The sequence below is a fragment of the Calliopsis andreniformis genome, chromosome 10 (genome assembly GCF_051401765.1).
Source record: "Calliopsis andreniformis isolate RMS-2024a chromosome 10, iyCalAndr_principal, whole genome shotgun sequence".
NCBI lineage: Eukaryota > Metazoa > Arthropoda > Insecta > Hymenoptera > Andrenidae > Calliopsis > Calliopsis andreniformis.
Window position 1 is genome coordinate 902,200 of NC_135071.1, and position 72,089 is coordinate 974,288.

General features: G+C 41.5%; 1 protein-coding gene across 1 annotated transcript; it reads right to left on the bottom strand.

The window, feature by feature from the left end:
* Positions 1–38,940: 38,940 nt before the first annotated feature.
* LOC143184770 (uncharacterized) lies at positions 38,941–44,864 on the bottom strand. Its single transcript, XM_076387229.1, has 6 exons — positions 44,831–44,864; positions 44,738–44,741; positions 44,612–44,653; positions 42,927–44,545; positions 41,163–42,881; positions 38,941–41,102 (listed from the first exon to the last, which is right to left on the bottom strand). The coding sequence occupies exons 1-6, from the start codon at positions 44,862–44,864 to the stop codon at positions 38,941–38,943; spliced, it is 5,580 nt and encodes a 1,859-aa protein (XP_076243344.1).
* Between the last annotated feature and the right edge of the window lie 27,225 nt (positions 44,865–72,089).

Below are 72,089 nucleotides of genomic sequence, written 5' to 3' on the forward strand. Positions count from 1 at the left end.
ATGGATGTTTGTGGATGGAGACTTGAATATTGAAGATTGAGTATTGGGTATTGAAAACTGAGAATTCAGGATATTCTATTGAGTATTGAGAATTGAGCAATGATGGTTGGGTATTGAGGATTGGTGGTTGAGGGTTGTGTGTTGAATATTGAGGATTGAGGATTTTAGGATTGAGGATTGAGGATTGAGGATTTAGGATTGAAGATTGAGTGTTGAGGATTGAAGATTGAGGATTGAGGATTGAGGATTGAGGATTGAGGATTGAGGATTGAGGGTTGAGTGATGAGAATTGATGTTTTTGGATAGAGATTTGAAGATTCCAGATTGAGTATTGAGTATTGAAAACTGTGAATTGATGATATTCTAGTGAGGACTGAGGATTGGCAACTGATTGTTGAGGACTGAGGGCTGAAGAATGAGGATTCAAGGTTGAGGATTCAGGATTCAGGATTGAGGTTTGAGGACAGACGATTGAGGATTGAGGATTGAGGATTGGAGATTGAAGACTGAGGATTGAGAATTGAGGGTTGTGGATTGAGGACGAGGACTGAGGGTTGTGCATTGACGTTTGATGTCTGAAGATTGAGGATTGAGGATTGAGAATTGAGGATCGAGGATTGAGGATTGAAGATTGAGGATTGAGGATTGAGGACTGAGGATTGAAGATTGAGTATTGAGGATTGAAGATTGAGGATTGAGGATTGAAGATTGAGTGTTGAGGATTGAAGCCGGACGATTGAGTATTGAGAATTGAGGATTGATGGTTGAGTATTGAGGATTGAATGTTGAGGGTCGTGTGTTGAATATTGAGGATTGAGGATTTCAGGATTGAGGATTGAGGATTGAAGATTGAGTATTGAGGATTGAGGATTGAGGATTGAGCATTGAGGATTGAAGTTTGAGGACTGAGGATTGAGGATTGAGGATTGAGGATTGAGGATTGATGATTGAGGATTGAAGATTGAGTATTGATGATTGAATATTGAGGATTGAGGATTGATAGTTGAGGATTGAGGACGAGGACTGACGGTTGAGGATTGATGTATGAGGATTGAGGATTGAGGTTTGAGGACTGAGGATTGAGGATTGAAGATTGAGGATTGCGGATTGAGGATTGACGATTGAGGACTGAGAATTGAGGATTGAGAATTGAGCATTGAGGATTTAAGATTGAGGACTGGGGATTGAGGATTGAGGATTGAGAATGTGGGCTGAGGTTTGAGGATTGATGTTTGAGTATTGAATCCTGAGAATTCAGGATATTCTATTGAGTACTGAGAATTGAGGATTGATGGTTGAGTATTGAGGATTGAGGATTGAGGATAGAGGATTGATTATTGAAGATTGAGTATTGTTGATTGAGGATTGATGATTCAGGATTGAGGATTCAGGATTGAGGATTGAAGATTGAGTATTGAGTATTGAAGATTCAGGATTGAGGATTGAGGATGAGGATTGAGGATTGAGGATTGAAGATTGAGGATTGGGGACTGAGGATTGAAGATTGAGGATTGAGGATTGAGGGTTGGGGATTGAGGATTGAAGATTGAGGATTGAGGATTGAAGATTGAGTGTTGAGGATTGATGACTGACGATTGAGTATTGAGAATTGAGGATTGATGGTTGAGTATTGAGGATTGAAGTTTGAGGGTTGTGTGTTGAATATTGAGGATTGAGCATTTCAGGATTGAGGATTGAGGATTGAAGACTGAGTATTGAGGAGTGAGGATTGAGGATTGCGGATTGAGGATTGAGGATTGCGGATAGAGGATTGAAGATTGAAGATTGAAGATTGAGTATTGAGGATTGAAGATTGAGGATTAAGGATTGAGGATTGAGTATTGAGGTTTGAAGACTGAGGATTGAGGATTGAAGATTGAGTACTGAGGATTCAAGATAGAAGGTTGAGGATTGAGGATTGAGGATTGAGGATTGAGGATTGGGGATGAGGGCTGAGGGTTGAGGATTGATGTTTGAGGACTGAGGACTGAGGATTGAGGATTGAGAATTGAGGATTGAGGACTGAGGATTGAAGATTGAGGATTGGGTATTGAGGATTGAAGAATGAGGATTGGGGATTGAGTATTGGGGATTGAGGATTGAAGATTGAGTGTTGAGGATTGAAGACTGACGATTGAGTATTGAGGATTGAGGATTGAGGATTGAGGATTGAGGATTGAGGATTGAAGATTGAGTATTGAGGATTGAAGATTGAGGATTGAGGATTGAAGATTGAGTGTTGAGGATTGAAGACTGACGATTGAGTATTGCGGATTGAGGATTGAGGATTGAGGATTGAGGATTGAAGGTTGAGTATTGAGGATTGAAGATTGAGGATTGAGGATTGATGATAGAGGATTGGGGATTTAGGATTCCCGATTGAGGATTGAGGATTGAAGACTGAGGACTGAGTGTTGAGGGTTGAGTGATGAGAATTGATGTTTGTGGATTGAGCTTTGAAGATTGAAGATTGGGGATTGAGAATTGAAAACTGAGAATTCAGGATTTTCTGTTGAGTATTGAGAATTGAGCATTGATGGTTGAGTATTGAGGATTGATGGTTGAGGGTTGAGTGTTGAGGATTCGGGATTGAGGTTTGAGGACTGAGAATTGAGGTTTGAGGAGTGAGGATGGAGGATTGACTCTTGAGGATTGAGGATTGAGGATGGAGGATTGAAGAGAGAGGACTGAGTGTTGAGGATTGAGTTTTGATGATTGAGGTTTGAGGATTGAGATTTGATTATTGAATATTGTGGATTGAGTATTGAACCATGAGAATTCAGGATATTCTATTGAGTATTGAGTATTGAGAATTGAGGATTGATGGTTGAGTATTGAGAATTGATGGTTAAGGGTTGTGTGTTGAATATTGAGGATTGAAGATTGAGGATTGAGTATTGATGATTGAGGATTGAAGATTGAGTATTGATGATTGAAGATTGAGGACTGAGGATTGAGGGTTGAAGATTGATGACGAGGACTGACGGTTGAGGGTCGAGGTTTGAGGATTGAGAATTGAGGACTGAAGATTGAGGATTGAGGATTGAGGATTGAGGATGGAGGTCGAGGACTGAGGGTTGAGGTTTGAGTGATGAGAATTGATGTTTGTGGATTGAGATTTGAAAATTGAAGATTGGGGATTGAGTGTTGAAAACTGTGAATTGAGGATATTCTATTGAGGATTGAGGATTGACAGTAGATTGTTGAGGACTGAGGGTTGGAGATTGAGGATTCAGGATTGAGGATTCGGAATTGAGGTTTGAAGACAGAGGATTGAGGGTTGAGGATTGAGGACTGAAGATTGAGGATTGAGGATTGAGGATTGAGGATGGAGGACGAGGACTGAGGGTTGAGGTTTGAGTGATGAGAATAGATGTTTGTGGATGGAGACTTGAAGATTGAACATTGAGGGTTGAGTATTGAAGATTGGGGATCGATGACTGAGGATTGAGGATTGAGTAGTGAGGATTGAGGATTGAGGATTGAAGATCGAGTATTGCGGATTGAGGATTGATGATTGAGGACTGAGTGTTGAGGGTTGAGTGATGAGAATAGATGTTTCTGGATGGAGACTTGAAGATTGAAGATTGAGGATTGAGTATTGAAAACTGAGAATTCAGCATGATCTATTGAGTATTGAGGGTTGAGCATTGATGGTTGAGTATTGAGGATTAATGGTTGAGGGTTGTGTGTTGAACATTGAGGTTTGAGGATTTTAGGATTGAGGATTGAGTATTGAAGATTGAGGACTGTGGACTGAGGATTGAGTATTGAGGATTGAGGATTGAAGATTGAGGTCAGAGTGTTGAGGGTTGAGTGATGAGAATTGATGTTTGTGGATGGAGACTTGAAGATTGAAGGTTGAGGATTGAGTATTGAAAACTGAGAATTCAGGATATTCTATTGAGTATTGAGAATTGAGGATTGATGGTTGAGTATTGAGGATTGAAGGTTGAGGGTTGTGTGTTGAATATTGAGGATTGAGGATTTCAGGATTGAGGATTGAGGATTGAAGATTGAGTATTGAGGATTGAAGATTGAGGATTGCGGATTGAGGAATGAGGATTGAGGATTGAGGATTGAAGATTGAAGATTGAGTGCTGAGGGCTGAGTGATGAGAATTGATGTTTGTGGATTGAGATTTGAAGATTGAAGGTTGGGGATTGAGTATTGAAAACTGTGAATTGAGGATATTCTATTGAGGATGGAGGATTGACAATTGATTGTTGCGGACTGAGGGATGAAGATTGAGGATTCAGGATTGAGGATTCGGAATTGAGATTTGAGGGCTGAGGATAGAGTCTTGAGGATTGAGGATTGAGGATTGACGCTTGAGGATAGAGGATTGATGGTGGAAGATTGAAGAGAGAGGACTGAGTGTTGAGGATTGAGTGTTGAGTATTGATGTTTGAGGATTGAGATTTGATCATTGAATATTGTGGATTGAGTATTGAGACATGAGAATTAAGGATATTCTATTGAGTATTGAGAATTGAGTATTGGTGGTTGAGTATTGAGGATTGACGGTTGAGGGTTGTGTGTTGAGTATTGAGGATTGAGGATTGAGGATTGAGGATTGAGGATTGAGGATTGAGGATTGAGGATTGAAGATTGAGTATTGAGGATTGAAGATTGAGGATTGAGGATTGAGGATTGAGGATTGAGGATTGAAGATTGAGGATTCGGTATTGAGGATTGACGATTGAGGATTTAGTATTGAGGACTGAGAATTGAGGATTGAGAGTTGAAGATTGTGTATTGAGGATTGAAGATTGAGGATTGAGTATTGAGGATTGATGACTGAGGACTCAGTGTTGAGGGTTGAGTGATGAGAATTGATGTTTGTGGATTGAGATTTGAAAATTGAAGATTGGGGATTGAGTGTTGAAAACTGTGAATTGAGGATATTCTCTTGAGGATTGAGGATTGACAATAGATTGTTGAGGACTGAGGGTTGGAGATTGAGGATTCAGGATTCAGGATTCGGAATTGAGGTTTGAAGACAGAGGATTGAGGGTTGAGGATTGAGGACTGAAGATTGAGGATTGAGGATTGAGGTTTGAGGATGGAGGTCGAGGACTGAGGGTTGAGGTTTGAGTAATGAGAATAGATGTTTGTGGATGGAGACTTGAAGATTGAACATTGAGGGTTGAGTATTGAAGATTGAGGATCGATGACTGAGGATTGAGGATTGAGAATTGAGGATTGAGGATTGAGGATTGAAGATTGAGTATTGAGGATTGAAGATCGAGTATTGAGGATTGAGGATTGATGATTGAGGACTGAGTGTTGAGGGTTGAGTGATGAGAATAGATGTTTGTGGATGGAGACTTGAAGATTGAAGATTGAGGATTGAGTATTGAAAACTGAGAATTCAGCATAATTTATTGAGTATTGAGGGTTGAGCATTGATGGTTGAGTATTGAGGATTAATGGTTGAGGGTTGTGTGTTGAACATTGAGGTTTGAGGATTTTAGGATTGAGGATTGAGTATTGAAGATTGAGGACTGAGGACTGAGGATTGAGTATTGAGGATTGAGGATTGAAGATTGAGGGCAGAGTGTTGAGGGTTGAGTGATGAGAATTGATGTTTGTGGATGGAGACTTGAAGATTGAAGGTTGAGGATTGAGTATTGAAAACTGAGAATTCAGGATATTCTATTGAGTATTGAGAATTGAGGATTGATGGTTGAGTATTGAGGATTGAAGGTTGAGGGTTGTGTGTTGAATATTGAGGATTGAGGATTTCAGGATTGAGGATTGAGGATTGAAGATTGAGTATTGATGATTGAAGATTGAGGATTGCGGATTGAGGAATGAGGATTGAGGATTGAGGATTGAAGATTGAAGATTGAGTGCTGAGGGCTGAGTGATGAGAATTGATGTTTGTGGATTGAGATTTGAAGATTGAAGGTTGGGGATTGAGTATTGAAAACTGTGAATTGAGGATATTCTATTGAGGATGGAGGATTGACAATTGATTGTTGCGGACTGAGGGATGAAGATTGAGGATTCAGGATTGAGAATTCGGAATTGAGATTTGAGGGCTGAGGATAGAGTCTTGAGGATTGAGGATTGAGGATTGACGCTTGAGGATAGAGGATTGATGGTGGAAGATTGAAGAGAGAGGACTGAGTGTTGAGGATTGAGTGTTGAGAATTGATGTCTGAGGATTGAGATTTGATCATTGAATATTGTGGATTGAGTATTGAGACATGAGAATTCAGGATATTCTATTGAGTATTGAGAATTGAGTATTGGTGGTTGAGTATTGAGGATTGACGGTTGAGGGTTGTGTGTTGAGTATTGAGGATTGAGGATTGAGGATTGAGGATTGAGGATTGAGGATTGAGGATTGAAGATTGAGTATTGAGGATTGAAGATTGAGGATTGAGGATTGAGGATTGAGGATTGAGGATTGAAGATTGAGGATTCGGGATTGAGGATTGACGATTGAGGATTTAGTATTGAGGACTGAGAATTGAGGATTGAGAATTGAAGATTGTGTATTGAGGATTGAAGATTGAGGATTGAGGATTGAGGATTGATGATTGAGGACTCAGTGTTGAGGGTTGAGTGATGAGAATTGATGTTTGTGGATTGAGATTTGAAAATTGAAGATTGGGTATTGAGTGTTGAAAACTGTGAATTGAGGATATTCTATTGAGGATTGAGGATTGACAATAGATTGTTGAGGACTGAGGGTTGGAGATTGAGGATTCAGGATTGAGGATTCGGAATTGAGGTTTGAAGACAGAGGATTGAGGGTTGAGGATTGAGGACTGAAGATTGAGGATTGAGGATTGAGGATTGAGGATGGAGGACGAGGACTGAGGGTTGAGGTTTGAGTGATGAGAATAGATGTTTGTGGATGGAGACTTGAAGATTGAACATTGAGGGTTGAGTATTGAAGATTGGGGATCGATGACTGAGGATTGAGGATTGAGAATTGAGGATTGAGGATTGAGGATTGAAGATTGAGTATTGAGGATTGAAGATCGAGTATTGCGGATTGAGGATTGATGATTGAGGACTGAGTGTTGAGGGTTGAGTGATGAGAATAGATGTTTCTGGATGGAGACTTGAAGATTGAAGATTGAGGATTGAGTATTGAAAACTGAGAATTCAGCATGATCTATTGAGTATTGAGGGTTGCGCATTGATGGTTGAGTATTGAGGATTAATGGTTGAGGGTTGTGTGTTGAACATTGAGGTTTGAGGATTTTAGGATTGAGGATTGAGTATTGAAGATTGAGGACTGTGGACTGAGGATTGAGTATTGAGGATTGAGGATAGAAGATTGAGGTCAGAGTGTTGAGGGTTGAGTGATGAGAATTGATGTTTGTGGATGGAGACTTGAAGATTGAAGGTTGAGGATTGAGTATTGAAAACTGAGAATTCAGGATATTCTATTGAGTATTGAGAATTGAGGATTGATGGTTGAGTATTGAGGATTGAAGGTTGAGGGTTGTGTGTTGAATATTGAGGATTGAGGATTTCAGGATTGAGGATTGAGGATTGAAGATTGAGTATTGAGGATTGAAGATTGAGGATTGCGGATTGAGGAATGAGGATTGAGGATTGAGGATTGAAGATTGAAGATTGAGTGCTGAGGGCTGAGTGATGAGAATTGATGTTTGTGGATTGAGATTTGAAGATTGAAGGTTGGGGATTGAGTATTGAAAACTGTGAATTGAGGATATTCTATTGAGGATGGAGGATTGACAATTGATTGTTGCGGACTGAGGGATGAAGATTGAGGATTCAGGATTGAGGATTCGGAATTGAGATTTGAGGGCTGAGGATAGAGTCTTGAGGATTGAGGATTGAGGATTGACGCTTGAGGATAGAGGATTGATGGTGGAAGATTGAAGAGAGAGGACTGAGTGTTGAGGATTGAGTGTTGAGTATTGATGTTTGAGGATTGAGATTTGATCATTGAATATTGTGGATTGAGTATTGAGACATGAGAATTAAGGATATTCTATTGAGTATTGAGAATTGAGTATTGGTGGTTGAGTATTGAGGATTGACGGTTGAGGGTTGTGTGTTGAGTATTGAGGATTGAGGATTGAGGATTGAGGATTGAGGATTGAGGATTGAGGATTGAGGATTGAAGATTGAGTATTGAGGATTGAAGATTGAGGATTGAGGATTGAGGATTGAGGATTGAGGATTGAAGATTGAGGATTCGGTATTGAGGATTGACGATTGAGGATTTAGTATTGAGGACTGAGAATTGAGGATTGAGAGTTGAAGATTGTGTATTGAGGATTGAAGATTGAGGATTGAGGATTGAGGATTGATGACTGAGGACTCAGTGTTGAGGGTTGAGTGATGAGAATTGATGTTTGTGGATTGAGATTTGAAAATTGAAGATTGGGGATTGAGTATTGAAAACTGTGAATTGAGGATATTCTCTTGAGGATTGAGGATTGACAATAGATTGTTGAGGACTGAGGGTTGGAGATCGAGGATTCAGGATTGAGGATTCGGAATTGAGGTTTGAAGACAGAGGATTGAGGGTTGAGGATTGAGGACTGAAGATTGAGGATTGAGGATTGAGGTTTGAGGATGGAGGTCGAGGACTGAGGGTTGAGGTTTGAGTGATGAGAATAGATGTTTGTGGATGGAGACTTGAAGATTGAACATTGAGGGTTGAGTATTGAAGATTGAGGATCGATGACTGAGGATTGAGGATTGAGAATTGAGGATTGAGGATTGAGGATTGAAGATTGAGTATTGAGGATTGAAGATCGAGTATTGAGGATTGAGGATTGATGATTGAGGACTGAGTGTTGAGGGTTGAGTGATGAGAATAGATGTTTGTGGATGGAGACTTGAAGATTGAAGATTGAGGATTGTGTATTGAAAACTGAGAATTCAGCATAATTTATTGAGTATTGAGGGTTGAGCATTGATGGTTGAGTATTGAGGATTAATGGTTGAGGGTTGTGTGTTGAACATTGAGGTTTGAGGATTTTAGGGTTGAGGATTGAGTATTGAAGATTGAGGACTGAGGACTGAGGATTGAGTATTGAGGATTGAGGATTGAAGATTGAGGGCAGAGTGTTGAGGGTTGAGTGATGAGAATTGATGTTTGTGGATGGAGACTTGAAGATTGAAGGTTGAGGATTGAGTATTGAAAACTGAGAATTCAGGATATTCTATTGAGTATTGAGAATTGAGGATTGACGGTTGAGTATTGAGGATTGAAAGCTGAGGGTTGTGTGCTGAATATTGAGGGTTGAGGATTTCAGGATTGAGGATTGAGGATAGAAGATTGAGTATTGAGGATCGAAGATTGAGGATTGCGGATTGAGGATTGAGGATTGAGGATTGAGGATTGAGTATTGATGATAGAGGATTGGGGTTTGAGGATTGACGATTGAGGATTGAGGAATGAGCATTGAGGATTGCAGATTGAGGATTGAGGATTGAGGATTGAGGATTGATGAGTGAGGATTGAGGATTGAGGATTGAGGATTGAGGATTGAGGATTGAAGATTGAGTACTGAGGATTGAAGATTGAGGATTGAGGATTGAGGATTGACGATTGAGGACTGAGTGTTGAGGGTTGAGTGATGAGAATTGATGTTTGTGGATGGAGACTTGAAGATTGAAGATTGAGGATTGAGTATTGAAAACTGAGAATTCAGGATATTCTATTGAGTATTGACAATTGAGGATTGATGACTGAGTATTGAGGATTGATGGTTGAGGGTTGTGTATTGAATATTTAGGATTGAGGATTGGGGATTGAGTATTGAGGATTGAGGATTGAAAATTGAGTATTGATGATTGAAGATTGAGGACTGAGGATTGAGGGTTGAGGATTGAGGACGAGGACTGACGGTTGAGGATTGTGGTTTGAATATTGAGGATTGAGGATTGAGGACTGAGGATTGAGGAGTGAGGATTGAAGATTGAGGACTGAGTGTTGAGGGTTGAGTGATGAGCATTGATGTTTGTGGATTGAGATTTGAAAATTGAAGATTGGGGATTGAGTCTTGAAAACTGTGAATTGAGGATATTCTATTGAGGATTGAGGATTGACAATAGATTGTTGCGGACTGAGGGATGGAGATTGAGGATTCAGGATTGAGGATTCGGAATTGAGGTTTGAAGACTGAGGATTGAGGGTTGAGTGTTGAGGATTGAAGATTGAGGATTGAGGATTGAGGATTGAGGATGGAGGACGAGGACTGAGGGTTGAGGGTTGAGTGATGAGAATAGATGTTTGTGGATGTAGACTTGAAGATTGAACATTGAGGATTGAGTATTGAAGATTGAGGATTGATGACTGAGGATTGAAGATTGAGGACTGAGTGTTGAGGGTTGAGTGATGAGAATTGATGTTTGTGGATGGAGGGTTGAAGATTGAAGATTGAGGATTGAGTATTGAAAACTGAGAATCCAGGATATTCTATTGAGTATTGATAATTGAGGATTGATGGTTGAGTATTGAGGATTGAAGGTTGAGGGTTGTGTGTTGAATATTGAGGATTGAGGATTTCAGGATTGAGGATTGAGGATTGAAGATTGAGTATTGAGGATTGAAGAATGAGGATTGCGGATTGAGGAATGAGGATTGAGGATTGAGGATTGAAGATTGAAGATTGAGTGCTGAGGGCTGAGTGATGAGAATTGACGTTTGTGGATTGAGATTTGAAGATTGAAGGTTGGGGATTGAGTATTGAAAACTGTGAATTGAGGATATTCTATTGAGGATGGAGGATTGACAATTGATTGTTGCGGACTGAGGGATGAAGATTGAGGATTCAGGATTGAGGATTCGGAATTGAGATTTGAGGGCTGAGGATAGAGTCTTGAGGATTGAGGATTGAGGATTGACGCATGAGGATAGAGGATTGATGGTGGAAGATTGAAGAGAGAGGACTGAGTGTTGAGGATTGAGTGTTGAGAACTGATGTTTGAGGATTGAGATTTGACCATTGAATATTGTGGATTGAGTATTGAGACATGAGAATTCAGGATATTCTATTGAGTATTGAGAATTGAGTATTGGTGGTTGAGTATTGAGGATTGACGGTTGAGGGTTGTGTGTTGAGTATTGAGGATTGAGGATTGAGGATTGAGGATTGAGGATTGAGGATTGAGGATTGAGGATTGAAGATTGAGTATTGAGGATTGAAGATTGAGGATTGAGGATTGAGGATTGAGGATTGAGGATTGAGGATTGATGATTGAGGATTCGGGATTGAGGATGGACGATTGAGGATTTAGTATTGAGGACTGAGAATTGAGGGTTGAGAATTGAAGATTGTGTATTGAGGATTGAAGATTGAGGATTGAGGATTGAGGATTGATGATTGAGGACTCAGTGTTGAGGGTTGAGTGATGAGAATTGATGTTTGTGGATTGAGATTTGAAAATTGAAGATTGGGGATTGAGTGTTGAAAACTGTGAATTGAGGATATTCTATTGAGGATTGAGGATTGACAATAGATTGTTGAGGACTGAGGGTTGGAGATTGAGGATTCAGGATTGAGGATTCGGAATTGAGGTTTGAAGACAGAGGATTGATGGTTGAGGATTGAGGACTGAAGATTGAGGATTGAGGATTGAGGATTGAGGATGGAGGACGAGGACTGAGGGTTGAGGTTTGAGTGATGAGAATAGATGTTTGTGAATGGAGACTTGAAGATTGAACATTGAGGGTTGAGTATTGAAGATTGAGGATCGATGACTGAGGATTGAGGACTGAGAATTGAGGATTGAGGATTGAGGATTGAAGATTGAGTATTGAGGATTGAAGATCGAGTATTGAGGATTGAGGATTGATGATTGAGGACTGAGTGTTGAGGGTTGAGTGATGAGAATAGATGTTTCCGGATGGAGACTTGAAGATTGAAGATTGAGGGTTGAGTATTGAAAACTGAGAATTCAGCATAATCTATTGAGTATTGAGGGTTGAGCATTGATGGTTGAGTATTGAGGATTAATGGTTGAGGGTTGTGTGTTGAACATTGAGGTTTGAGGATTTTAGGATTGAGGATTGAGTATTGAAGATTGAGGACTGAGGACTGAGGATTGAGTATTGAGGATTGAGGATTGAAGATTGAGGTCAGAGTGTTGAGGGTTGAGTGATGAGAATTGATGTTTGTGGATGGAGACTTGAAGATTGAAGGTTGAGGATTGAGTATTGAAAACTGAGAATTCAGGATATTCTATTGAGTATTGAGAATTGAGGATTGATGGTTGAGTATTGAGGATTGAAGGTTGAGGGTTGTGTGTCGAATATTGAGGATTGAGGATTTCAGGATTGAGGATTGAGGATTGAAGATTGAGTATTGAGGATTGAAGATTGAGGATTGCGGATTGAGGAATGAGGATTGAGGATTGAGGATTGAAGATTGAAGATTGAGTGCTGAGGGCTGAGTGATGAGAATTGATGTTTGTGGATTGAGATTTGAAGATTGAAGGTTGGGGATTGAGTATTGAAAACTGTGAATTGAGGATATTCTATTGAGGATGGAGGATTGACAATTGATTGTTGCGGACTGAGGGATGAAGATTGAGGATTCAGGATTGAGGATTCGGAATTGAGATTTGAGGGCTGAGGATAGAGTCTTGAGGATTGAGGATTGAGGATTGACGCTTGAGGATAGAGGATTGATGGTGGAAGATTGAAGAGAGAGGACTGAGTGTTGAGGATTGAGTGTTGAGAATTGATGTTTGAGGATTGAGATTTGATCATTGAATATTGTGGATTGAGTATTGAGACATGAGAATTCAGGATATTCTATTGAGTATTGAGAATTGAGTATTGGTGGTTGAGTATTGAGGATTGACGGTTGAGGGTTGTGTGTTGAGTATTGAGGATTGAGGATTGAGGATTGAGGATTGAGGATTGAGGATTGAGGATTGAGGATTGAAGATTGAGTATTGAGGATTGAAGATTGAGGATTGAGGATTGAGGATTGAGGATTGAGGATTGAAGATTGAGGATTCGGGATTGAGGATTGACGATTGAGGATTTAGTATTGAGGACTGAGAATTGAGGATTGAGAATTGAAGATTGTGTATTGAGGATTGAAGATTGAGGATTGAGGATTGAGGATTGATGATTGAGGACTCAGTGTTGAGGGTTGAGTGATGAGAATTGATGTTTGTGGATTGAGATTTGAAAATTGAAGATTGGGGATTGAGTGTTGAAAACTGTGAATTGAGGATATTCTATTGAGGACTGAGGATTGACAATAGATTGTTGAGGACTGAGGGTTGGAGATTGAGGATTCAGGATTGAGGATTCGGAATTGAGGTTTGAAGACAGAGGATTGAGGGTTGAGGATTGAGGACTGAAGATTGAGGATTGAGGATTGAGGATTGAGGATGGAGGACGAGGACGGAGGGTTGAGGTTTGAGTGATGAGAATAGATGATTGTGGATGGAGACTTGAAGATTGAACATTGAGGGTTGAGTATTGAAGATTGGGGATCGATGACTGAGGATTGAGGATTGAGAATTGAGGATTGAGGATTGAGGATTGAAGATTGAGGATTGGGCGTTGAGGATTGAAGAATGAGGATTGAGGATTGAGGATTGAGGATTGAGGATTGAAGATTGAGGATTGAGGATTGAGGATTGAGGATTGAAGATTGAGGATTGAGGATTGAGGATTGAGAGTTGAGAATTGAAGATGAGGACTGAGGGTTGAGGATTGAGGTTTGAGGAACGAGGATTGGGGATTGAGGATTGAGGACTGAGGATTGACGATTGAGTATTGAAGATTGATGATTGATGACTGAGGATTGAGGATTGAGGATTGAGGATTGAGGATTGAGGATTGAAGATTGAGTATAGAGGATTGAATATTGAGGATTGATGGTTGGGTATTGAGGATTGAGGATTGAGGATTGAGGATTGAGGACGAGGTCTGAGGATTGAGGATTGAGGTTTGTGGACTGAGGACTGACGATTGAGTGTTGAGAATTGAGGATTGAGGATTGAGGATTGAAGATTGAGGATTGGGTATTGAGGATTGACGAATGAGGATTGAGGATTGAGGATTGAGGATTGATGATTCAGGATTGAAGGTTGAGTATTGAGGATTGAAGATTGAGGATTGAGGATTGAATAGTGATGATTGAGGGTTGAGGATTGAAGATTGAGAATTCGGGATTGAGGATTGTGGGTTGAAGATTGAGTATTGAGGATTGAAGGTTGAGGATTAAGGATTGAGGATTGAGGATTGAGGATTGAGGATTGAGTATTAGGGATTGAAGATTGAGGATTGAGGATTGAGGATTGAGGATGGAGGATGACGGCTGAGGGTTGAGGATTGAGGTTTGAGTATTGAACCCTGAGAATTCAGGATATTCTATTGAGTATTGAGAAATGAGGATTGATGGTTGAGTATTGAGGATTGAGGATTTAGGATTGAGTATTGAGTATTGAAGATTGAGGATTGATTACTGAGGATTGAGGATTGAGTGTTGAGGATTGAGGATTGTGTATTGAAGATTGAGGATTGATGATTGAGGATTGAGGATTGAGGATTGAGGATTGAGGAATGAGGATTGAGGATTGAGGATTGAAGATTGAGTATTGAGTACTGAAGCCTGAAGATTGAGGATTGAGAATTGAGAATTGAGGATTGAGGATTGAGAATTGAAGATTGAGTATTGAGGATTGAAGATTGAGGATTGAGGATTGAGGATTGAGGATTGAGGCATGAGGATTGAGGATTGAGAATTGAGAATTGAGGATGAGGACTTAGGGTTGATGATTGAGGAATGAGGATTTAGGATTGAGGATTGAAGATTGAGTATTGAGTACTGAAGCCTGACGATTGAGGGTTGAGAATTGGGGATTGAGGATTGATGATTCAGGATTGAAGGTTGAGTATTGAGGATTGGAGATTGAGGATTGAGGATTGACTATTGAGGATTGAGGATTGAGGATTGAGGATTGAGAATTCGGGATTGAGGATTGGGGGTTGAAGATTGAGTATTGAGGACTGAAGGTTGAGGATTGAGGATTGAGGATTGACGATTGAGGATTGAGGATTGAGTATTGGGGATTGAAGATTGAGGATTGATGGTTGAGGATTGAGGATTGAGGATTGAGGATTGAGGAATGAGGATTGACGATTGAGGATTGAAGATTGAGTATTGAGTACTGAAGCATGACGATTGAGGATTGAGAATTGAGAATTGAGGATTGAGGATTGAGAATTGAAGATTGAGTATTGAGGATTGAAGATTGAGGATTGAGGATTGAGGATTGAGGATTGAGGAATGAGGATTGAGGATTGAGAATTGAGAATTGAGGATGAGGACTGAGGGTTGATGATTGAGGAATGAGGATTTAGGATTGAGGATTGAAGATTGAGTATTGAGTACTGAAGCCTGACGATTGAGGGTTGAGAATTGGGGATTGAGGATTGATGATTCAGGATTGAAGGTTGAGTATTGAGGATTGGAGATTGAGGATTGAGGATTGAATATTGAGGATTGAGGATTGAGGATTGAGGATTGAGAATTCGGGATTGAGGATTGAGGGTTGAAGATTGAGTATTGAGGATTGAAGGTTGAGGATTGAGGATTGAGGATTGAGGATTGAGGATTGAGGATTGAGTATTGGGGATTGAAGATTGAGGATTGAGGATTGAGGATTGAGGTTTGAGGATTGAGGATTGAAGATTGAGTATTGGGGATTGAAGATTGAGGATTGATGATTCAGGATTGAGGATGGAGAATGAGGGCTGTGGGCTGAGGGTTGAGGATTGAGGTTTGAGTACTGAACCGTGAGAATTCAGGATATTCTATTGAATATTGAGAATTGAGGATTGATGGTTGAGTATTGAGGATTGAGGATTGAGGATTGAGGATTGAAGATTAAGGATTGAGGATTGGGGATTGAGGATTGAGGATTGAAGATTGAGGATTGGGTATTCCGGATTGAACATTGAGGATTGAGGGTTGAGGATTGAGGATTGAGAAATGAGGATTGAGAGTTGAGAATTGAAGGTGAGGACTGAGGGTTGAGGATTGAGGTTTGAGGAACGAGCATTGGGGATTGAGGATTGAGGACTGAGGATTGACGATTGAGTATTGAAGATTGATGATTGATGACTGAGGATTGAGGATTGAGGATTGAGGATTGAGGATTGAGGATTGAGGATTGAAGATTGAGTATAGAGGTTTGAATATTGAGGATTGACGATTGAGGATTGGGGATTGAGGATGAGGGCTGAGGGTTGAGGGTTGAGGTTTGAGTATTGAATCCTTAAAATTCAGGATATTCTATTGAGTATTGAGAATTGAGGATTGATGGTTGGGTATTGAGGATTGAGGATTGAGGATTGAGGATTGAGGACGAGGGCTGAGGTTTGAGGATTGAGGTTTGAGGACTGAGGACTGACGATTGAGGGTTGAGAATTGAGGATTGAGGATTGAGGATTGAAGATTGAGGATTGGGTATTGAGGATTGAGGATTGAGGATTGAGGATTGAGGATTGAGGATTGAAGATTGATTATTCAGGAATGGAGATTGACGATTGAGGATTGAGGACCGAGGATTGAGGATTGAGGATTGAAGGTTGAGTATTGAGGATTGAAGATTAAGGATTGAGGATTGGGGATTGAGGATTGAGGATTGAAGATTGAGGATTGGGTATTCCGGATTGAACATTGAGGATTGAGGGTTGAGGATTGAGGATTAAGTATTGAGGATTGAGGATTGAGGATTGAGGGTTGAGGTTTGAAGATTGAGGATTGGGGATTGAGGATTGACAATTGAGGATTGGGTATTGCGGATTGAACATTGAGGATTGAGGATTGAGAATAGAGGATTGAGTATTGAGGATTGAAGATTGAGGATTGAGTATTGAAGATTGAGGATTGATGATTGAGGATAGAGGATTGAGGATTTAGGATTGAGGATTGAGGATTGAAGGTTGAGTATTGAGGATTGAGGATTGAAGATTGAGGATTGCGTATTGAGGATTGAACATAGAGTATTGAGGATTGAGGATTGAAGATTGAATATTGATGATTGAAGATTGAGGATCGAGGATTGAGAGTTGTGGATTGAGAGCGAGGACTGAGGGCTGAGTATTGATGTTTGAGTTCTGAGGATTGAGGATTGAGCATTGAGAATTGAGGATTGAGGATTGAGGATTGAAGATTGAGGATTGGGTGTTGAGGATTGAAGAATGAGGATTGAGGATTGAGGATTGAGTATTGCGGATTGAAAATTGAGTATTGAGGATTGATGATTGAGGATTGAGGATTGAGGATTGAGGATTGAGGATTGAGGATTGAGGATTGAGGATTGAGTATTGAAGATTGAGTATTGAGTGTTGAAGATTTAGGATCGAGGATTGAGTATTGAGGATTGAGGATTAAAGATTGAGGATTGAGGATTGCGGATTGAGTTTTGAGGATAGAGGATTGAAGATTGATGTTTGAGGATTGAGGATTGTGGATTGAAGATTGAGTATTGAGGGTTGAAGATATAGGATCGAGGATTGAGCATTGAGGATTGAGGATTAAAGATTGAGGATTGAGGATTGCGGATTGAGTTTTGAGGATTGAGGATTGAAGATTGAGGTTTGAGGATTGAGGATTGAGGATTGAGGACTGACGACTGAGGATTGAGGATTGAGCATTGAGGGTTGAAGTTTGAGGCCTGGGGATTGAGGATTCAAGATTGAGGTTTAAGGATTGAGGATTGGGAATTGAGGAACTATGATTGGAGATTGATTATTGAGGATTGAAGATTGAGGATTGAGGATTGAGTATTGAGAATTGAGAATTGAGCATGAGGACTGAGGGTTGAGGATTGAGGTTTGAGGAACGAGGATTGGGGATTGAGGATTGAGGACAGAGGATTGACGATTGAGTATTGAAGATTGAGGATTGATATCTGAGAATTGAGGATTGAGGATTGAGGATTGAGGATTGAGGATTGAAGATTGAGTATTGAGGATTGAATATTGAGGATTGAGTATTGAGGATTGAGGATTGAGGATGAGGGCTGAGGGTTGAGGGTTGAGGTTTGAGTATTGAATCCTGAAAGTTCAGGATATTCTATTGTGTATTGAGAATTGAGGATTGATGGTTGAGTATTGAGGATTGAGGATTGAGGATTGGGGATTGAGTATTGAAGATTGGGGATTGACGATTGAGGATTGAGTATTGAGGATTGAGGATTGTGGATTCAGGATAGAGGATTGAAGATTGAGTATTGAGGATTGAATATTGAGGATTGAGGATTGAGGATTGAGGATTGAGGATGAGGGCTGAGGGTTGAGGGTTGAGGTTTGAGCATTGAATACTGAAAATTCAGGATTTTCTATTGAGTATTGAGAATTGAGGATTGATGGTTGGGAATCGAGGATTGAGGATTGAGGATCGAAGGTTGAGTATTCAGGACTGGAGATTGACGATTGAGGATTGAGGACCGAGGATTGAAGATTGAGTATTGAGGATTGAAGATTGAGGATTGAGGATTGAGGATTGAGGATTGAGGATTGAAGTTTGAGGATTGGGGACTGAGTGTTGAGGGTTGAGTTATGAGAATTGATGTTTGTAGATAGAGATTTGAAGATTGCAGGTTGAGTATTGAGTATTGAAACCTGTGAATTGAGGATATTCTACTGAGGAATGGGGATTGACAAGTGATTGTTGAGGACTGAGGGCTGAAGATTGAGGATTCAGTATTGAGGAATAAGGATTGAGGTTTGAGGACTGAGGATTGAGGATTGAGGATTGAGGATTGAGGATTGAGGATTGAGGATAGAAGATTGAGGATTGGGTATTGAGGATTGAACATTGAGGATTGAGGAATGAGTATTGAGGATTGACGATTGAGTATTGAAAATTGAATATTGATGGTTGAAGATTGAGGATCGAGGATTGAGTGTTGTGGATTGAGGACGAGGACTGAGGGTTGGGTATTGATGTTTGAGGTCTGAGGATTGAGGATTGAGGATTGAGAATTGTGGATTGAAGGTTGAGAATTGAAGATTGAGGATTGGGTGTTGAGGATTGAATGTTGAGGATTGAGGGTTGAGGATTGATGACTGAGGATTGAGGATTGAGGATTGAGGATTGAAGGTTGAGGATTGAGGATTGAGGATTGAGAATTGAAGATTGAGTATTGGGGATTGACGGTTGAGGATTGAGGATTGAGTGTTGAGGATTGAGGACGAGGACTGACGGTTGAGGTTTGAGGTTTGAGGATTGAGGATTGATGATTGAGGACTGAGGAGTGAGGATTGAGGATTGAGCATTGAGGATTGAAGTTTGAGGACTCGGGATTGAGGATTGAAGATTGAGGATTAAGGATTGAGGATTGGGTATTGAGGATCTAGGATTGGAGATTGATTATTGAGGATTGAAGATTGAGGATTGAGGATTGAGGATTGAGAATTGAGAATTGAGGGTGAGGACTAAGGGTTGAGTATTGAGGTTTGAGGAACGAGGATAGGGGATTGAAGATTGAGGACTGAGGATTGACGATTGAGTATTGAAGATTGAGGATTGATGACTGAGGATTGAGGATTGAGGATTGAGGATCGAGGATTGAGGATTGAAGGTTGAGTATTGAGGATTGAGGATTGAAGATTGAGGATTGCGTATTGAGGATTGAACATTGAGTATTGAGGTTTGAGGATTGAAGATTGAATATTGATGATTGAAGATTGAGGATCGAGGATTGAGAGTTGTGGATTGAGAACGAGGACTGAGGGCTGAGTATTGATGTTTGAGTTCTGAGGATTGAGGATTGAGCATTGAGAATTGAGGATTGAGGATTGAGGATTGAAGATTGAGGATTGGGTGTTGAGGATTGAAGAATGAGGATTGAGGATTGAGGATTGAGTATTGCGGATTGAAAATTGAGTATTGAGGATTGAAGATTGAGGATTGAGGATTGAGGATTGAGGATTGATGATTGAGGATTGAGGATTGAGTATTGAAGATTGAGTATTGAGTGTTGAAGATTTAGGATCGAGGATTGAGTATTGAGGATTGAGGATTAAAGATTGAGGATTGAGGATTGAGGATTGAGTTTTGAGGATTGAGGATTGAAGATTGATGTTTGAGGATTGAGGATTGAGGATTGAAGATTGAGTATTGAGGGTTGAAGATATAGGATCGAGGATTGAGTATTGAGGACTGAGGATTAAAGATTGAGGATTGGGGATTGATGATTGAGCTTTGAGGATTGAGGATTGAAGATTGAATATTGATGATTGAAGGTTGAGGATTGAGGATTAAGGATTGTGGATTGAGGACGAGTACCGAGGGTTGAATATTGATGTTTGTGGTCTGAGGAATGACGATTGAGGATTGAGAATCGAGGATTGAGGATTGAGAATTGAAGATTGAGGATTGAAGTTTGAGGATTGAGGGTTGAGGTTTGAGGATTGAGGATGAGGCCTGAGGGTTGAGGATTGAGGTTTGAGGACTGAGGACTGAGGATTGAGGATTGAGAATTGAGGATTGAGGATTGAGGATTGAAGATTGAGGATTGGGCGTTGAGGATTGAAGAATGAGTATTGAGGATTGAGGATTGAGGATTGAGGATTGAAGATTGAGGATTGAGGATTGAGGATTGAGGATTGAGGATTGAGGATTGAGGATGAGTTCTGAGAGTTGAGGGTTGAGGTTTGAGGCCTAAGGACTGTGGATTGAGGATTGAGGATTGAGGATTGAGGATAGAGGATTGAAGATTGAGGATTGGGGACTGAGGATTGAAGATTGAGGATTGAGGATTGAGGATTGAAGACTCAGTATTGAGGATTGAAGATTGAGTATTGATGATTGAAGATTGAGCATTGAGGATTGGGGATTGAGAATTGAGAATTGAGGATGAGTACTGAGGGGTGAGGATTGAGGTTTGAAGGATGAGGATTGGGGATTGAGGATTGAGGTATGAGGATTAAGGATTGAGAATTGAGGATTGAGGATTGAGGATTGAGGATTGAAGATTGAGGATTGGGTATTGAGGATTGAAGAACGAGGATTGAGGATTGAGGATTGAGAATTGAGGACTGAGGATTGAGGATTGAAGATTCAGGATTGGGTATTGAGGATTGAAGAATGAGGATTGAGGATTGAGTATTGAGGATTGAGGATTGAGAATTGAAGGTTGAGTATTCAGGATTGGAGATTGACGATTGAGGATTGAGGACCGAGCAATGAGGATTGAGGATTGAAGATTGAGTATTGAGGATTGAATATTAAGGATTGAGGTTTGTGGTCTGAGGATTGAGGATTGAAGATTGAGTATTGAGGATTGAAGATTGAGGACTGAGGATTGAGGATTGAGGATTGAGGATGAGGGCTGAGGTTTGAGGATTGAGGTTTGAGTACTGAGGACTGAGGATTGAGGTTTGAGAATTGAGGATTGAGGATTGAGGATTGAAGATTGAGGATTGGGTATTGAGGATTGATGAATGAGGATTGAGGATTGAGGATTGGGGATGGAGGATTGAGGATTGAAGATTGAGGATTGGGTATTGCGGATTGAACATCGAGGATTGAGGATTGACGATTGAGGATTGAGTATTGAGGATTGAGGATTGAGGATTGAGGATTGAGGATTGAAGATTGAGGATTGGGGATAGAGGATTGACGATTGAGGATTGGGTATTGCGGATTGAACATTGCGGATTGAGGACTGGGGATTGAGGATTGAGTATTGAGGATTGAAGATTGAGGATTGAGGATTGAGGATTGAGGATTGAGGATCGAAGATTGAGGATTGAGGATTGAGGATTGACGATTGAGGATTAAGGATTGAGGATTGAGGATTGAGGATTGAAAATTGAGTATTAAGGATTGAAGATTGAGGATTGAGAATTGAGAATTGAGGATTGAGGATTGAGGATTGAGGATTGAAGAGTGAAGATTGAGTATTGAGGATTGAAGGTTGAGGATTGAGGACTGAGGATTGAGGATTGAGTATTGAAGGTTGAGGATTGGGGATTGAGGATTGAGGATTGAGAATTGAGAATTGAGGATGAGGACTGAGGGCTGAGGATTGAGGTTTGAGGATTGAGGATTGAGGATTGAGGATTGAGGATTGTGTATTTAGGATTGAAGATTGAGTATTGAAGATTGAGTATTGATGACTGAGGATTGAGGATTGAGGATTGAGGATTGAGGATTGAGGATTGAAGATTGAGTATTGGGGATTGAAGATTGAGGATTGAGGATTGAGTATTGAGGATGGAGAATGAGGGCTGAGGGCTGAGGGTTGAGGATTGAGGTTTGAGTATTGAACCCTGAGAATTCAGGATATTCTATTGAGTATTGAGAATTGAGGGTTGATGGTTGAGTATTGACGATTGAGGATTGAGTACTGAAGCCTGAAGATTGAGGATTGAGAATTGAGAATTGAGGATTGAGGATTGAGAATTGAAGATTGAGTATTGAGGATTGAAGATTGAGGATTGAGGATTGAGGATTGAGGATAGAGGAATGAGGATTGAGGATTGAGAATTGAGAATTGAGGATGAGGACTTAGGGTTGATGATTGAGGAATGAGGATTTAGGATTGAGGATTGAAGATTGAGTATTGAGTACTGAAGCCTGACGATTGAGGGTTGAGAATTGGGGATTGAGGATTGATGATTCAGGATTGAAGGTTGAGTATTGAGGATTGGAGATTGAGGATTGAGGATTGACTATTGAGGATTGAGGATTGAGGATTGAGGATTGAGAATTCGGGATTGAGGATTGAGGGTTGAAGATTGAGTATTGAGGATTGAAGGTTGAGGATTGAGGATTGAGGATTGAGGATTGAGGATTGAGGATTGAGTATTGGGGATTGAAGATCGAGGATTGAGGATTGAGGATTGAGGATGGAGGATGACGGCTGAGGGTTGAGGATAGAGGTTTGAGTATTGAATCCTGAGAATTCAGGATATTCTATTGAGTATTGAGAATTGAGGATTGATGGTTGAGTATTGAGGATTGAGGATTGAGGATTGAGTATTGATTATTGAAGATTGAGGATTGATGACTGAGGATTGAGGATTGAGGGATGAGGATTGAGGATTGTTTATTGAAGATTGAGGATTGATGATTGATGATTGAGGACTGAGGATTGAGGATTGAGGAATGAGGATTGAGGATTGAGGATTGAAGATTGAGTATTGAGTACTGAAGCCTGACGATTGAGGATTGAGAATAGAGGATTGAGGATTGAGAATTGAATATTGAGTATTGAGGATTGAAGATTGATGATTGAGGATTGGGGATTGAGGATTGAGGATTGAGGACTGAGGATTGAGAATTGAGAATTGAGGATGAGGACTGAGGGTTGATGATTGAGGTTTGAGGATTGAGGATTGAGTATTGAGGATTGAGGTTTGAGTATTGAAGATTGAGGATTGAGTATTGAAAATTGAGTATTGATGACTGAGGATTTAGGATTGAGGATCGAGGATTGAGGATTGAGTATTGAAGATTGAGTATTGGGGATTGAAGATTGAGGATTGAGGATTCAGGATTGAGGATGGAGAATGAGGGCTGAGGGCTGAGGGTTGAGGATTGAGGATTGTGTATTGAAGATTGAGGATTGATGATTGACGATTGAGGATTGAGGATTGAGGATTGAGAAATGAGGATTGAGGATTGAGGATTGAAGATTGAGTATTGATTACTGAAGCCTGACGATTGAGGATTGAGAATTGGAGATTGAGGATTGATGATTCAGGATTGAAGATTGAGGATTGATGATTGACGATTGAGGATTGAGGATTGAAGATTGAGGATTGAGGATTGAGGATTGAGGATTGAGGATTGAGGATTGAGGATGAGTTCTGAGAGTTGAGGGTTGAGGTTTGAGGCCTAAGGACTGTGGATTGAGGATTGAGGATTGAGGATTGAGGATAGAGGATTGAAGATTGAGGATTGGGGACTGAGGATTGAAGATTGAGGATTGAGGATTGAGGATTGAAGACTCAGTATTGAGGATTGAAGATTGAGTATTGATGATTGAAGATTGAGCATTGAGGATTGGGGATTGAGAATTGAGAATTGAGGATGAGTACTGAGGGTTGAGGATTGAGGTTTGAAGGATGAGGATTGGGGATTGAGGATTGAGGTATGAGGATTAAGGATTGAGAATTGAGGATTGAGGATTGAGGATTGAGGATTGAAGATTGAGGATTGGGTATTGAGGATTGAAGAACGAGGATTGAGGATTGAGTGTTGAGGGTTGAGGATTGAGGATTGAGGATTGAAGATTGAGGATTGGGGATTGAGGATTGACGATTGAGGATTGGGTATTGCGGATTGAACATTGAGGACAGAGGATTGATGATTGAGGATTGAGTATTGAGGATTGAAGATTGAGGATTGAGGATTGAGGATTCAAGATTGAGTATTAAGGATTGAAGATTGAGGATTGAGGATTGAGGATTGAGGATTGAGGATTGAAGATTGAAGATTGAGTATTGAGGATTGAAGGTTGAGGATTGAGGATTGAGGATTGAGGATTGAAGGTTGAGGATTGTGGATTGAGGATTGACGATTGAGAATTGAGAATTGAGGATGAGGACTGAGGGTTGAGGATTGATGTTTGAGGATTGAGGATTGAGGATTGAGGATTGAGGATTGAGTATTGAGGATTGAGGATTGAGTATTGAAGATTGAGTACTGATGACTGAGGGTTGAGGATTGAGGATTGAGGGTTGAGGACTGAGGATTGAAGATTGAGTATCGGGGATTGAAGCTTGAGGATTGAGGATTGAAGATTGAGGATGGAGAATGAGGGCTGATGGTTGAGGATTGAGGTTTGAGTATTGAACCCTGAGAATTCAGGACATTCTATTGAGTATTGAGAATTGAGGATTGATGGTTGAGTATTGAGGACTGAGGATTGAGGATTGTGGATTGAGGAATGAGGATTCAGGATTGAGGATTGAAGATTGAGTATTGAGTACTGAAGCCTGACGATTGAGGATTGACAATTGAGGATTGAGCATTGAGGATTGAGGATTGAAGATTGAGTATGGAGAATTGAAGATCGAGGATTGAGGATTGAGGATTGCGGATTGACGATTGAGGGTTGAGGATTGAGGATTGAGGACAGAAGATTGAGGATTGGGTATTGAGGATTGAACATTGAGGATTGAGGATTGAGTATTGAGGATTGAGGATTGAGGATTGAAAGTTGAATATTGATGATTGAAGGTTGAGGATCGAGGAGTGAGTTTTGTGGATTGAGGACGAGGACTGAGGGTTGAGTATTGATGTTTGAGGTCTGAGGATTGAGGATTGTGGATTGAGAATTGTGGATTGAAGGTTGAGCATTGAAGATTGAGGATTGGATGTTGAGGATTGAAGAGTGAGGATTGAGGATTGAGGATTGAGGATTGAGGATTGAAGATTGAGTATTGAGGACCGAAGATTGAGTATTGAGGATTGAGGATTGAGGATTGAAGGTTGAGGATTGAGGATTGAAGATTGAGTATTGAGGGTTGAAAGTTTAGGATTGAGGATTGAGGATTGAGGATTGAGGATTAAAGATTGAGGATTGAGGATTGAGGATTGAGGATTGAGGGTTGAGGATTGAGGATTGAAGATTGAGTATTGATGATTGAAGATTGAGGATTGAGGATTGAGGGTTGTGGATTGAGGACCAGGTCCGTGTGTTGAATATTGATGTTTGAGGTCTGAGGATTGAGGATTGAGGATTGAGAATTGAGGATTGAGTATTGAGGATTGAAGATTGAGGATTGGGCATTGAGGATCTAGGATTGGAGATTGATTATTGAGGATTGAAGATTGAGGATTGAGGATTGAGGATTGAGAATTGAGAATTGAGTATGAGGACTGAGGGTTGAGGGTTGAGGTTTGAGGAACGAGGATTGAGGATTGAGAATTGAGGACTGAGGATTGAGGATTGAAGATTCAGGATTGGGTATTGAGGATTGAAGAATGAGGATTGAGGATTGAGTATTGAGGATTGAGGATTGAGAATTGAAGGTTGAGTATTCAGGATTGGAGATTGACGATTGAGGATTGAGGACCGAGAAATGAGGATTGAGGATTGAAGATTGAGTATTGAGGATTGAATATTAAGGATTGAGGTTTGTGGTCTGAGGATTGAGGATTGAAGATTGAGTATTGAGGATTGAAGATTGAGGACTGAGGATTGAGGATTGAGGATTGAGGATGAGGGCTGAGGTTTGAGGATTGAGGTTTGAGTACTGAGGACTGAGGATTGAGGGTTGAGAATTGAGGATTGAGGATTGAGGATTGAAGATTGAGGATTGGGTATTGAGGATTGATGAATGAGGATTGAGGATTGAGGATTGGGGATGGAGGATTGAGGATTGAAGATTGAGGATTGGGTATTGCGGATTGAACATCGAGGATTGAGGATTGACGATTGAGGATTGAGTATTGAGGATTGAGGATTGAGGATTGAGGATTGAGGATTGAAGATTGAGGATTGGGGATAGAGGATTGACGATTGAGGATTGGGTATTGCGGATTGAACATTGCGGATTGAGGACTGGGGATTGAGGATTGAGTATTGAGGATTGAAGATTGAGGATTGAGGATTGAGGATTGAGGATTGAGGATCGAAGATTGAGGATTGAGGATTGAGGATTGACGATTGAGGATTAAGGATTGAGGATTGAGGATTGAGGATTGAAAATTGAGTATTAAGGATTGAAGATTGAGGATTGAGAATTGAGAATTGAGGATTGAGGATTGAGGATTGAGGATTGAAGAGTGAAGATTGAGTATTGAGGATTGAAGGTTGAGGATTGAGGACTGAGGATTGAGGATTGAGTATTGAAGGTTGAGGATTGGGGATTGAGGATTGAGGATTGAGAATTGAGAATTGAGGATGAGGACTGAGGGCTGAGGATTGAGGTTTGAGGATTGAGGATTGAGGATTGAGGATTGAGGATTGTGTATTTAGGATTGAAGATTGAGTATTGAAGATTGAGTATTGATGACTGAGGATTGAGGATTGAGGATTGAGGATTGAGGATTGAGGATTGAAGATTGAGTATTGGGGATTGAAGATTGAGGATTGAGGATTGAGTATTGAGGATGGAGAATGAGGGCTGAGGGCTGAGGGTTGAGGATTGAGGTTTGAGTATTGAACCCTGAGAATTCAGGATATTCTATTGAGTATTGAGAATTGAGGGTTGATGGTTGAGTATTGACGATTGAGGATTGAGTACTGAAGCCTGAAGATTGAGGGTTGAGAATTGGGGATTGAGGATTGATGATTCAGGATTGAAGGTTGAGTATTGAGGATTGGAGATTGAGGATTGAGGATTGACTATTGAGGATTGAGGATTGAGGATTGAGGATTGAGAATTCGGGATTGAGGATTGAGGGTTGAAGATTGAGTATTGAGGATTGAAGGTTGAGGATTGAGGATTGAGGATTGAGGATTGAGGATTGAGGATTGAGTATTGGGGATTGAAGATCGAGGATTGAGGATTGAGGATTGAGGATGGAGGATGACGGCTGAGGGTTGAGGATAGAGGTTTGAGTATTGAATCCTGAGAATTCAGGATATTCTATTGAGTATTGAGAATTGAGGATTGATGGTTGAGTATTGAGGATTGAGGATTGAGGATTGAGTATTGATTATTGAAGATTGAGGATTGATGACTGAGGATTGAGGATTGAGGGATGAGGATTGAGGATTGTTTATTGAAGATTGAGGATTGATGATTGATGATTGAGGACTGAGGATTGAGGATTGAGGAATGAGGATTGAGGATTGAGGATTGAAGATTGAGTATTGAGTACTGAAGCCTGACGATTGAGGATTGAGAATAGAGGATTGAGGATTGAGAATTGAATATTGAGTATTGAGGATTGAAGATTGATGATTGAGGATTGGGGATTGAGGATTGAGGATTGAGGACTGAGGATTGAGAATTGAGAATTGAGGATGAGGACTGAGGGTTGATGATTGAGGTTTGAGGATTGAGGATTGAGTATTGAGGATTGAGGATTGAGTATTGAAGATTGAGGATTGAGTATTGAAAATTGAGTATTGATGACTGAGGATTTAGGATTGAGGATCGAGGATTGAGGATTGAGTATTGAAGATTGAGTATTGGGGATTGAAGATTGAGGATTGAGGATTCAGGATTGAGGATGGAGAATGAGGGCTGAGGGCTGAGGGTTGAGGATTGAGGATTGTGTATTGAAGATTGAGGATTGATGATTGACGATTGAGGATTGAGGATTGAGGATTGAGAAATGAGGATTGAGGATTGAGGATTGAAGATTGAGTATTGATTACTGAAGCCTGACGATTGAGGATTGAGAATTGGAGATTGAGGATTGATGATTCAGGATTGAAGGTTGAGTATTGAGGATTGAAGATTGAGGATTGAGGATTGAGGATTGAAGATTGTGAATTCGGGATTGAGGATTGTGGGTTGAAGATTGAGTATTGAGGATTGAATGTTGAGGATTAAGGATTGAGGATTGAGGATTGAGGATTGAGGATTGAGTATTAGGGATTGAAGATTGAGGATTGAGGATTGAGGATTGAGGATGGAGGATGACGGCTGAGGGTTGAGGATTGAGGTTTGAGTATTGAACCCTGAGAATTCAGGATATTCTATTGAGTATTGAGAAATGAGGATTGATGGTTGAGTATTGAGGATTGAGGATTGAGGATTGGGGATTGAGGACGAGGGCTGAGGTTTGAGGATTGAGGTTTGAGGACTGAGGACTGACGATTGAGGGTTGAGAATTGAGGATTGAGGATTGAGGATTGAAGATTGAGGATTGGGTATTGAGGATTGAGGATTGAGGATTGAGGATTGAGGATTGAGGATTGAAGATTGATTATTCAGGAATGGAGATTGACGATTGAGGATTGAGGACCGAGGATTGAGGATTGAGGATTGAAGATTGAGTATTGAGGATTGAAGATTAAGGATTGAGGATTGGGGATTGAGGATTGAGGATTGAAGATTGAGGATTGGGTATTCCGGATTGAACATTGAGGATTGAGGGTTGAGGATTGAGGATTAAGTATTGAGGATTGAGGATTGAGGATTGAGGGTTGAGGTTTGAAGATTGAGGATTGGGGATTGAGGATTGACAATTGAGGATTGGGTATTGCGGATTGAACATTGAGGATTGAGGATTGAGAATAGAGGATTGAGTATTGAGGATTGAAGATTGAGGATTGAGTATTGAAGATTGAGGATTGATGATTGAGGATAGAGGATTGAGGATTTAGGATTGAGGACTGAGGATTGAGGATTGAGAAATGAGGATTGAGGATTGAGGATTGAAGATTGAGGATTGGGCGTTGAGGATTGAAGAATGAGGATTGAGGATTGAGGATTGAGGATTGAGGATTGAAGATTGAGGATTGAGGATTGAGGATTGAGTATTGAAGATTGAGGATTGAGGATTGAGGATTGAGAGTTGAGAATTGAAGGTGAGGACTGAGGGTTGAGGATTGAGGTTTAAGGAACGAGCATTGGGGATTGAGGATTGAGGACTGAGGATTGACGATTGAGTATTGAAGATTGATGATTGATGACTGAGGATTGAGGATTGAGGATTGAGGATTGAGGATTGAGGATTGAAGATTGAGTATAGAGGATTGAATATTGAGGATTGACGATTGAGGATTGGGGATTGAGGATGAGGGCTGAGGGTTGAGGGTTGAGGTTTGAGTATTGAATCCTTAAAATTCAGGATATTCTATTGAGTATTGAGAATTGAGGATTGATGGTTGGGTATTGAGGATTGAGGATTGAGGATTGAGGATTGAGGACGAGGGCTGAGGTTTGAGGATTGAGGTTTGAGGACTGAGGACTGACGATTGAGGGTTGAGAATTGAGGATTGAGGATTGAGGATTGAAGATTGAGGATTGGGTATTGAGGATTGAGGATTGAGGATTGAGGATTGAGGATTGAGGATTGAAGATTGATTATTCAGGAATGGAGATTGACGATTGAGGATTGAGGACCGAGGATTGAGGATTGAGGATTGAAGATTGAGTATTGAGGATTGAAGATTAAGGATTGAGGATTGGGGATTGAGGATTGAGGATTGAAGATTGAGGATTGGGTATTCCGGATTGAACATTGAGGATTGAGGGTTGAGGATTGAGGATTAAGTATTGAGGATTGAGGATTGAGGATTGAGGGTTGAGGTTTGAAGATTGAGGATTGGGGATTGAGGATTGACAATTGAGAATTGGGTATTGCGGATTGAACATTGAGGATTGAGGATTGAGAATAGAGGATTGAGTATTGAGGATTGAAGATTGAGGATTGAGTATTGAAGATTGAGGATTGATGATTGAGGATAGAGGATTGAGGATTTAGGATTGAGGACTGAGGATTGAAGGTTGAGTATTGAGGATTGAGGATTGAAGATTGAGGATTGCGTATTGAGGATTGAACATAGAGTATTGAGGATTGAGGATTGAAGATTGAATATTGATGATTGAAGATTGAGGATCGAGGATTGAGAGTTGTGGATTGAGAGCGAGGACTGAGGGCTGAGTATTGATGTTTGAGTTCTGAGGATTGAGGATTGAGCATTGAGAATTGAGGATTGAGGATTGAGGATTGAAGATTGAGGATTGGGTGTTGAGGATTGAAGAATGAGGATTGAGGATTGAGGATTGAGTATTGCGGATTGAAAATTGAGTATTGAGGATTGATGATTGAGGATTGAGGATTGAGGATTGAGGATTGAGGATTGAGGATTGAGGATTGAGTATTGAAGATTGAGTATTGAGTGTTGAAGATTTAGGATCGAGGATTGAGTATTGAGGATTGAGGATTAAAGATTGAGGATTGAGGATTGCGGATTGAGTTTTGAGGATTGAGGATTGAAGATTGATGTTTGAGGATTGAGGATTGTGGATTGAAGATTGAGTATTGAGGGTTGAAGATATAGGATCGAGGATTGAGCATTGAGGATTGAGGATTAAATATTGAGGATTGAGGATTGAGGATTGAGGATTGAAGATTGAGTATTGAGGATTGAAGATTGAGGATTGAGGATTGAGGGCTGAGGATTGAGGACGAGGACTGACGGTTGAGGATTGAGGTTTGAGGATTGAGGATTGAGGATTGAGGACTGACGACTGAGGATTGAGGATTGAGCATTGAGGGTTGAAGTTTGAGGCCTGGGGATTGAGGATTCAAGATTGAGGTTTAAGGATTGAGGATTGGGAATTGAGGAACTAGGATTGGAGATTGATTATTGAGGATTGAAGATTGAGGATTGAGGATTGAGTATTGAGAATTGAGAATTGAGCATGAGGACTGAGGGTTGAGGATTGAGGTTTGAGGAACGAGGATTGGGAATTGAGGATTGAGGACAGAGGATTGACGATTGAGTATTGAAGATTGAGGATTGATATCTGAGGATTGAGGATTGAGGATTGAGGATTGAGGATTGAGGATTGAAGATTGAGTATTGAGGATTGAATATTGAGGATTGAGTATTGAGGATTGAGGATTGAGGATGAGGGCTGAGGGTTGAGGGTTGAGGTTTGAGTATTGAATCCTGAAAATTCAGGATATTCTATTGTGTATTGAGAATTGAGGATTGATGGTTGAGTATTGAGGATTGAGGATTGAGGATTGGGGATTGAGTATTGAAGATTGGGGATTGACGATTGAGGATTGAGTATTGAGGATTGAGGATTGTGGATTCAGGATAGAGGATTGAAGATTGAGTATTGAGGATTGAATATTGAGGATTGAGGATTGAGGATTGAGGATTGAGGATGAGGGCTGAGGGTTGAGGGTTGAGGTTTGAGCATTGAATACTGAAAATTCAGGATTTTCTATTGAGTATTGAGAATTGAGGATTGATGGTTGGGAATCGAGGATTGAGGATTGAGGATTGAAGGTTGAGTATTCAGGACTGGAGATTGACGATTGAGGATTGAGGACCGAGGATTGAAGATTGAGTATTGAGGATTGAAGATTGAGGATTGAGGATTGAGGATTGAGGATTGAGGATTGAAGTTTGAGGATTGGGGACTGAGTGTTGAGGGTTGAGTTATGAGAATTGATGTTTGTAGATAGAGATTTTAAGATTGCAGGTTGAGTATTGAGTATTGAAACCTGTGAATTGAGGATATTCTACTGAGGAATGGGGATTGACAAGTGATTGTTGAGGACTGAGGGCTGAAGATTGAGGATTCAGTATTGAGGAATAAGGATTGAGGTTTGAGGACTGAGGATTGAGGATTGAGGATTGAGGATTGAGGATTGAGGATTGAGGATAGAAGATTGAGGATTGGGTATTGAGGATTGAACATTGAGGATTGAGGAATGAGTATTGAGGATTGACGATTGAGTATTGAAAATTGAATATTGATGGTTGAAGATTGAGGATCGAGGATTGAGTGTTGTGGATTGAGGACGAGGACTGAGGGTTGAGTATTGATGTTTGACGTCTGAGGATTGAGGATTGAGGATTGAGAATTGTGGATTGAAGGTTGAGAATTGAAGATTGAGGATTGGGTGTTGAGGATTGAATGTTGAGGATTGAGGGTTGAGGATTGATGACTGAGGATTGAGGATTGAGGATTGAGGATTGAAGGTTGAGGATTGAGGATTGAGGATTGAGAATTGAAGATTGAGTATTGGGGATTGACGGTTGAGGATTGAGGATTGAGTGTTGAGGATTGAGGACGAGGACTGACGGTTGAGGTTTAAGGTTTGAGGATTGAGGATTGATGATTGAGGACTGAGGAGTGAGGATTGAGGATTGAGCATTGAGGATTGAAGTTTGAGGACTCGGGATTGAGGATTGAAGATTGAGGATTAAGGATTGAGGATTGGGTATTGAGGATCTAGGATTGGAGATTGATTATTGAGGATTGAAGATTGAGGATTGAGGATTGAGGATTGAGAATTGAGAATTGAGGGTGAGGACTAAGGGTTGAGTATTGAGGTTTGAGGAACGAGGATAGGGGATTGAAGATTGAGGACTGAGGATTGACGATTGAGTATTGAAGATTGAGGATTGATGACTGAGGATTGAGGATTGAGGATTGAGGATTGAGGATTGAGGATTGAAGGTTGAGTATTGAGGATTGAGGATTGAAGATTGAGGATTGCGTATTGAGGATTGAACATTGAGTATTGAGGTTTGAGGATTGAAGATTGAATATTGATGATTGAAGATTGAGGATCGAGGATTGAGAGTTGTGGATTGAGAACGAGGACTGAGGGCTGAGTATTGATGTTTGAGTTCTGAGGATTGAGGATTGAGCATTGAGAATTGAGGATTGAGGATTGAGGATTGAAGATTGAGGATTGGGTGTTGAGGATTGAAGAATGAGGATTGAGGATTGAGGATTGAGTATTGCGGATTGAAAATTGAGTATTGAGGTTTGAAGATTGAGGATTGAGGATTGAGGATTGAGGATTGATGATTGAGGATTGAGGATTGAGTATTGAAGATTGAGTATTGAGTGTTGAAGATTTAGGATCGAGGATTGAGTATTGAGGATTGAGGATTAAAGACTGAGGATTGAGGATTGAGGATTGAGTTTTGAGGATTGAGGATTGAAGATTGATGTTTGAGGATTGAGGATTGAGGATTGAAGATTGAGTATTGAGGGTTGAAGATATAGGATCGAGGATTGAGTATTGAGGACTGAGGATTAAAGATTGAGGATTGAGGATTGATGATTGAGCTTTGAGGATTGAGGATTGAAGATTGAATATTGATGATTGAAGGTTGAGGATTGAGGATTAAGGATTGTGGATTGAGGACGAGTACCGAGGGTTGAATATTGATGTTTGTGGTCTGAGGAATGACGATTGAGGATTGAGAATCGAGGATTGAGGATTGAGAATTGAAGATTGAGGATTGAAGTTTGAGGATTGAGGGTTGAGGTTTGAGGATTGAGGATGAGGCCTGAGGGTTGAGGATTGAGGTTTGAGGACTGAGGACTGAGGACTGAGGGTTGAGTATTGATGTTTGAAGTCTGAGGATTGAGGATTGAGGATTGAGAATTGTGGATTGAAGGTTGAGAATTGAAGATTGAGGATTGGGTGTTGAGGATTGAATGTTGAGGATTGAGGATTGAGGATTGAAGATTGAGGATTGAGGATTGAGGATTGAGGATTGAGGATTGAAGATTGAAGATTGAGTATTGAGGATTGAAGGTTGAGGATTGAGGATTGAGGATTGAGGATTGAAGGTTGAGGATTGGGGATTGAGGATTGACGATTGAGAATTGAGAATTGAGGATGAGGACTGAGGGTTGAGGATTGGTGTTTGAGGATTGAGGATTGAGGATTGAGGATTGAGGATTGAGTATTGAGGATTGAGGATTGAGTATTGAAGATTGAGTACTGATGACTGAGGGTTGAGGATTGAGGATTGAGGGTTGAGGACTGAGGATTGAAGATTGAGTATCGGGGATTGAAGCTTGAGGATTGAGGATTGAAGATTGAGGATGGAGAATGAGGGCTGATGGTTGAGGATTGAGGTTTGAGTATTGAACCCTGAGAATTCAGGACATTCTATTGAGTATTGAGAATTGAGGATTGATGGTTGAGTATTGAGGACTGAGGATTGAGGATTGTGGATTGAGGAATGAGGATTGAGGATTGAGGATTGAAGATTGAGTATTGAGTACTGAAGCCTGACGATTGAGGATTGACAATTGAGGATTGAGCATTGAGGATTGAGGATTGAAGATTGAGTATTGAGAATTGAAGATCGAGGATTGAGGATTGAGGATTGCGGATTGACGATTGAGGGTTGAGGATTGAGGATTGAGGACAGAAGATTGAGGATTGGGTATTGAGGATTGAACATTGAGGATTGAGGATTGAGTATTGAGGATTGAGGATTGAGGATTGAAAGTTGAATATTGATGATTGAAGGTTGAGGATCGAGGAGTGAGTGTTGTGGATTGAGGACGAGGACTGAGGGTTGAGTATTGATGTTTGAGGTCTGAGGATTGAGGATTGTGGATTGAGAATTGTGGATTGAAGGTTGAGCATTGAAGATTGAGGATTGGATGTTGAGGATTGAAGAATGAGGATTGAGGATTGAGGATTGAGGATTGAGGATTGAAGATTGAGTATTGAGGACCGAAGATTGAGTATTGAGGATTGAGGATTGAGGATTGAAGATTGAGGATTGAGGATTGAAGATTGAGTATTGAGGGTTGAAAGTTTAGGATTGAGGATTGAGGATTGAGGATTGAGGATTAAAGATTGAGGATTGAGGATTGAGGATTGAGGGTTGAGGATTGAGGATTGAAGATTGAGTATTGATGATTGAAGATTGAGGATTGAGGATTGAGGGTTGTGGATTGAGGACCAGGTCCGTGTGTTGAATATTGATGTTTGAGGTCTGAGGATTGAGGATTGAGGATTGAGAATTGAGGATTGAGTATTGAGGATTGAAGATTGAGGATTGGGCATTGAGGATCTAGGATTGGAGATTGATTATTGAGGATTGAAGATTGAGAATTGAGTATGAGGACTGAGGGTTGAGGATTGAGGTTTGAGTACTGAGGACTGAGGATTGAGGGTTGAGAATTGAGGATTGAGGATTGAGGATTGAAGATTGAGGATTGGGTATTGAGGATTGATGAATGAGGATTGAGGATTGAGGATTGGGGATGGAGGATTGAGGATTGAAGATTGAGGATTGGGTATTGCGGATTGAACATCGAGGATTGAGGATTGACGATTGAGGATTGAGTATTGAGGATTGAGGATTGAGGATTGAGGATTGAGGATTGAAGATTGAGGATTGGGGATAGAGGATTGACGATTGAGGATTGGGTATTGCGGATTGAACATTGCGGATTGAGGACTGGGGATTGAGGATTGAGTATTGAGGATTGAAGATTGAGGATTGAGGATTGAGGATTGAGGATTGAGGATCGAAGATTGAGGATTGAGGATTGAGGATTGACGATTGAGGATTAAGGATTGAGGATTGAGGATTGAGGATTGAAAATTGAGTATTAAGGATTGAAGATTGAGGATTGAGAATTGAGAATTGAGGATTGAGGATTGAGGATTGAGGATTGAAGAGTGAAGATTGAGTATTGAGGATTGAAGGTTGAGGATTGAGGACTGAGGATTGAGGATTGAGTATTGAAGGTTGAGGATTGGGGATTGAGGATTGAGGATTGAGAATTGAGAATTGAGGATGAGGACTGAGGGCTGAGGATTGAGGTTTGAGGATTGAGGATTGAGGATTGAGGATTGAGGATTGTGTATTTAGGATTGAAGATTGAGTATTGAAGATTGAGTATTGATGACTGAGGATTGAGGATTGAGGATTGAGGATTGGGGATTGAGGATTGAAGATTGAGTATTGGGGATTGAAGATTGAGGATTGAGGATTGAGTATTGAGGATGGAGAATGAGGGCTGAGGGCTGAGGGTTGAGGATTGAGGTTTGAGTATTGAACCCTGAGAATTCAGGATATTCTATTGAGTATTGAGAATTGAGGGTTGATGGTTGAGTATTGACGATTGAGGATTGAGTACTGAAGCCTGAAGATTGAGGATTGAGAATTGAGAATTGAGGATTGAGGATTGAGAATTGAAGATTGAGTATTGAGGATTGAAGATTGAGGATTGAGGATTGAGGATTGAGGATTGAGGAATGAGGATTGAGGATTGAGAATTGAGAATTGAGGATGAGGACTTAGGGTTGATGATTGAGGAATGAGGATTTAGGATTGAGGATTGAAGATTGAGTATCGAGTACTGAAGCCTGACGATTGAGGGTTGAGAATTGGGGATTGAGGATTGATGATTCAGGATTGAAGGTTGAGTATTGAGGATTGGAGATTGAGGATTGAGGATTGACTATTGAGGATTGAGGATTGAGGATTGAGGATTGAGAATTCGGGATTGAGGATTGAGGGTTGAAGATTGTGTATTGAGGATTGAAGGTTGAGGATTGAGGATTGAGGATTGAGGATTGAGGATTGAGGATTGAGTATTGGGGATTGAAGATCGAGGATTGAGGAATGAGGATTGAGGATGGAGGATGACGGCTGAGGGTTGAGGATAGAGGTTTGAGTATTGAATCCTGAGAATTCAGGATATTCTATTGAGTATTGAGAATTGAGGATTGATGGTTGAGTATTGAGGATTGAGGATTGAGGATTGAGTATTGATTATTGAAGATTGAGGATTGATGACTGAGGATTGAGGATTGAGGGATGAGGATTGAGGATTGTTTATTGAAGATTGAGGATTGATGATTGATGATTGAGGACTGAGGATTGAGGATTGAGGAATGAGGATTGAGGATTGAGGATTGAAGATTGAGTATTGAGTACTGAAGCCTGACGATTGAGTATTGAGAATAGAGGATTGAGGATTGAGAATTGAATATTGAGTATTGAGGATTGAAGATTGATGATTGAGGATTGGGGATTGAGGATTGAGGATTGAGGACTGAGGATTGAGAATTGAGAATTGAGGATGAGGACTGAGGGTTGATGATTGAGGTTTGAGGATTGAGGATTGAGTATTGAGGATTGAGGATTGAGTATTGAAGATTGAGGATTGAGTATTGAAAATTGAGTATTGATGACTGAGGATTTAGGATTGAGGATCGAGGATTGAGGATTGAGTATTGAAGATTGAGTATTGGGGATTGAAGATTGAGGATTGAGGATTCAGGATTGAGAATGGAGAATGAGGGCTGAGGGCTGAGGGTTGAGGATTGAGGATTGTGTATTGAAGATTGAGGATTGATGATTGACGATTGAGGATTGAGGATTGAGGATTGAGAAATGAGGATTGAGGATTGAGGATTGAAGATTGAGTATTGATTACTGAAGCCTGACGATTGAGGATTGAGAATTGGAGATTGAGGATTGATGATTCAGGATTGAAGGTTGAGTATTGAGGATTGAAGATTGAGGATTGAGGATTGAATATTGATGATTGAGGATTGAGGATTGAAGATTGAGAATTCGGGATTGAGGATTGTGGGTTGAAGATTGAGTATTGAGGATTGTGTACCGGACCGCATCACCGTAGGGTTACAATGCCAGGCATTCCCACTACGGCATGGTACGACCGAATTTCGAATGGAGGGGTTATACTCTCAGACACCATTTATTAGGATTCTTATAGTACACTTTCACTGGTTATGGCCAATTTATTAAACGTTGAACCGAGACAGGAGTGACCCGACGGAACTCTAATTTTCATAGGTCATACCCGCGCTTACTTATAAACGGTCGTCTTAACTCTTTCCCGCTCTTTCCCGAAACGGTAAGATCAGCGAACAGTGGCTGCACCCATTTTGTCCACTGGAACCTTTCCCAGTTGCTTGTCTTTCCTAGGGACCCTTGCCATCGGGTAGCTGGTTGCTGAGACGCGTTTGTTGGCACCATTTGCTCCTAACCGAGCATAAACGCGCCTCAGGAGAAGACCCTGAATGTCCTCTCAAGATATGAGCTCTTGCCATCGAGCGATTACACCGAGTCGTGTTACTTGGCACAAGGTTGCTCTGATCGGAGCATTAACACGACTCTGCTATGTTCAACCACTGTTCACGCCCGAAAAACGTCAAGAAGACACGAGCCCCCGTTTCCCGATTGTTCCGTCCGTCACCCGTGCCTCTCTCAAAGTAAAAGCCCCTATTCTGACCCCGCGGTGCGCCTTATTCTACTTCCCCTACCCCGGGTCAGACTTCAATAATACTATACAATTATAGGGCTGAACATAACGCAACCATTGGCACAACGCAACGCAGTGTTAATAATAACGAGAACGATGATTACATATATATCGTAACAATCGCAGAACTTAACACGAAATATAAACTAATCATAACGATACAGCTAATTAACACAAACGAAACTTGTAATAATCACACAAAATATAAACTAATCCTAACGATACAGCTAATTAACACAAACGAAACTTGTAATAATCCCACAAAATAAAACCAGTCCTTAGACCTCTGTGTCGTCAACATTCTCCCCCCCTGGTGCGGACTCAAGAATGGACGCACCAATTTCCTTAATAGGTAACACGACGACTTTGACTGCTGGTCGCCGGAGTATTCCTGTCTTCGTTCGTACGTCTACGACTCGGATGCGTCCATCAGGGCCGGGATAGACCTTTGATATTATGCCACGGGGCCATGTATTACGTGGTAATGTGTGGTCGACGATTTGTACCAGGTCGCCCTCTTGCAATGGCCTTGTTTCCCGGTTCCACTTTGTTCGCGTAAGCAACGTGGGTAGGTATTCCTTTACCCATCTAGACCAGTACATGTCGGCCAATTTCTGTGCTACGCGCCATTGTTTTCGTAAGTGCAGATCTTGGTCACGAAACTTTCCTGGTATCGGCGCTCCTGATGATGCTCCAATAAGAAAATGATTAGGTGTCAGACTTCCTTGATCTCTGTGGTCTACCGACACATGAGTCAATGGTCGACTATTAACAGTATGTTCCACTTCCGCCATCAGGGTAGCTAAGGTCTCCTCTTTGGGAGCACGTTCTTTCAGTACTGCTTTAAGCGATACCTTAACAGATCTTATAAGTCGCTCCCAACTACCACCCATGTGTGGTGCCGCCGGTGGTATGAACCGCCAACGTATTCCTAGATTGATGGCTTCTCCGTTCAAGAGGTTCGCGTCCATTTCCTGGCGGGCAATTCGTAATTCAGCATCGGCGCCTCGAAAGTTTGTCCCGTTATCCGAATAAATTTCGGTTGGACATCCCCGCCGAGCAATCATTCGCCTGAGTGCCATAATCATGGAATCCGTTGTTAAAGATGCGGCGAGCTCCAGGTGTATCGCTCGAGTCGTGAGACATGTGAATAGAACTCCCCATCTCTTTTCCCTTCTTCTACCTATAGTAACCAACATTGGCCCAAAATAGTCGATACCACAATAAGTGAATGGTCTATGATGGTGCTTTAATCGGGCTGCCGGTAAATCCGCCATGAGTGGTGTTTCTGGTTTGCTACGTTTTATTCGGCATAATTGACAACGTGCGGCGACGTTTCGGGCAGTCGGTCTTAGATTTAAGATCCAATATTTTTGTCTTAATTCATTAATAGTAGCTTCGGTACTACCATGGTTAGCTCTTCGGTGATAGTGCAACACAAGTAACTTGGTATAAGCGTGCTTCCCATCGAGTACGGGCGGATCTCTCGATTGTCTTTCAACGCCTTCCAAGGCGCTTATGCGCCCACGCAGACGAATAATGCCTTCTTCATCCAATAGCACTGTAAGCTGCACTAATCGGCTGTGTCTTGGCAGAGTTTTATTTTGACGTAGAACTTCGATTTCTTGGCCGAAGCTCTCCCTCTGACTAGATTTTATCCATAGAGTCTCCGCTCGTTCCAGGTAATCTACGGACATTTCCGAGTTCCTTCTTCTGCGACAACGGTCGGCAAACACCAACACCCACCCGGTGCTACGTATCAACCGTGTCCAGGATGAGAATCGGGCCAATTCTGGCAATGCCCATCGGAATTGGTTTGAACATACGGCAACAAATTGCGGTTTCCTCTCCTCCTTAACGTGTATCACCTCCATATTAGGGATGCTTTTCATTTTCGGCCAAGTCTCTTCCGGGTTCGTGAGAAATTCTGGTCCTACTATCCATCTGCTCTCGGACGTTACCTGTATTTGGTTATCTCTTGTCGCGTCATCCGCTGGATTGTGCCTCGTAGGTACCCATCGCCATTCGGAAACGTCTGTCAGGTCATCTATTTCGCCTAGCCTGTGTGCCACGAATGCTTTATATTCCCGAGGATCTGTTCTAATCCAATGAAGTACCGTGCGAGAATCCGTCCAGAATACGCGTTTTGACACCTTAAAATCGTGTTCCTTCTGGATGGTATGCGCTATTCTGCCGCCAAGCAACGCCGCTTGAAGCTCCATCCTTGGGATTGAGACTGGCTTCAAGGGAGCAACTCGAGACTTACTCGCGATGAACGCCGTGACAAACTTGTCGTTTTCGAGTTCATACCGCCAGTAAGCTACCGCTGCGTATGCTCTTTCGCTAGCGTCGCAGAACACGTGCAATTCTGGGTCGCTATGAAGGGGCTGCTTGATGTAACAACGTGGTATTTTGCATCGACCTATAGCTTTCAGATCGGCTGTCCATCGTCACCAATATTCACACTGATCATCTGTGAGGCATTGATCCCAAGCTATACCACTCCGCCAAACTTTCTGCAGTAGCATTCTACTACGGATTGTGAGTGGCGCCAGAATGCCTATGGGATCGAATACTGACATTATAGTGCGTAGCATTTCGCGTTTCGTTGGTCGTTGGGCACCTGTAACAATCATCTCAAGGGCTTTCTTCATGTTCAATTCGAACCCCAACGTGTCGTCGGTAGGAGCCCACTGTAAGCCTAAAATCCTCGTTTCCATACCGGTTGTCGAATTTAAGGGTACGGCTCCCTTCATTAAAGTCGCCTGCGGTAACCTGGACAACACCTTCTGGCTGTTGCTTGACCAGTTGCGAATCTGAAAGCCTCCACGTCGATGTACTTCTGTGACATCATGAATCAACTTAATGGCTTCTTCGTCTGTATTAACTCTATCCAAATAGTCGTCCATATAATGTTTCTGTATGATCGCTTTGGCTGCATGTGGGTAAGTTTCTCGGAATTCCTCGGCATTTCGATTTCTCACGTATAGGGCTGAGCATGGTGAAGATGCCGCTCCAAAGATCATGGATGTCATGATATATGTTTCCGGCGGCCGCCTGCGATCTTTGCCTCTCCACAAGAAGCATTGCGCCCTTTGATCTTCCGTACGGATCTTGATTTGCAGAAACATTTCTTTGATATCCCCGGTAAATGCAATTAGTCCTTGACGGAACCGGAACAATGTCCCCAACAATGAATTCAGCATGTCCGGCCCAGCCAATAGGTGATCATTTAAAGAAACACCATCCGTTCTCGCAGCAGCGTCAAATACTAAACGCAGTTTCCCTGGTTTGTGCGGATTGGTGACGCCGAAATGGGGTAGATACCATCTTCTTTGGTTATCCTCTCGTCTTGATTTCCTTGCGTAACCGTTGCTTATGAGGTCATTAATTTGTTCTTGGTACGCTCGTTCATATTCTGGATTTTTGTCCAATTTCTTTTCCAGCGACTTCAAACGGATGAACGTATCACTGTAATTTTCAGGAAGTTGAATGTCGTCTTGTCTCCATAGTAGTCCCGTTTCCCAGCGGTCCCCAACTCGTTTTGTCGTGGATTTGAGCAACTGAATAGCTCGTTTCTTTTGCGCATCGAATCGGGTTCGTGGCATTATCCCTATACTCTCTAATCTGAAGTGATTTTTGACCAACTCGTGTAGGTCACCTCCATGTAGTTGGTCATCTTGTGCGTCTGTGCGGTTATCAATGTGTAACATGGTTTCCTTTACTCTCGGCCTAATTTTGGTAGCCACATAACCGTGCACGACCCATCCCAACTCTGTGCGAGAGGCGACTGGTTCATCACGTGAGGCTCTTCGAGTTTCCTGCGATATTATCAGATCCCAATTATCTTGTCCGAGTAATAACTGCGGTTGCTCATTGGGATAGCACTGTATCTCTATGTCATTTAAGTGCGTGTATCTGTCAAGATCTTTCCTCGACAATCCTTGCCAAGGTAGCGATAGTCCTTTGACTGTCTGCGCTCCCGACACGCTGAATTCCTTGTTGGTCAGTGCTCCGCTTATTTTAAAGGTGACTCGCTTGCTCATGGACTCCACTGCTATCATCTTTTGATTAGCACCCTGTAAAATTAGCTGTTCCCTGGGCCCTCCAGCTCCAATCTCTTCTGCTAAAGATTCATCTATTAGGCTAATCGTTGATCCTTCGTCCATGAGAGCAAGGCTCGGTTTGGATCCTCGTGGACCTGTCACTGTGACGGGAGCTACCTTTAGCCAAATGCGTGGAGGCGCGGTTAGTCAGATGTTACCACTCGCTGTCTCGTCTGGCCTCGATGGAGTGCAATGTTCGCTCATCTCTGCCGTTGATTCTTCTGTTGATCTGTGTAAGAGGGTATGGTGCGCCCGATTGCAACCAGGGCGTTGACACAATTTCGCGCGACAGCGATTCCTTCTATGCATCCCTTGCAGGCATCTGAAGCATAGGCCCTTCTTCTTCGCACAGTCCCACCGTTGTTGAATTGATTGCGCGGCAAACCAAATGCATTCGCTTATCCTGTGTGGTGGGCCTCCACAGAGTACGCATTTGGACCTTCCCCTTTTTTTTTCGGTTTCTCGGCTCGTCGCCAGTGACACGTGTCGCACTCCTTTCGCAGGATAGCGACGATCTGACTCTGCATTTTGGCGGCGAAATGGTTGTCCCTGACGGCCAATCATTACACTAGTGCCAGCCTTAGAGGCTATTTCAGCCTCCAGTTGAAGATACTTTGATAGTGTTAATAGTCTTGGGTCTCCCGTGTTTCTATTTTCATGCCAGTAACGATTATAATTGTAGATCATGGCGTTGGGCATTTTACGGATTATCTCAGAGGCGAGTTCCGGACTGTGCAAATATCCTACGTGGTTTACGGCTTGCATCGCTGCTACACAGTTTCTCAACTTTGTCGCGATAACTACTAAACTATCGCGCCCAGTACCGATCTTGGGTAATCGTTTTAATTCTTCCGTAAACTCTCGTACTATATAGTCAGGGTTGCCGAAACGTAATTCTAGTACTTCCATAACTTGACTGGTGGTACTGGCTGTCATCATCATGGCCGCCACGGATTTTCTCGCCTCTCCCCGAAGACAACTATACAATCGTGTTACCTTCTCAGTTTCTAAGTAGTCAGTGCTCTCCAATAATAACTCAATGGTTCGTTTAAAGGGAAGCCAATCTAGGGGATCCCCGTTGAATGTGGGTAGATCTCTCGTGTTTAGTATTGTTTGCATGGTTCGCTCAACTCGCGTCGATCCGACACGAGCAGTAATCTCTCCCAGGGTTTGTGTCAGTGCCTTTGTTAGTTGCTTGACTTCAGTGTTTTCTACTGTCACCTCAGGTTCCACCGCCGGCCCGGGCATTGAGGTCCTTACTTCTTGCGTTGGTTGCCCTGCTTCAGACACTTTCTTAAATGAGCTGGAGCTTATCCAGTGCCTAGTTCGAGAGGTGGACCGTTTTCCAGCTCCGCTTCTTATACTGGATCTGAGTACACTCCCGTCTTCGCTCTCAGCTTCAGACAGCTCCGCTCGCAACTGCTTATCCACCAATTCTAATTCTAATTGTTCCCTTTCATCAATAGCTCTTCTCTTTATTTTAGCTCGTTCTTCGGCTGCGCGTAATTCTAAGCGTCGCTTACGGCTAAGCGTACTCCCTCTTGATACTATAGAACCAGGTTCATTTTGTGTTTCCGCGGTCGGCTCTAAGGGCGCTCCCTTTGATACGCTTTCTGAAGGACCCGAGCGGACTGATTCAAGACTGCAGTCTCGTTGTAGCTCTTCGACCGGAGCTAAAGATGTGGCTTCATCGGCCGCCACCTGCTCGGGCTCCATTCTTGGGCCTTGGCCTCTCCCTGCTCCTCTTCCTTTTGCGGTACGACGAGGGCGGGGCATCCTGGTTTGTTCAATAACCGTCTCACTGTCGAAAGTCGGAACCTTAACTATCACTCAACCACTTCACCGCTGTGTATCAAAACTCCCTTGATAATACACGATCACCTCACTATTGCGAATCAAAAACTCAATTGATACCACACGATCACCTCACTACGGCTAATCAACGGTACAACTGTTCACGTTCGCTCACTTCACTAGTGCGAAAAGAAAACACAACTGTTTACGCTCGATCACCGCACTCTTACGAAGCGAAACCTCAACTGTCAACACTCGATCTCCGCACTGTTATGAAGCGAAAATTCCGCTGCGCTCTTCATTTCGCTCAAATAGATATCGGGTGACTGAGCCCCCTCCATCGACATAATGAGACTCTAACCGCGACCCTATTCGCGCGCACGTCGCCGGTTCGGATCCGGCTCGAAGGACCAAATTTTGTACCGGACCGCATCACCGTAGGGTTACAATGCCAGGCATTCCCACTACGGCATGGTACGACCGAATTTCGAATGGAGGGGTTATACTCTCAGACACCATTTATTAGGATTCTTATAGTACACTTTCACTGGTTATGGCCAATTTATTAAACGTTGAACCGAGACAGGAGTGACCCGACGGAACTCTAATTTTCATAGGTCATACCCGCGCTTACTTATAAACGGTCGTCTTAACTCTTTCCCGCTCTTTCCCGAAACGGTAAGATCAGCGAACAGTGGCTGCACCCATTTTGTCCACTGGAACCTTTCCCAGTTGCTTGTCTTTCCTAGGGACCCTTGCCATCGGGTAGCTGGTTGCTGAGACGCGTTTGTTGGCACCATTTGCTCCTAACCGAGCATAAACGCGCCTCAGGAGAAGACCCTGAATGTCCTCTCAAGATATGAGCTCTTGCCATCGAGCGATTACACCGAGTCGTGTTACTTGGCACAAGGTTGCTCTGATCGGAGCATTAACACGACTCTGCTATGTTCAACCACTGTTCACGCCCGAAAAACGTCAAGAAGACACGAGCCCCCGTTTCCCGATTGTTCCGTCCGTCACCCGTGCCTCTCTCAAAGTAAAAGCCCCTATTCTGACCCCGCGGTGCGCCTTATTCTACTTCCCCTACCCCGGGTCAGACTTCAATAATACTATACAATTATAGGGCTGAACATAACGCAACCATTGGCACAACGCAACGCAGTGTTAATAATAACGACAACGATGATTACATATATATCGTAACAATCGCAGAACTTAACACGAAATATAAACTAATCATAACGATACAGGTAATTAACACAAACGAAACTTGTAATAATCACACAAAATATAAACTAATCCTAACGATACAGCTAATTAACACAAACGAAACTTGTAATAATCCCACAAAATAAAACCAGTCCTTAGACCTCTGTGTCGTCAACAGATTGAATGTTGAGGATTAAGGATTGAGGATTGAGGATTGAGGATTGAGGATTGAGTATTAGGGATTGAAGATTGAGGATTGAGGATTGAGGATTGAGGATGGAGGATGACGGCTGAGGGTTGAGGATTGAGGTTTGAGTATTGACCCCTGAGAATTCAGGATATTCTATTGAGTATTGAGAAATGAGGATTGATGGTTGAGAATTGAGGATTGAGGATTTAGGATTGAGTATTGAGTATTGAAGATTGAGGATTGATTACTGAGGATTGAGGATTGAGTGTTGAGGATTGAGGATTGTGTATTGAAGATTGAGGATTGATGATTGAGGATTGAGGATTGAGGATTGAGGATTGAGGAATGAGGATTGAGGATTGAGGATTGAAGATTGAGTATTGAGTACTGAAGCCTGACGATTGAGGATTGAGAATTGAGAATTGAGGATTGAGGATTGAGAATTGAAGATTGAGTATTGAGGATTGAAGATTGAGGATTGAGGATTGAGGATTGAGGATTGAGGAATGAGGATTGAGGATTGAGAATTGAGTATTGAGGATGAGGACTGAGGGTTGATGATTGAGGAATGAGGATTTAGGATTGAGGATTGAAGATTGAGTATTGAGTACTGAAGCCTGACGATTGAGGGTTGAGAATTGGGGATTGAGGATTGATGATTCAGGATTGAAGGCTGAGTATTGAGGATTGGAGATTGAGGATTGAGGATTGAATATTGAGGATTGAGGATTGAGGATTGAGGATTGAGAATTCGGGATTGAGGATTGAGGGTTGAAGATTGAGTATTGAGGATTGAAGGTTGAGGATTGAGGATTGAGGATTGAGGGTTGAGGATTGAGGATTGAGTATTGGGGATTGAAGATCGAGGATAGAGGATTGAGGATTGAGGATGGAGGATGACGGCTGAGGGTCGAGGATAGAGGTTTGGGTATTGAACCCTGAGAATTCAGGATATTCTATTGAGTATTGAGAATTGAGGATTGATGGTTGAGTATTGAGGATTGAGGATTGAGGATTGAGTATTGAGTATTGAAGATTGAGGATTGATGACTGAGGATTGAGGATTGAGGGATGAGGATTGAGGATTGTTTATTGAAGATTGAGGATTGATGATTGAGGATTGAGGATTGAGGATTGAGGATTGAGGAATGAGGATTGAGGATTGAGGATTGAAGATTGAGTATTGAGTACTGAAGCCTGACGATTGAGGATTGAGAATAGAGGATTGAGGATTGAGGATTGAGAATTGAATATTGAGTATTGAGGATTGAAGATTGAGGATTGAGGATTGGGGATTGAGGATTGAGGATTGAGGACTGAGGATTGAGAATTGAGAATTGAGGATGAGGACTGAGGGTTGATGATTGAGGTTTGAGGATTGAGGATTGAGTATTGAGGATTGAGGATTGAGTATTGAAGATTTAGGATTGAGTATTGAAGATTGAGTATTGGGGATTGAAGATTGAGGATTGAGAATTCAGGATTGAGGATGGAGAATGAGGGCTGAGGGCTGAGGGTTGAGGATTGAGGTTTGAGTATTGAACCGTGAGAATTCATGATATTCTATTGAGTATTGAGAATTGAGGATAGATAGTTGCGTAATGAGGATTGAGGATTGAGGATTGAGGATTGAGGATTGAGTATTGAAGATTGAGGATTGAGGATTGAGGATTGAGGATTGAGGATTGAGTATTGAGGATTGAGTATTGAAGATTGAGTATTGATGATTGAGGATTGAGGACTGAGGATTGAGTATTGAGGAATGAGGATTGAGGATTGAGGATTGAAGATTGAGTATTGAGTACTGAAGCCTGACGATTGATGATTGAGAATTGAGGATTGAGGATTGAGGATTGAGGATTGAAGATTGAGTATTGGGGATTGAAGATCGAGGATTGAGTATTGAGTATTGAGGATTGAGGATTGAGGGTTGAGGATTGAGGATTGAGGATTGAAGATTGAGGATGGGTATTGAGGATAGAAGAACGAGGATTGAGGATTGATGATTGAGGATTGAGGATTGTAGACTGAGTATTGAGGATTGAATATTGAGGATTGAGGATTGAGGATTGAGTTTTGAGAATTGGGGATTGAGGATTGAGGGTTGAAGATTGAGTATTAAGGATTGAAGGTTGAGGATTGAGGATTGAGGATTGAGGATTGACGATTGAAGATTGAGGATTGGGGATGGAGGATTGACGTTTGGGGATTGAGTATTGAGGATTGAGAATTGAGGATTGAGTATTGAAGATTGAGTATTGAGGATTGAAGATTGAGGATTGAGGGTTGTGTATTGAGGATTGAGGATGAGGGCTGAGGGTTGAGGATTGAGGTTTGAGGACTGAGGACTGAGGATTGAGAATTGAGAATTGAGGATTGTGGATTGAGGATTGAAGATTGAGGATTGGGCGTTGAGGATTGAAGAATGAGGATTGAGGATAGAGGATTGAGGATTGAGGATTGAAGATTGAGGATTGAGGATTGAGGATTGAAGATAGAGGATTGAGGATTGAGGATTGAGAGTTGAGAATTGAAGATGAGGACTGAGGGTTGAGGATTGAGGTTTGAGGAACGAGGATTGGGGATTGAGGATTGAGGACTGAGGATTGACGATTGAGTATTGAAGATTGATGATTGATCACTGAGGATTGAGGGTTGAGGATTGAGGATTGAGGATTGAGGATTGAGGATTGAGGATTGAGGATTGAGGATTGAAGATTGAGTATAGAGGATTGAATATTGAGGATTGAGGATTGAGGATTGGGGATTGAGGATGAGGGCGGAGGGTTGAGGGTTGAGGTTTGAGCATTGAATCCTGAAAATTCAGGATATTCTATTGAGTATTGAGAATTGAGTATTGATGGTTGGGTATTGAGGATTGAGGATTGAGGATTGAGGATTGAGGACGAGGGCTGAGGATTGAGGATTGAGGTTTGTGGACTGAGGACTGACGATTGAGAGTCGAGAATTGAGGATTGAGGATTGAGGATTGAAGATTGAGGATTGTGTATTGAAGATTGAGGATTGATGATTGACGATCGAGGATTGAGGATTGAGGATTGAGAAATGAGGATTGAGGATTGAGGATTGAAGATTGAGTATTGAGTACTGAAGCCTGACGATTGAGGATTGAGAATTGGAGATTGAGGATTGATGATTCAGGATTGAAGGTTGAGTATTGAGGATTGAAGATTGAGGATTGAGGATTGAATATTGATGATTGAGGATTGAGGATTGAAGATTGAGAATTCGGGATTGAGGATTGTGGGTTGAAGATTGAGTATTGAGGATTGAAAGTTGAGGATTAAGGATTGAGGATTGAGGATTGAGGATTGAGGATTGAGTATTAGGGATTGAAGATTGAGGATTGAGGATTGAGGATTGAGGATGGAGGATGACGGCTGAGGGTTGAGGATTGAGGTTTGAGTATTGAACCCTGAGAATTCAGGATATTCTATTGAGTATTGAGAAATGAGGATTGATGGTTGAGTATTGAGGATTGAGGATTTAGGATTGAGTATTGAGTATTGAAGATTGAGGATTGATTACTGAGGATTGAGGATTGAGGGTTGAGGATTGAGGATTGTGTATTGAAGATTGAGGATTGATGGTTGAGGATTGAGGATTGAGGATTGAGGATTGAGGATTGAGGATTGACGATTGAGGATTGAAGATTGAGTATTGAGTACTGAAGCCTGACGATTGAGGATTGAGAATTGAGAATTGAGGATTGAGGATTGAGAATTGAAGATTGAGTATTGAGGATTGAAGATTGAGGATTGAGGATTGAGGATTGAGGATTGAGGAATGAGGATTGAGGATTGAGAATTGAGAATTGAGGATGAGGACTGAGGGTTGATGATTGAGGAATGAGGATTTAGGATTGAGGATTGAAGATTGAGTATTGAGTACTGAAGCCTGACGATTGAGGGTTGAGAATTGGGGATTGAGGATTGATGATTCAGGATTGAAGGTTGAGTATTGAGGATTGGAGATTGAGGATTGAGGATTGAATATTGAGGATTGAGGATTGAGGATTGAGGATTGAGAATTCGGGATTGAGGATTGAGGGTTGAAGATTGAGTATTGAGGATTGAAGGTTGAGGATTGAGGATTGAGGATTGAGGATTGAGGATTGAGGATTGAGTATTGGGGATTGAAGATTGAGGATTGAGGATTGAGGATTGAGGTTTGAGGATTGAGGATTGAAGATTGAGTATTGGGGATTGAAGATTGAGGATTGATGATTCAGGATTGAGGATGGAGAATGAGGGCTGTGGGCTGAGGGTTGAGGATTGAGGTTTGAGTACTGAACCGTGAGAATTCAGGATATTCTATTGAATATTGAGAATTGAGGATTGATGGTTGAGTATTGAGGATTGAGGATTGAGGATTGAGGATTGAGGATTGAGTATTGAAGATTGAGGATTGAGGATTGAGGATTGAGGATTGAGGATTGAGTATTGAGGATTGAGTATTGAAGATTGAGTATTGATGATTGAGGATTGAGGACTGAGGATTGAGTATTGAGGAATGAGGATTGAGGATTGAGGATTGAAGATTGAGTATTGAGTACTGAAGCCTGACGATTGATGATTGAGAATTGAGGATTGAGGATTGAGGATTGAGGATTGAAGATTGAGTATTGGGGATTGAAGATCGAGGATTGAGTATTGAGTATTGAGGATTGAGGATTGAGGGTTGAGGATTGAGGATTGAGGATTGAAGATTGAGGATGGGTATTGAGGATAGAAGAACGAGGATTGAGGATTGATGATTGAGGATTGAGGATTGTAGACTGAGTATTGAGGATTGAATATTGAGGATTGAGGATTGAGGATTGAGTTTTGAGAATTGGGGATTGAGGATTGAGGGTTGAAGATTGAGTATTAAGGATTGAAGGTTGAGGATTGAGGATTGAGGATTGAGGATTGACGATTGAAGATTGAGGATTGGGGATGGAGGATTGACGTTTGGGGATTGAGTATTGAGGATTGAGAATTGAGGATTGAGTATTGAAGATTGAGTATTGAGGATTGAAGATTGAGGATTGAGGGTTGTGTATTGAGGATTGAGGATGAGGGCTGAGGGTTGAGGATTGAGGTTTGAGGACTGAGGACTGAGGATTGAGAATTGAGAATTGAGGATTGTGGATTGAGGATTGAAGATTGAGGATTGGGCGTTGAGGATTGAAGAATGAGGATTGAGGATAGAGGATTGAGGATTGAGGATTGAAGATTGAGGATTGAGGATTGAGGATTGAAGATAGAGGATTGAGGATTGAGGATTGAGAGTTGAGAATTGAAGATGAGGACTGAGGGTTGAGGATTGAGGTTTGAGGAACGAGGATTGGGGATTGAGGATTGAGGACTGAGGATTGACGATTGAGTATTGAAGATTGATGATTGATCACTGAGGATTGAGGGTTGAGGATTGAGGATTGAGGATTGAGGATTGAGGATTGAGGATTGAGGATTGAGGATTGAAGATTGAGTATAGAGGATTGAATATTGAGGATTGAGGATTGAGGATTGGGGATTGAGGATGAGGGCGGAGGGTTGAGGGTTGAGGTTTGAGCATTGAATCCTGAAAATTCAGGATATTCTATTGAGTATTGAGAATTGAGTATTGATGGTTGGGTATTGAGGATTGAGGATTGAGGATTGAGGATTGAGGACGAGGGCTGAGGATTGAGGATTGAGGTTTGTGGACTGAGGACTGACGATTGAGAGTCGAGAATTGAGGATTGAGGATTGAGGATTGAAGATTGAGGATTGTGTATTGAAGATTGAGGATTGATGATTGACGATCGAGGATTGAGGATTGAGGATTGAGAAATGAGGATTGAGGATTGAGGATTGAAGATTGAGTATTGAGTACTGAAGCCTGACGATTGAGGATTGAGAATTGGAGATTGAGGATTGATGATTCAGGATTGAAGGTTGAGTATTGAGGATTGAAGATTGAGGATTGAGGATTGAATATTGATGATTGAGGATTGAGGATTGAAGATTGAGAATTCGGGATTGAGGATTGTGGGTTGAAGATTGAGTATTGAGGATTGAAAGTTGAGGATTAAGGATTGAGGATTGAGGATTGAGGATTGAGGATTGAGTATTAGGGATTGAAGATTGAGGATTGAGGATTGAGGATTGAGGATGGAGGATGACGGCTGAGGGTTGAGGATTGAGGTTTGAGTATTGAACCCTGAGAATTCAGGATATTCTATTGAGTATTGAGAAATGAGGATTGATGGTTGAGTATTGAGGATTGAGGATTTAGGATTGAGTATTGAGTATTGAAGATTGAGGATTGATTACTGAGGATTGAGGATTGAGGGTTGAGGATTGAGGATTGTGTATTGAAGATTGAGGATTGATGGTTGAGGATTGAGGATTGAGGATTGAGGATTGAGGATTGAGGATTGACGATTGAGGATTGAAGATTGAGTATTGAGTACTGAAGCCTGACGATTGAGGATTGAGAATTGAGAATTGAGGATTGAGGATTGAGAATTGAAGATTGAGTATTGAGGATTGAAGATTGAGGATTGAGGATTGAGGATTGAGGATTGAGGAATGAGGATTGAGGATTGAGAATTGAGAATTGAGGATGAGGACTGAGGGTTGATGATTGAGGAATGAGGATTTAGGATTGAGGATTGAAGATTGAGTATTGAGTACTGAAGCCTGACGATTGAGGGTTGAGAATTGGGGATTGAGGATTGATGATTCAGGATTGAAGGTTGAGTATTGAGGATTGGAGATTGAGGATTGAGGATTGAATATTGAGGATTGAGGATTGAGGATTGAGGATTGAGAATTCGGGATTGAGGATTGAGGGTTGAAGATTGAGTATTGAGGATTGAAGGTTGAGGATTGAGGATTGAGGATTGAGGATTGAGGATTGAGGATTGAGTATTGGGGATTGAAGATTGAGGATTGAGGATTGAGGATTGAGGTTTGAGGATTGAGGATTGAAGATTGAGTATTGGGGATTGAAGATTGAGGATTGATGATTCAGGATTGAGGATGGAGAATGAGGGCTGTGGGCTGAGGGTTGAGGATTGAGGTTTGAGTACTGAACCGTGAGAATTCAGGATATTCTATTGAATATTGAGAATTGAGGATTGATGGTTGAGTATTGAGGATTGAGGATTGAGGATTGAGGATTGAGGATTGAGTATTGAAGATTGAGGATTAATGATTGAGGATTGAGGATTGAGGGTTGAGTATTGAGGATTGAGTATTGAAGATTGAGTATTCATGATTGAGGATTGAGGATTGTGGATTGAGTATTGAGGAATGAGGATTGAGGATTAAGGATTGAAGATTGAGTATTGAGTACTGAAGCCTGACGATTGAGGATTGAGAATTGAGGATTGAGGATTGAGGATTGAGGATTGAAGATTGAGTATTGTGGATTGAAGATCGAGGATTGAGTATTGAGGATTGAGGATTGAGGATTGAGCGTTGAGGATTGAGCATTGAGGATTGAAGATTGAGGATTGGGTATTGAGGATAGAAGAACGAGGATTGAGGACTGATGATTGAGGATTGAGGATTGTAGACTGAGTATTGAGGATTGAATATTGAGGATTGAGGATTGAGGATTGAGTATTGAGAATTGGGGATTGAGGATTGAGGGTTGAAGATTGAGTATTGAGGATTGAAGGTTGAGGATTGAGGATTGAGGATTGAGGATTGGCGATAGAAGATTGAGGATTGGGGATGGAGGATTGACGTTTGAGGATTGAGTATTGAGGATTGAGAATTGAGGATTGAGTATTGCAGATTGAGTATTGAGGATTGAAGATTGAGGATTGAGGGTTGAGTATTGAGGAGTGAGGATGAGGGCCGAGGGCTGAGGATTGAGGTTTGAGGCTTGAGGACTGAGGATTGAGGATTGAGAATTGAGGATTGAGGATTGAGGATTGAAGATTGAGGATTGGGCGTTGAGGATTGAAGAATGAGGATTGAGGATTGAGGATTGAGGATTGAGGATTGAAGATTGAGGATTGAGGATTGAGGATTGAGTATTGAAGATTGAGGATTGAGGATTGAGGATTGAGAGTTGAGAATTGAAGGTGAGGACTGAGGGTTGAGGATTGAGGTTTGAGGAACGAGCATTGGGGATTGAGGATTGAGGACTGAGGATTGACGATTGAGTATTGCGGATTGAAAATTGAGTATTGAGGATTGATGATTGAGGATTGAGGATTGAGGGTTGAGGATTGAGGATTGAGGATTGAGGATTGAGTATTGAAGATTGAGTATTGAGTGTTGAAGATTTAGGATCGAGGATTGAGTATTGAGGATTGAGGATTAAAGATTGAGGATTGAGGATTGCGGATTGAGTTTTGAGGATTGAGGATTGAAGATTGATGTTTGAGGATTGAGGATTGTGGATTGAAGATTGAGTATTGAGGGTTGAAGATATAGGATCGAGGATTGAGCATTGAGGATTGAGGATTAAAGATTGAGGATTGAGGATTGAGGATTGAGGATTGAAGATTGAGTATTGAGGATTGAAGATTGAGGATTGAGGATTGAGGGCTGAGGATTGAGGACGAGGACTGACGGTTGAGGATTGAGGTTTGAGGATTGAGGATTGAGGATTGAGGACTGACGACTGAGGATTGAGGATTGAGCATTGAGGGTTGAAGTTTGTGGCCTGGGGATTGAGGATTCAAGATTGAGGTTTAAGGATTGAGGATTGGGAATTGAGGAACTAGGATTGGAGATTGATTATTGAGGATTGAAGATTGAGGATTGAGGATTGAGTATTGAGAATTGAGAATTGAGCATGAGGACTGAGGGTTGAGGATTGAGGTTTGAGGAACGAGGATTGGGGATTGAGGATTGAGGACAGAGGATTGACGATTGAGTATTGAAGATTGAGGATTGATATCTGAGGATTGAGGATTGAGGATTGAGGATTGAGGATTGAGGATTGAAGATTGAGTATTGAGGATTGAATATTGAGGATTGAGTATTGAGGATTGAGGATTGAGGATGAGGGCTGAGGGTTGAGGGTTGAGGTTTGAGTATTGAATCCTGAAAATTCAGGATATTCTATTGTGTATTGAGAATTGAGGATTGATGGTTGAGTATTGAGGATTGAGGATTGAGGATTGGGGATTGAGTATTGAAGATTGGGGATTGACGATTGAGGATTGAGTATTGAGGATTGAGGATTGTGGATTCAGGATAGAGGATTGAAGATTGAGTATTGAGGATTGAATATTGAGGATTGAGGATTGAGGATTGAGGATCGAGGATGAGGGCTGAGGGTTGAGGGTTGAGGTTTGAGCATTGAATACTGAAAATTCAGGATTTTCTATTGAGTATTGGGAATTGAGGATTGATGGTTGGGAATCGAGGATTGAGGATTGAGGATTGAAGGTTGAGTATTCAGGACTGGAGATTGACGATTGAGGATTGAGGACCGAGGATTGAAGATTGAGTATTGAGGATTGAAGATTGAGGATTGAGGATTGAGGATTGAGGATTGAGGATTGAAGTTTGAGGATTGGGGACTGAGTGTTGAGGGTTGAGTTATGAGAATTGATGTTTGTAGATAGAGATTTTAAGATTGCAGGTTGAGTATTGAGTATTGAAACCTGTGAATTGAGGATATTCTACTGAGGAATGGGGATTGACAAGTGATTGTTGAGGACTGAGGGCTGAAGATTGAGGATTCAGTATTGAGGAATAAGGATTGAGGTTTGAGGACTGAGGATTGAGGATTGAGGATTGAGGATTGAGGATTGAGGATTGAGGATAGAAGATTGAGGATTGGGTATTGAGGATTGAACATTGAGGATTGAGGAATGAGTATTGAGGATTGACGATTGAGTATTGAAAATTGAATATTGATGGTTGAAGATTGAGGATCGAGGATTGAGTGTTGTGGATTGAGGACGAGGACTGAGGGTTGAGTATTGATGTTTGAGGTCTGAGGATTGAGGATTGAGGATTGAGAATTGTGGATTGAAGGTTGAGAATTGAAGATTGAGGATTGGTTGTTGAGGATTGAATGTTGAGGATTGAGGGTTGAGGATTGATGACTGAGGATTGAGGATTGAGGATTGAGGATTGAAGGTTGAGGATTGAGGATTGAGGATTGAGAATTGAAGATTGAGTATTGGGGATTGACGGTTGAGGATTGAGGATTGAGTGTTGAGGATTGAGGACGAGGACTGACGGTTGAGGTTTGAGGTTTGAGGAACGAGGATTGAAGATTGAGGATTGAGGATTGAGGATTCAAGATTGAGTATTAAGGATTGAAGATTGAGGATTGAGGATTGAGGATTGAGGATTGAGGATTGAAGATTGAAGATTGAGTATTGAGGATTGAAGGTTGAGGATTGAGGATTGAGGATTGAGGATTGAAGGTTGAGGATTGGGGATTGAGGATTGACGATTGAGAATTGAGAATTGAGGATGAGGACTGAGGGTTGAGGATTGATGTTTGAGGATTGAGGATTGAGGATTGAGGATTGAGGATTGAGTATTGAGGATTGAGGATTGAGTATTGAAGATTGAGTACTGATGACTGAGGGTTGAGGATTGAGGATTGAGGGTTGAGGACTGAGGATTGAAGATTGAGTATCGGGGATTGAAGCTTGAGGATTGAGGATTGAAGATTGAGGATGGAGAATGAGGGCTGATGGTTGAGGATTCAGGTTTGAGTATTGAACCCTGAGAATTCAGGACATTCTATTGAGTATTGAGAATTGAGGATTGATGGTTGAGTATTGAGGACTGAGGATTGAGGATTGTGGATTGAGGAATGAGGATTGAGGATTGAGGATTGAAGATTGAGTATTGAGTACTGAAGCCTGACGATTGAGGATTGACAATTGAGGATTGAGCATTGAGGATTGAGGATTGAAGATTGAGTATTGAGAATTGAAGATCGAGGATTGAGGATTGAGGATTGCGGATTGACGATTGAGGGTTGAGGATTGAGGATTGAGGACAGAAGATTGAGGATTGGGTATTGAGGATTGAACATTGAGGATTGAGGATTGAGTATTGAGGATTGAGGATTGAGGATTGAAAGTTGAATATTGATGATTGAAGGTTGAGGATCGAGGAGTGAGTGTTGTGGATTGAGGACGAGGACTGAGGGTTGAGTATTGATGTTTGAGGTCTGAGGATTGAGGATTGTGGATTGAGAATTGTGGATTGAAGGTTGAGCATTGAAGATTGAGGATTGGATGTTGAGGATTGAAGAATGAGGATTGAGGATTGAGGATTGAGGATTGAGGATTGAAGATTGAGTATTGAGGACCGAAGATTGAGGATTGAGGATTGAGGATTGAGGATTGAAGATTGAGGATTGAGGATTGAAGATTGAGTATTGAGGGTTGAAAGTTTAGGATTGAGGATTGAGGATTGAGGATTGAGGATTAAAGATTGAGGATTGAGGATTGAGGATTGAGGGTTGAGGATTGAGGATTGAAGATTGAGTATTGATGATTGAAGATTGAGGATTGAGGATTGGGGGTTGTGGATTGAGGACCAGGTCCGTGTGTTGAATATTGATGTTTGAGGTCTGAGGATTGAGGATTGAGGATTGAGAATTGAGGATTGAGTATTGAGGATTGAAGATTGAGGATTGGGCATTGAGGATCTAGGATTGGAGATTGATTATTGAGGATTGAAGATTGAGGATTGAGGATTGAGGATTGAGAATTGAGAATTGAGTATGAGGACTGAGGGTTGAGGGTTGAGGTTTGAGGAACGAGGATTGAGGATTGAGAATTGAGGATTGAGGATTGAGGATTGAAGATTCAGGATTGGGTATTGAGGATTGAAGGATGAGGATTGAGGATTGAGTATTGAGGATTGAGGATTGAGAATTGAAGGTTGAGTATTCAGGATTGGAGATTGACGATTGAGGATTGAGGACCGAGCAATGAGGATTGAGGATTGAAGATTGAGTATTGAGGATTGAATATTAAGGATTGAGGTTTGTGGTCTGAGGATTGAGGATTGAAGATTGAGTATTGAGGATTGAAGATTGAGGACTGAGGATTGAGGATTGAGGATTGAGGATGAGGGCTGAGGTTTGAGGATTGAGGTTTGAGTACTGACGACTGAGGATTGAGGGTTGAGAATTGAGGATTGAGGATTGAGGATTGAAGATTGAGGATTGGGTATTGAGGATTGATGAATGAGGATTGAGGATTGAGGATTGGGGATGGAGGATTGAGGATTGAAGATTGAGGATTGGGTATTGCGGATTGAACATCGAGGATTGAGGATTGACGATTGAGGATTGAGTATTGAGGATTGAGGATTGAGGATTGAGGATTGAGGATTGAAGATTGAGGATTGGGGATAGAGGATTGACGATTGAGGATTGGGTATTGCGGATTGAACATTGCGGATTGAGGACTGGGGATTGAGGATTGAGTATTGAGGATTGAAGATTGAGGATTGAGGATTGAGGATTGAGGATTGAGGATCGAAGATTGAGGATTGAGGATTGAGGATTGACGATTGAGGATTAAGGATTGAGGATTGAGGATTGAGGATTGAAAATTGAGTATTAAGGATTGAAGATTGAGGATTGAGAATTGAGAATTGAGGATTGAGGATTGAGGATTGAGGATTGAAGAGTGAAGATTGAGTATTGAGGATTGAAGGTTGAGGATTGAGGACTGAGGATTGAGGATTGAGTATTGAAGGTTGAGGATTGGGGATTGAGGATTGAGGATTGAGAATTGAGAATTGAGGATGAGGACTGAGGGCTGAGGATTGAGTTTTGAGGATTGAGGATTGAGGATTGAGGATTGTGTATTTAGGATTGAAGATTGAGTATTGAAGATTGAGTATTGATGACTGAGGATTGAGGATTGAGGATTGAGGATTGAGGATTGAGGATTGAAGATTGAGTATTGGGGATTGAAGATTGAGGATTGAGGATTGAGTATTGAGGATGGAGAATGAGGGCTGAGGGCTGAGGGTTGAGGATTGAGGTTTGAGTATTGAACCCTGAGAATTCAGGATATTCTATTGAGTATTGAGAATTGAGGGTTGATGGTTGAGTATTGACGATTGAGGATTGAGGACCGAGGATTGAAGATTGAGTATTGAGGATTGAAGATTGAGGATTGAGGATTGAGGATTGAGGATTGAGGATTGAAGTTTGAGGATTGGGGACTGAGTGTTGAGGGTTGAGTTATGAGAATTGATGTTTGTAGATAGAGATTTTAAGATTGCAGGTTGAGTATTGAGTATTGAAACCTGTGAATTGAGGATATTCTACTGAGGAATGGGGATTGACAAGTGATTGTTGAGGACTGAGGGCTGAAGGTTGAGGATTCAGTATTGAGGAATAAGGATTGAGGTTTGAGGACTGAGGATTGAGGATTGAGGATTGAGGATTGAGGATTGAGGATTGAGAATTGAGGATTGAGGGTTGAGGATTGAAGATTGAGGATTGGGTATTGAGGATTGAAGAATGAGTATTGAGGATTGAGGATTGAGGATTGAGGATTAAGGATTGAAGATTGAGAATTGAGAATTGAGGATAGAGTATTGAACATTGAGGATTGGGTATTGAGGATTGAAGAATGAGGATTGAGGATTGAGGGTTGAGGATTGAGGATTGAAGATTGAGGATTGAGGACTGAGGATTGAGGATTGAATATTGAGTATTGAGGATTGAAGGTTGTGGATTGAGGATTGAGGGTTGAGGATTGAGGACGAGGACTGACGGTTGAGGATTGAGGTTTGAGGATTGAGGATTGAGGATTGAGGACTGAGAATTGAGGATTGAGGATTGAGGATTGAAGATTGAGGATTCGGTATTGAGGATTGAAGAATGAGGATTGAGGATTGTGGATTGAGGATTGACGATAGAAAATTGAGGATTGAGGATTGAGGATTGAAGATTGAGTATTGATAATTGAAGATTGAGCAATGAGGATTGAGTATTGAGGATTGAAGACGAGGACTGTCGGTTGAGGACTGAAGTTTGAGAATTGAGAATTGAGGATGAGGACTGAGGGTTGAGGGTTGAGGTTTGAGGAATGAGGATTGAGGATTGAGGATTGAGGATTGAGGATTGAGGATTGAGGATTGAGTATTGAGGATTGAGTATTGATGACTGAGGATTGAGTATTTAGGATTGAGGATTGAGGATTGAGGATTGAAAGTTGAGTATTGGGGATTGAGGATTGAGGATTGAGGATTGTGAATTGAGGATTGAGGATGAGGTCTGAGGGTTGAGTGTTGAGATTTGACGGCTGACGACTGAGGATTGACGATTGAGGATTGAGGATGAGGGCTGAGGGTTGAGGATTGATGTTTGAGGACTGAGGACTGAGGATTGAGGATTGAGAATTGAGGATCGAGGATTGATGATTGAAGATTGAGGATTCGGTGTTGAGGATTGTAGAATGAGGATTGAGGATTGAGGATTGAGGATTGAGGACTGAAGATTGAGTATTGAGGATTGAAGACTGACGATTGAGGATTGAGGATTGAGGATTGAGTATTGAGGATTGAAGATTGTGTATTGAGGATTGAAAATTGAGGATTGAGGATTGAGGATTGAGGATTGAGGGCTGAGGTTTGAGGATTGAGGTTTGAGGACTGAGGACTGAGGGTTGAGAGTTTAGAATTGAGGATTGAGTATTGAGGATTGCAGATTGAGTATTGAGTATTGAAAACTGTGAATTGTGGATGTTCTGTTGGGGATTGAGGATTGACAACTGATTCTTGAGGACTGAGGACTGAAGATTGAGGATGCAGGATTGAGGATTCAGAATTGAGGTTTGTGGACTGAGGATTGAGGATTGAAGATTGAGTATTGAGGATTGAAGATTGAGGATAGAGGATTGAGGATTGAGGATTGAAGATGAGGGCTGAGGTTTGAGGATTGAGGTTTGAGGACTGAGGACTGAGGGTTGAGGGTTGAGAATTGAGGATTGAGGATTGAAGATTGAGGATTGGGTATTGAGGACTGAAGGATGAGGGTTGAGGATTGAGGATTGAGGATTGAGGATTGAATGATTGAAGATTGAGTATTCAGGATTGGAGATTGACGATTGAGGATTGAGGACCGAGGATTGAAGATTGAGTATTGAGGATTGAAGATTGAGGATTGAGGATTGAGGATTGAGGATTCAGGATAGAGGAATAAGGATTGAGGTTTGAGGACTGAGGATTGAGGATTGAGGATTGAGGATTGAGGATTGAGGGTTGAGGATAGAAGATTGAGGATTGGGTATTGAGGACTGAACATTCAGGATTGAGGATTGTGTATTGAGGATTGAGGATTGAGGATTGAAAATTGAATATTGATGATTGAAGATTGAGGATCGAGGATTGAGTGTTGTGGATTGAGGACGAGGACTGAGGGTTGAGTATTGATGTTTGAAGTCTGAGGGTTGAGGATTGAGGATTGAGAATTGAGGATTGAAGATTGAGAATTGAAGATTGAGGATTTGGTGTTGAGGATTGAAGAATGAGGATTGAGGTTTGAGGATTGAGGATTGAGGACTGAAGATTGAGTATTGAGGATTGAAGGTTGAGGATTGAGGATTGAGGATTGAGGATTGAGGATTGAGGATTGCAGATTGAGTGTTGAGGGTTGAAGGTTTAGGAATGAGGATTGAGGATTGAGGATTGAGTATTAAAGATTGAGGATTCAGGATTGAGGATTGAGGGTTGAGGATTCAGTATTGAAGATTGAGTATTGATGATTGAAGATTGAGGATTGAGGATTGAGGGTTGTGGATTGAGGACCAGGTCCGAGTGTTGAATATTGATGATTCAGGTCTGAGGATTGAGGATTGAGGATTGAGAATTGAGGATTGAGGATTGAGGATTGAAGATTGAGGATTGGGAATTGAGGATCTAGGTTTGGAGATTGATTATAGAGGATTGAAGATTGAGGATTGAGGATTGAGGATTGAGGATTGAGGATTGAGGATTGAAGAATGAGAATTGGGTATTGAGGATTGAAGAATGAGTATTGAGGATTCAGGGTTGAGTATTGAGGATTGAAGATTGAGGATTGAGGATTGAGGATTGAGGATTGAGGATTGAGGATTGAATATTGAGTATTGAGGATTGAAGATTGAGGATTGAGGATTGAGGGTTGAGGATTGAGGACGAGGACTGACGGTTGAGGATTGAGGTTTGAGAATTGAGGATTGAGGACTGAGGATTGAGGATTGAGGATTGAACATTGAGGATTGAAGATTGAGGACTGGGGATTGAGGATTGAATATTGAGGATTAAGGGTTGAGTGTTGGGGATTCAGGATCTAGGATTGGAGATTGATTAATGAGGATTGAACATTGAGGATTGAGGATTGAGGATTGAGCATTGAGAATTGAGGATGAGGACTGTGTGTTGAGGATTGATGTTTGAGGAACGAGGATTGAGGATTGAGGATTGGGGACAGAGGATTGACGATTCAGAATTGAAGATTGAGTATTGATTACTGAGGATTGAGGATTGAGGATTGAGGATTGAGGATTGAGGATTGAGGATTGAGGATTGAGAATTGAACATTGAGGACTGAGCGTTCAGGGTTGAGTGATGAGAATTGATGTTTGTGGATAGAGATTTGAAGATTGCAGATTGAGTATTGCGTATTGTAAACTGTGAATTGAGGATATTCTTCTGAGGATTGAGTATTGACAACTGATTGTTGAGCATTGAGGGCTGAAGATTGAGGATTCAGGATTGAGGATTCAGGATTGAGGTTTGAAGAATGAGGATAGGGGATTGAGCATTGAGGATTGAGGATTGAGGATTGAGAATTGAGGATTGAGGGTTGAGGATTGAAGATTGAGGATTGGGTATTGAGGATTGAAGAATGAGGATTGAGGATTGAGGATTGAGGATTGAGGATTAAGGATTGAAGATTGAGAATTGAGAATTGAGGATAGAGTATTGAACATTGAGGATTGGGTATTGAGGATTGAAGAATGAGGATTGAGGATTGAGGGTTGAGGATTGAGGATTGAAGATTGAGGATTGAGGACTGAGGATTGAGGATTGAATATAGAGTATTGAGGATTGAAGGTTGTGGATTGAGGATTGAGGGTTGAGGATTGAGGACGAGGACTGACGGTTGAGGATTGAGGTTTGAGGGTTGAGGATTGAGGATTGAGGACTGAGAATTGAGGATTGAGGGTTGAGTATTGAAGATTGAGGATTGGGAATTGAGGATCTAGGATTGGAGATTGATTATTGAGGATTGAAGATTGAGGATTGAGGATAGAGGATTGAGGATTGAGGATTGAGGATTAAGGATTGAAGATTGAGAATTGGGTATTGAGGATTGAAGAATGAGGATTGAGGATTGAGGGTTGAGTATTGAGGATTGAAGATTGAGGATTGAGGATTGAGGATTGAGGATTGAATATTGAGTATTGAGGATTGAAGATTGAGGATTGAGGATTGAGTGTTGAGGATTGAGGACGAGGACTGACGGTTGAGGATTGAGGTTTGAGAATTGAGGATTGAGGACTGAGGACTGAGGATTGAGGATTGAGGATTGAACATTGAGGATTGAAGATAGAGGACTGGGGATTGAGGATTGAATATTGAGGATTAAGGATTGAGGGTTGGGGATTCAGGATCTAGGATTGGAGATTGATTAATGAGGATTGAAGATTGAGGATTGAGGATTGAGGATTGAGGATTGAGAATTGAGGATGAGGACTGAGTGTTGAGGATTGAGGTTTGAGGAACGAGGATTGAGGATTGAGGATTGAGGACAGAGGATTGACGATTGAGAATTGAAGATTGAGGATTGATTACTGAGGATTGAGGATTGAGGATTGAGGATTGAGAATTGAACATTGAGGACTGAGCGTTCAGGGTTGAGTGATGAGGATTGATGTTTGTGGATAGAGATTTGAAGGTTGCAGATTGAGTATTGCGTATTCAAAACTGTGAATTGAGGATATTCTACTGAGGATTGAGTATTGACAACTGATTGTTGAGCATTGAGGTCTGAAGATTGAGGATTCAGGATTGAGGATTGAGGATTGAGGATTGAGGATGAGGGCTGAGGGTTGAGGGTTGAGGTTTGAGCATTGAATACTGAAAATTCAGGATATTCTATTGAGTATTGAGAATTGAGGATTGATGGTTGGGAATCGAGGATTGAGGATTGAGGATTGAAGATTGAGTATTCAGGATTGGAGATTGACGATTGAGGATTGAGGACCGAGGATTGAAGATTGAGTATTGAGGATTGAAGATAGAGGATTGAGGATTGAGGATTGAGGATTGAGGATTGAAGTTTGAGGATTGGGGACTGAGTGTTGAGGGTTGAGTGATGAGAATTGATGTTTGTAGATAGAGATTTTAAGATTGCAGGTTGAGTATTGAGTATTGAAACCTGTGAATTGAGGATATTCTACTGAGGATTGAGGATTGACAAGTGATTGTTGAGGACTGAGGGCTGAAGATTGAGGATTCAGTATTGAGGAATAAGGATTGAAGATTGAGTATGGAGGACTGAAGATTGAGGATTGAGGATTGAGGATTGAGGATTGAGGATTGAGGATTGAAGATTGAGTATTGAGTGTTGAAGGTTTAGGATTGAGGATTGAGGATTGAGGATTGAGGATTAAAGATAGAGGATTGAGGGTTGAGGATTGTGGATTGCAGATTGAGTATTGAGAATTGAAGACTGTGAATTGTGGATGTTCTATTGGGGATTGAGGATTGACAACTGATTCTTGAGGACTGAGGGCTGAAGATTGTGGATGCAGGATTGTGGATTCAGAATTGAGGTTTGTGGACTGAGGATTGAGGATTGAGGATTGAGGATTGAAAATTGAGTATTGGGGATTGAGGATTGAGGATTGAGGATTGAGGATTGAGGATTGAGGATGAGGTCTGAGGGTTGAGGGTTGAGATTTGACGGCTGATGACTGAGGATTGACGATTGAGGATTGAGGATTGAGGATTGAGGATTGAGGATTGCAGATTGAGTGTTGAGGGCTGAAGGTTTAGGAATGAGGATTGAGGATTGAGGATTGAGTATTAAAGATTGAGGATTCAGGATTGAGGATTGAGGGTTGAGGATTCAGTATTGAAGATTGAGTATTGATGATTGAAGATTGAGGATTGAGGATTGAGGGTTGTGGATTGAGGACCAGGTCCGAGTGTTGAATATTGATGATTCAGGTCTGAGGATTGAGGATTGAGGATTGAGAATTGAGGATTGAGGATTGAGGATTGAAGATTGAGGATTGGGAATTGAGGATCTAGGTTTGGAGATTGATTATAGAGGATTGATGATTGAGGATTGAGGATTGAGGATTGAGGATTGAGGATTGAGGATTGAGGATTGAAGAATGAGAATTGGGTATTGAGGATTGAAGAATGAGTATTGAGGATTCAGGGTTGAGTATTGAGGATTGAAGATTGAGGATTGAGGATTGAGGATTGAGGATTGAGGATTGAATATTGAGTATTGAGGATTGAAGATTGAGGATTGAGGATTGAGGGTTGAGGATTGAGGACGAGGACTGACGGTTGAGGATTGAGGTTTGAGAATTGAGGATTGAGGACTGAGGATTGAGGATTGAGGATTGAACATTGAGGATTGAAGATTGAGGACTGGGGATTGAGGATTGAATATTGAGGATTAAGGGTTGAGTGTTGGGGATTCAGGATCTAGGATTGGAGATTGATTAATGAGGATTGAACATTGAGGATTGAGGATTGAGGATTGAGCATTGAAAATTGAGGATGAGGACTGTGTGTTGAGGATTGATGTTTGAGGAACGAGGATTGAGGATTGAGGATTGGGGACAGAGGATTGACGATTCAGAATTGAAGATTGAGTATTGATTACTGAGGATTGAGGATTGAGGATTGAGGATTGAGGATTGAGGATTGAGAATTGAACATTGAGGACTGAGCGTTCAGGGTTGAGTGATGAGAATTGATGTTTGTGGATAGAGATTTGAAGATTGCAGATTGAGTATTGCGTATTGTAAACTGTGAATTGAGGATATTCTTCTGAGGATTGAGTATTGACAACTGATTGTTGAGCATTGAGGGCTGAAGATTGAGGATTCAGGATTGAGGATTCAGGATTGAGGTTTGAAGAATGAGGATAGGGGATTGAGCATTGAGGATTGAGGATTGAGGATTGAGAATTGAGGATTGAGGGTTGAGGATTGAAGATTGAGGATTGGGTATTGAGGATTGAAGAATGAGGATCTAGGATTGGAGATTGATTATTGAGGATTGAAGATTGAGGATTGAGGATAGAGGATTGAGGATTGAGGATTGAGGATTAAGGATTGAAGATTGAGAATTGGGTATTGAGGATTGAAGAATGAGGATTGAGGATTGAGGGTTGAGTATTGAGGATTGAAGATTGAGGATTGAGGATTGAGGATTGAGGATTGAATATTGAGTATTGAGGATTGAAGATTGAGGATTGAGGATTGAGTGTTGAGGATTGAGGACGCGGACTGACGGTTGAGGATTGAGGTTTGAGAATTGAGGATTGAGGACTGAGGACTGAGGATTGAGGATTGAGGATTGAGGATTAAACATTGAGGATTGAAGATTGAGGACTGGGGATTGAGGATTGAATATTGAGGATTAAGGATTGAGGGTTGGGGATTCAGGATCTAGGATTGGAGATTGATTAATGAGGATTGAAGATTGAGGATTGAGGATTGAGGATTGAGGATTGAGGATTGAGAATTGAGGATGAGGACTGAGTGTTGAGGATTGAGGTTTGAGGAACGAGGATTGAGGATTGAGGATTGAGGACAGAGGATTGACGATTGAGAATTGAAGATTGAGGATTGATTACTGAGGATTGAGGATTGAGGATTGAGGATTGAGAATTGAACATTGAGGACTGAGCGTTCAGGGTTGAGTGATGAGGATTGATGTTTGTGGATAGAGATTTGAAGGTTGCAGATTGAGTATTGCGTATTCAAAACTGTGAATTGAGGATATTCTACTGAGGATTGAGTATTGACAACTGATTGTTGAGCATTGAGGTCTGAAGATTGAGGATTCAGGATTGAGGATTGAGGATTGAGGATTGAGGATGAGGGCTGAGGGTTGAGGGTTGAGGTTTGAGCATTGAATACTGAAAATTCAGGATATTCTATTGAGTATTGAGAATTGAGGATTGATGGTTGGGAATCGAGGATTGAGGATTGAGGATTGAAGATTGAGTATTCAGGATTGGAGATTGACGATTGAGGATTGAGGACCGAGGATTGAAGATTGAGTATTGAGGATTGAAGATAGAGGATTGAGGATTGAGGATTGAGGATTGAGGATTGAAGTTTGAGGATTGGGGACTGAGTGTTGAGGGTTGAGTGATGAGAATTGATGTTTGTAGATAGAGATTTTAAGATTGCAGGTTGAGTATTGAGTATTGAAACCTGTGAATTGAGGATATTCTACTGAGGATTGAGGATTGACAAGTGATTGTTGAGGACTGAGGGCTGAAGATTGAGGATTCAGTATTGAGGAATAAGGATTGAAGATTGAGTATGGAGGACTGAAGATTGAGGATTGAGGATTGAGGATTGAGGATTGAGGATTGAGGATTGAAGATTGAGTATTGAGTGTTGAAGGTTTAGGACTGAGGATTGAGGATTGAGGATTGAGGATTAAAGATAGAGGATTGAGGATTGAGGATTGAGGGTTGAGGATTGAGGACTGAAGATTGAGTATTGATGATTGAAGATTGAGGATTGAGGATTGAGGGTTGTGGATTGAGGAACAGGTCCGAGTGTTGAATATTGATGTTTGAGGTCTGAGGATTGAGGATTGAGGATTGAGAATTGAGGATTGAGGATTGAGGATTGAAGATTGAGGATTGGGAATTGGGGACCTAGGATTGGAGATTGAATATTGCGTTTTGAATATTGAGGATTGAGGATTGAGGATTGAGAATTGAGAATTGAGGATGAGGACTGAGGGTTGGGGATTGAGGTTTGAGGAATGAGGATTGAGGATTGAGGATTGAGGATTGAGGATTGAGGATTGAGGATTGAGTATTGAAGATTGAGTACTGATGACTGAGGATTGAGGATTGAGGATTGAGGATTGAGGATTGAGGATTGAGGATTGAGGATTGAGGATTGAGGATTGAGGATTGAGTATGAGGTCTGAGGGTTGAGGGTTGAGATTTGACGGCTGATGACTGAGGATTGACGACTGAGGATTGAGGATGAGGGCTGAGTGTTGAGGATTGAGGTTTGAGGACTGAGGACTGAGGATTGAGGATTGAGAATTGAGGATCGAGGATCGATGATTGAAGATTGAGGATTCGGTATTGAGGATTGTAGAATGAGGATTGAGGATTGAGGATTGAGGATTGAGGATTGAGGATTGAAGATTGAGTATTGAGGATTGAAGACTGACGATTGAGGATTGAGGATTGAGGATTGAGTATTGAGGATTGAAGACTGAGTATTGAGGATTGAAAATTGAGGATTGAGGATTGAGGAATGCGGATTGAGGGCTGAGGTTTGAGGATTGAGGTTTGAGGACTGAGGACTGAGGGTTGAGGGTTTTGAATTGAGGATTGAGGATTGAGGATTGCAGATTGAGTATTGAGTATTGAAAACTGTGAATTGTGGATGTTCTATTGGGGATTGAGGATTGACAACTGATCCTTGAGGACTGAGGGCTGGGGATTGAGGATGCAGGATTGAGGATTCAGAATTGAGGATTGTGGACTGAGGATTGAGGATTGAAGATTGAGTATTGAGGATTGAAGATTGAGGATTGAGGATTGAGGATTGAAGATTGAGTATTGATGATTGAAGATTGAGGATTGAGGGTTGTGGATTGAGGACCAGGTCCGTGTGTTGAATATTGATGTTTGAGGATTGAGGATTGAGGATTCAGGATTGAGGATTGAGGGTTGAGGATTGAGGATTGAAGATTGAGTATTGGGAATTGGGGATCTAGGATTGGAGATTGATTATTGGGGATTGAATATTGAGGATTGAGGATTGAGGATTGAGAATTGAGAACTGAGGATGAGGACTGAGGGTTGAGGATTGAGGTTTGAAGGATGAGGATTGGGGATTGAGGATTGAGGATTGAGGATTGAGGATTGAGAATTGAGGATTGAGGATTGAGGATTGAGGATTGAAGATTGAGGATTGGGTATTCAGGATTGAAGAATGAGGATTGAGGATTGAGGATTGAGGATTGAGGATTGAAGATTGAGAATTGAGGATTGAGGATTGAGTATTGAAGATTGAGGATTGGGCATTTAGGGTTGAAGAATGAGAATTGAGGATTGAGGATTGAGGATTGAGGATTGAAGATTCAGTATTGAGGATTGAAGATTGAGAATTGAGGATTGAGAATTGAACATTGAGGACTGAGCGTTCAGGGTTGAGTGATGAGGATTGATGTTTGTGGATAGAGATCTGAAGATTGCAGATTGAGTACTGCGTATTGAAAACTGTGAATTGAGGATATTCTACTGAGGATTGAGGATTGACAACTGATTGTTGAGGACTGAGGGATGAAGATTCAGGATTCAGGATTGAGGATTCAGGGTTGAGGTTTGAGGACTGAGGATTGAGGATTGAGGATTGAGGATTGAGGATTGAGGATTGGGGATTGAGGATTGAAGATTGAGGATTGGGTATTGCGGATTGAACATTGAGGACTGAGGATTGAGGATTGAGGATTGAGGATTGAGGATTCAGGATGAGGGCTGGGGGTTGAGGATTGAGGTTTGAGGACTGAGGGCTGAGGATTGACGATTGAGAATTGAGGATTGAGGATTGAGGATTGAAGATTGAGGAGTGGGTATTGAGGATTGAAGAATGAGGATTGAGGATTGAGGATTGAGGGTTGAGGATTGAAGATTGAGAATTGAGTATTGAGGATTGAGGATTGAAGATTGAGGATTCGGTATTGAGTATTGAAGAATGAGGATTGAGGACTGTGGATTGAGGATTGAGGATTGAAGATTGAGGATTGAGGATTGAGGATTGAGGATTGAAGATTGAGTATTGATAATTGAAGATTGAGCAATGTGGATTGAGTGTTGAGGATTGAAGACGAGGACTGTCGGTTGAGGACTGAAGTTTGAGAATTGAGAATTGAGGATGAGGACTGAGGGTTGAGGATTGAGGTTTGAGGAATGAGGATTGAGGATTGAGGATTGAGGATTGAGGATTGAGGATTGAGGATTGAGGATGAGGGCTGAGGGTTGAGGATTGAGGTTTGAGGACTGAGGACTGAGGATTGAGGATTGAGAATTGAGGATCGAGGATTGATGATTGGAGATTGAGGATTCGGTGTTGAGGATTGTAGAATGAGGATTGAGGATTGAGGATTGAGGATTGAGGATTGAAGATTGGGTATTGAGGATTGAAGACTGACGATTGAGGATTGAGGATTGAGGATTGAGTATTGACGATTGAAGATTGTGTATTGAGGATTGAAAATTGAGGATTGAGGATTGAGGATTGAGGATTGAGGGCTGACGTTTGAGGATTGAGGTTTGAGGACTGAGGACTGAGGGTTGAGAGTTTAGAATTGAGGATTGAGGATTGTGGATTGCAGATTGAGTATTGAGAATTGAAGACTGTGAATTGTGGATGTTCTATTGGGGATTGAGGATTGACAACTGATTCTTGAGGACTGAGGGCTGAAGATTGTGGATGCAGGATTGTGGATTCAGAATTGAGGTTTGTGGACTGAGGATTGAGGATTGAGGATTGAGGATTGAAAATTGAGTATTGGGGATTGAGGATTGAGGATTGAGGATTGAGGATTTAGGATTGAGGATGAGGTCTGAGGGTTGAGGGTTGAGATTTGACGGCTGATGACTGAGGATTGACGATTGAGGATTGAGGATTGAGGATTGAGGATGAGGGCTGAGGGTTGAGGGTTGCTGTTTGAGTATTGAATCCTGAAAATTCAAGATATTCTATTGAGTATTGAGAATTGACGATTGATGCTTGGGTATTGAGGATTGAGGATTGAGGATTGAAGATTGAGTATTGAGGATTGAAGACTGAGGATTGAGGATTGAGGATTGAGGATTGAGGATTGGGGATTGATGATTGAAGATTGAAGATTGGGTATTGCGGATTGAACATTGAGGATTGAGGATTGAGGATTGAGGATTGAGGACAGAAGATTGAATATTGATGATTGAAGTTTGACGATTGAGGATTGATGGTTTTGGATTGAGGACGAGGACTGAGGGTTGAGTATTGATGTTTGAGGTCTGAGGATTGAGGATTGAGGATTGAGAATTGAGGATTGAGGATTGAGGATTGAAGATTGAGTATTGGGGAATGAGGATTGAGGATTGAGGATTGTGAATTGAGGATTGAGGATGAGGTCTGAGGGTTGAGGGTTGAGATTTGAGGGCTGAGGACTGAGGATTGACGATTGAGGATTGAGGATGAGGGCTGAGAGTTGAGGAATGTGGTCTGAGGACTGAGGACTGAGGATTGAGGATTGAGGATTGAGGATTGAGGACTGAGGACTGAGGGTTGAGGGTTTAGAATTGAGGATTGAGGATTGAGGATTGAGGATTGAGGATTGAAGATTGAGTATTCAGGATTGGAGATTGACGATTGAGGATTGAGGACCGAGGATTGAAGATTGAGTATTGAGGATTGAAGATTGAGGATTGAGAATTGAGGTTTGAGGATTGAGGATTGATGATTGAGGACTGAGGACTGAGGATTGAGGATTGAGCATGGAGGATTGAAGTTTGAGGACTGGGGATTGAGGATTGAAGATTGAGGATTAAGGATTGAGGATTGGGGATTGAGGATCTAGGATTGGAGTTTGATTATTGAGGATTGAAGATTGAGGATTGAGGATTGAGGATTAAGGATTGAGGATTGTGGATCGAGGATCTAGGATTGGAGATTGATTATTGAGGATTGAAGATTGAGGATTGAGGATTGAGGATTGAGAATTGAGGATGAGGACTGAGGGTTGAGGACTGAGGATTGACGATTGAGTATTGAAGATTGAGGATTGATTACTGAGGATTGAGAATTGTGGATTGAGGATTAAGGATTGAGGATTGAGGATTGTGGATTGAAGATTCAGTATTGAGGACTGAAGATTGAGAATTGAGGATTGAGGGTTGA

What these genes read in the sequence shown, in the direction of transcription:
- LOC143184770 (XM_076387229.1), bottom strand. Translation starts at nt 44,864, where the DNA reads ATGAAGAGCGCAGCGGAATTTTCGCTTCATAACA. An exon ending in GCCAGACGAGACAGCGAGTG is followed by an intron (nt 42,882 to 42,926) that starts GTAACATCTGAC and finishes GGCTAAAGGTAG; the next exon opens with CTCCCGTCACAGTGACAGGT. An exon ending in GCAGAAAGTTTGGCGGAGTG is followed by an intron (nt 41,103 to 41,162) that starts GTATAGCTTGGG and finishes GACGATGGACAG; the next exon opens with CCGATCTGAAAGCTATAGGT.